The 72089-nt window shown below is 43.8% G+C and overlaps 3 protein-coding genes and 1 long non-coding RNA gene across 4 annotated transcripts in view; 2 read left to right on the top strand and 2 right to left on the bottom strand.

Annotated features, from left to right (window-relative positions):
- The first annotated feature begins 1117 nt into the window (after positions 1-1117).
- On the top strand, positions 1118-10674 carry sugp1 (SURP and G patch domain containing 1). Its single transcript, XM_056293078.1, has 14 exons — positions 1118-1281; positions 1690-1849; positions 2066-2169; positions 3038-3286; positions 3420-3543; positions 3639-3739; positions 4129-4252; positions 4373-4740; positions 5260-5366; positions 5620-5797; positions 5897-6003; positions 6499-6644; positions 9723-9852; positions 10129-10674. Exons 1-14 carry the CDS (start codon positions 1263-1265, stop codon positions 10153-10155), a joined length of 1944 nt encoding a protein of 647 aa, XP_056149053.1. The 5' UTR covers positions 1118-1262; the 3' UTR covers positions 10156-10674.
- On the bottom strand, positions 3468-51486 carry LOC130123792 (uncharacterized). Its single transcript, XR_008811346.1, has 3 exons — positions 51083-51486; positions 37489-37543; positions 3468-3496 (listed from the first exon to the last, which is right to left on the bottom strand). It is a non-coding gene; the product is annotated as an uncharacterized LOC130123792 (long non-coding RNA).
- Positions 13116-54124, top strand: stk11 (serine/threonine kinase 11). Its single transcript, XM_056293079.1, has 10 exons — positions 13116-13668; positions 44344-44427; positions 45081-45170; positions 45446-45578; positions 46819-46955; positions 47483-47610; positions 49598-49655; positions 50628-50821; positions 52180-52428; positions 53234-54124. The coding sequence occupies exons 1-9, from the start codon at positions 13385-13387 to the stop codon at positions 52386-52388; spliced, it is 1317 nt and encodes a 438-aa protein (XP_056149054.1). The 5' UTR covers positions 13116-13384; the 3' UTR covers positions 52389-52428; positions 53234-54124.
- A 3024-nt stretch (positions 54125-57148) lies between these two features.
- The window catches only part of LOC130124439 (uncharacterized), a 19928-nt gene continuing 4987 nt past the window's right edge, over positions 57149-72089 (bottom strand). Inside the window, exons 3-10 of the mRNA XM_056293893.1 lie at positions 64989-65134; positions 63977-64038; positions 63705-63867; positions 61995-62175; positions 61748-61921; positions 60416-60620; positions 59371-59575; positions 57149-59138 (exon numbers count right to left, since the gene is read on the bottom strand). Coding sequence (XP_056149868.1) covers positions 57149-59138; positions 59371-59575; positions 60416-60620; positions 61748-61921; positions 61995-62175; positions 63705-63867; positions 63977-64038; positions 64989-65134 — 3126 coding nt within the window. The remainder of the gene's footprint in view (positions 59139-59370; positions 59576-60415; positions 60621-61747; positions 61922-61994; positions 62176-63704; positions 63868-63976; positions 64039-64988; positions 65135-72089) is intronic.

Raw genomic sequence — 72089 nt, forward strand, 5'->3', positions numbered from 1 at the left:
ACATCAAATCCGTCACCCAATCTGAGTTCTTTCGCCTCAAAAACTTCTCTGACCATTACTCTCAGACTCTGTGGCAGATACCCTCATCCATGCCTTTTTTTCACCTCCCATCTAGATTATTGTAATGGAATCCTGTCTGGGGTACCTAACAAAGCCCTTCAGTATGTGCAGAATTCAGCTGCCAGGGTGCTCACCCACACCAAGCCCTGGCAACACCTCACTCCCATTGGCCCTTGTCCACCTTCACGGGCTCCCGGTCCAATCCCGCATTTCTTATAACATCCCCTCCTCACCTATAAATTCCTCCATGCCCTTACCCCCCAGTACCTATCAGACCTCCTCAACCCCTATATTCTATCCCGGAATCTGTGGTCTGCAGACATGGGCTCCACCCTTTGGAACTCTATTCCAGCAGAGATCCGCAATGCTGCTTCTTTGGACAATTTTAAAAGACTACTGAAAACCTACCCTTTTACTAAGGCCTATGGTCTGTAGTTGTTTGATCTTTGTTTTAATCTTCTTCTTCTTTTTTTAACTAGTGTAAAGCATCCTTGGGTTCCTTGAAATTTGCTATACAAAACTAAGTTGTTGTTGTTGTTGTCATACTGGTCTAAACAGTTCACTCTGTGATTGGAAAGTATAATAATGAAAAGTGTGAATATATTGGAGAGGAAGAAACAGTAGACCATGTATTATTGTATTGCCAGAAGTGTAACTCAGAGAGAGAAGTTTTAAATAACGCACTAGGAGAGATTGGAGGGCAAAATATCAGTAATATTCTAAAAAAAAAAAAAACTTCACGTAACAAGTGTTGGAATCTCCTAGAGTATTTAGGATCATGGATGAAATGGATGGAAGACTAATGAATAGAATTTGAGAAACATTAGTGTTATTTATTTTTGTTTTCGTTTGGTTCCTTTTATTTATTTGATTTGTTTGTTGCTTTGATTGTATTTCTTTGTTTGATAAACGTGAGAGGGTCGAGCTTCAGTTCACACTCCACATCAGTGGGTGGCGGTAATGTCTCAATGGCTGTTTGCCAACCACCAATACAAGTTGAACAAGGACGAACAAGAACCAGAACCGGAAGAAGAAGAAGAACCGGAAACGTGTCAGGAGCGTCAACTTATTTTACCTTAGCTGTTCCGAGATAGCAAACCAAACCTTCGCCAAATGCAATACTTCTTCTTTTTTTTTAGCATAGCTTACTGTTAAACACGTTCACATTATCTGTGTAGATTAATTATTCTCTCGAGAAGACTATGGAGTCTAGTGATACAGGTAAAATTTGCATTTACGGATCGGAAACGCTGAACGACGGTCCGGTCGTTAAGCGTTAGCTAGGATGGCAGCCCTTTGGTAGACTCATCAGATCATACCCCAATCTACAAAACAATGTTGGGATAGCTAGATGTAAGATAGCTAGCAAGATAGGTAGCTTAGCTTACAAATTCAAACTAGGGCAAAAACATAGCGTGAACTCTTGTTAAGTAGCTGGCTTTGCTATGACTTAAAATCCGGATTTCACGGACCACAGTGCCATACTAAAGTGACGTCATAAAAGCGCGATTATAAGCAACAGCATTGATTTTAGAAACAGACTGCATTTGTCTCAACTTCATCCCAATATCCCCCAATTTAAAACATTTTTTTTACTCGTACATAATTGCATCATAATTGTTTTTGCAGGACGAGGAGGCTGGAGGGCCAGACCTCCAAAAAACAAAATGAGTCTGAATATTCTCCGTCAAGAGGAGCTTATTGCTCAGAAGAAGAGGGAGATAGAGGCCAAGATGGCAGAGCAGGCAAAAAAGAACGCACAAACCCCTACCAAGCCCCTGTCTGAAAGGTAAAGATTCTTGTTTCTTTCAGTACGCCACAGACACATGGAAATCAAAGTATCAGAGTTACTCTCACTGGCAGGTAAAATAAATGTTAATTATAATTTGTTTGGAGTTAAATTGGTCTGCCACGGAAGCCATTTTGCTAGCTAAGGTTATGCATTACAATGGATTGTTAAGAAAAATTAGTTGCATGTGTATCTTGTCCATCCTGATCCCTATAGTTGTTCCAGCCCGCAAGGACCCTCTTCAAACAAATTTGTGAATGATGGCAGCTTCTTACAACAATTTATGAAGATGCAGAAGGACAAATCTCACCCTGTTACTGGTTAGTACCTTAAGATGCACAATTTGACAAGATTAAGGGGGCTTCCACACCTGGCTTGTTTGGAGCGGTTGTTTCGAAACCGGGAACGTTTTCCCTCAAAGATTGGTTTGTTTGAGTAAATGTGAAAACAACAACCGCACTCAGATGCGGGACAAAACAAGCAGGCCGAGATTGTCAAGAATGGGTGGTCTCAGCTCGCTTCCAATCAAACCTTGGAGCAGTTTGTTTGCAGTGAGAATGCAGTCTGACCCAAGGGACCTAAACAAACTTACCTGATGTGTTTTGTAATAGAAACTGTAGAGTGATTATGTCCCTGCATGCCTTCTCAAGTGTCTCGAAGTAGCGTGTCTTCATACGAAATGCATCAGTGCATCAACACATTATTTTCAGAAGAAGTGTAGTTTCACATACAAAGTGAATGTGATACTCATACTGATAATACTGGTGTAACAGCCAGAGAATCCCAACAAATGCAATGATGAGCTTGTGAGTTTGCTCCATTTTTGATGTATTGTTCCCGTGTTTTTCTTTTCAGAAGATAGTGATGAAATTCCCTTAATGAGGGAACAGTTTGCTTGCGCACGGTGTTTGTTTGATAATTTTGGTCCATTTTTAAATATTGCCATGTGAAAACCAACCGAACCATTGTGCGAGTGCAACATTGTAACAAATTAGTCCCTGATTCGGAAAAAAACAATCAGACTCTAGGTGTGAAAGCGCCCTAAGAAATCACATAATAGGTGGTTACCTGCCCAAGTTGCTAGTAGACAATCATAGTCACAATTTAATGGCATTCAGTTGATTATGTTATTAAGTTCATATCTTTACTTAAACCTTGAAAATATTGTCAAAATTATACCCTGTTTAGGTCCAAACAGTGAGACCAAAGTTCCCTCTACTCAGATTTCATCACCAGGCGGAAACTCACAGACTAAAAAGAGCATTCTCATTGGCAAGCGGCCTGGTCTAGGAATTGGTAGTATGCTCAGTCAGTTTAAGAACTACTCCCATACCAAGAAGAATCCTGTCCTCAGCCAGAGGCCTAGTGTGTTTTGTTCACCAGATGGTGAAGATGAGGAAGAAGAGGCTGATGATTCCAACTTCCTGGAGATGAAAGGTAATTTCAGATCTTGTTCTTACAGGTATACCTTGAACAAAAACAGATGTGTACTTCACGGGGACAGTAGCTAGGTATCTTTCATGTTGTCATAAGTACAAATAGAGCAATTGTACTCACTCCCTGCTTAAAGTCTCTTCCCCAGAGGACCCGGACACCAGACTGATTCTGGACAAATTGGCTTCGTTTGTGGCAGAGGGAGGACCTGAGCTAGAAAAAAAGGCCAAGGAGGATTATAAGGACAATCCTGTTTTTTCGTAAGTTTGGGGAACGTTTGGCTCCACAATCAATATTATTTTTATTTTAAAATATCAAGTTTAGCTCTTGTCAACTTGTCACCATTTAATTTCAGGTTTTTGTATGATAAGAACAGCAGAGATTACCTGTACTACAGGAAGAGAGTTGCAGAGTTCAGAAAGGATTTGCCAAAACCTCAGATTACATCAGATAATGGTAAGATTGCTTCTCTCTCTCTCTCCCTTGCTCTCATAACTGTAAACTGTTCTTGTGCCAGATTGCGTAGGAAATATATCAACATTTTAAGAGGGATTAAGTGTTCATATTTAGAATCCCACACGGCCCCACCATAGTATTTATAATGTAGATGAATGCTGCAGAGGGTCAATCGACGTTTGGAACTTCTCCGGCCATTATACTGAATGTTCTCCGTTAATGTATTAAACAGTCCATGCAGTTCCCCATTCACCACCCCTGTCCCCCCGCTCCTCCTCCTTCCTTTATCTTCTTATTCCCTACTGGCTGTAGACTGGTGGTGTATGAGGGCCAGTTGAGTACAGTAGTAGAGTATGAGTTGAGCCCCAGTACTGATAGGCTGCTTAAAGTCTCCCCCTCAGTGGACGAGGAAACCCAGCAGGTGGCTGAGAAGCTCGCCAAGTTTGTGGCAGAGGGTGGCCCTGAAGTGGAATCCATGGCTGCCGAGCGCAACCGCAACAACCCCGCATTCAGGTCAGTCACTGCTTGCCAGTGGATGTGAAAAGATTTTTTTTTTCTGTCGCACTTGATCTCATGTCTTGGGTTTTGATTTGTAATTCCCATTACACTGGATACCACATGTCCCTCCTTCAGTTTTTTGTATGACAAACAAAGTCCAGCATACCGCTTCTATAAAGATAAAGTGGAAGAGTATCGTCAGGGCAAAGCCTCCCAGAACCCTCCAACTTCAGAAGCAGAGTCGGGGAAGGGAATCCCGCAACCAGCTGCACCTCCACTGCCAGTTGTACCTCCACTTCTACCCACCCAGTACCCCAACCTACTCAATCAGGTGGACTCCGCAACTCTACCCCATAGTCAGGAGGTGGTGACCCCTCCTGTCAAACGGAAGAGGAAAAGCCGATGGGGGTCAGAAGAGGACAAAGTGGAACTGCCCATTCCTCCCATCATCATCCCTCAGGAGGCCACTGACATTGCAGAGGCCAACACGCCCTCTCTTTCTGGTAATAGGATTTACAAATGTGTACAAATACTGTTATTAAATTTTTACAGGAACTGTAGTTGACTTGCATAAAACTACAACTTCACATGCTTCTCCTACGTAACCTTTATAACATTTAAACTAACATAATCCTAAATAAGTAATAATGAGGTTTACCCTCAATAGTTGCCCCTTTTGTCTTGAAGGAGAAAACGTTTTCACAATTTATAATTTTTTCAGTTTTCTAACCTTGTGAGGAATCAGTCCTCAAAAGGGTAAAACATTGCAACTGCATAAACAAATTTAATGACATTGTTCTCTCCCTCCGGGCAACAATCGGATCTCTTCATCTCCTAACTATCCCTCTCAAATGGTATTGCTCCTTCATTCACGTAGAGTATAAGACAGGGATCTTACCCCATATACATGAAACTTACTTAATGTCTAATACAGCTGACCTAAATGATACTTTTTATTTACTCAAGTCTTATTTAATGTTTTCTTAACCATGAAAGAATGTGGTTTGTTTTATGTGTTTCAGCCCAGGAGCTCAGGGGTCTGGGGTATAAGAAAGGGAAACCTGTTGGTCTGGTAGGAGTGACAGAGCTATCTGAGGAACAGAAAAAACAAATCAAAGAACAGCAAGAGGTATGAAAGGACAGACCAGGTGCAGTTTCACTTTACCTCGGATGGAACTACATGCCTGTTTTTAGATTAAAATTTTTCCCACTAGACTACAAATCCTTGGGTATGATTCATCTTTTCAAGTGCTTGAATTAAGAGTTTGATGACCCTGGGTGATGTATTCATTGAGTACAGGTCATCAGTCTCCCTCATCCTTTCTTTGAAATATGTATCCCAATCCCATGCACATGCCGAGTTCTATCATTTCCCCTCATAGATGCAAGAGATGTATGACATGATCATGAAGCACAAGCGTGCAATGGCAGAGATGCAAGTGATGTGGGAGAAGGCCGTGAGAGATCACCAACACGAGTACGATAGCGATGAGGAGGTGGACTGTGATGCAGGCACCTGGGAACATCGTCTTCGCAAGATGGAAATGGAGAAGACACGCGGTAGGGCAGGCCATCAGAGTGGTGCTTGTTGTTTGATAATAAGCAATTATCAAGGTAAGGTGTCTGTGTGGTAACTGCTGCTTTTCTCCACTTTGACAGAGTGGGCAGAGTCTCTGACAGAGATGGGGAAAGGGAAGCATTTTATTGGTGACTTCCTGCCCCCTGAGGAGCTTGACAAATTCATGGAGACCTTCAAGGCACTCAAGGTCGGCTATCCTCCTTACTCAAGCTCTTTGTATCACAAAGGGGAAGTATTGGCTTTACCGCTGAACTCTCATATTGGTTTGTTTCCCTAACTACGGAAGAAAAAAAGCTTCTGAAATATTTTGTTATTTTGAAACGTGTGATAACCAAAGATTTTCGAGGATTCCCTGGTGCCATGGAAAGTCAGTGTATTATAGATTAATCATGCCACATAAGTCACTGTAATTTGATGCACAGCCTTTTACCTGCAGCTTTTCTGCCATTATGTAGCAATGGCTGTAATAAGCCCTGCCATGTTGGCTTTTCCACAGCAAGACCATATAAGGTTTTAAAGCACAGGGCTCAGATGAAAATATCCAGAATATAAACTTATAAACACTTCATTGGAATCTGTAGTCCTCCTTTAATTTGTTCAAACAAAAAGGGTTGAAGGACAAGCAGTGCAACTCTTAAGTTGTTGAATCTAGAGCCTCATTTTAATTTTCCATGGCATGCAGGAGGGCCGTGACCCAGACTACTCGGAATACAAAGAGTTCAAGTTGACTGTGGAGAACCTTGGCTTCCGGATGCTGATGAAAATGGGTTGGAAGGAAGGTGAAGGACTGGGTAATGAAGGACAAGGTATCAAGGCTCCTGTTCACAGGTAGGCATTGCAAAAACATACTGATGGACTTGACCTATACACATGGACATCCTTTCGAACATTAATTAACATTGTTCAGAATCTGTTATTGCTAAGTAACTTTTCTCATTAACAGGAACTTGTCATTAACTTGTGCATTAAACCTAACACAAAATGTAAGAAAACAAATGTGGAGATCCAAGTTAACTACACATCTTTATCCCCTACCAAGGGTAGGGGATAAAGTTGGCACAATTACATTGTCAGCCAGACAACATTCTCTTGCCATAACTTCAAAACTGTTAATCTTGTTTGTTAAACGCACATTCTTAAAGGCTCTAGGGATCTTGAAACACAGATAAAACTGAATGTACCTTTAGAGACTTAAAATGTGTCTTTGACAATCAGCATACCACAGGCAACAGTCAGTCTTGCCCCAGTCATGCTAAGGGGCCTACCGAGTGGTTGGTTTAGTAAAGTGCTACCTCTGAAAGTTTTCAAATAATGTGTCAGTTGTGTGTTCTGGACAGTCTGGTTTTCAAGTGATTTGTGTGTAATTAGATATCTGTAGGTATGAGCATAGAAATTATAGCACATGGATAACATGCACAAACGAGCAAGTGCTCCGCCCATCCTCCCGACTTGTGTCCCTCCCGCTACACACACACACCCCTTCATAGTAAAAGTACACCCCCCCCCTGAGCATCGTATTGTAAAGGAGCGGTTGTGCTCCATGACCGATATGTCAAAAACATAGCAAGTATGCGTTTTTGTACCAAAACCTTTACATAAAGGAACCTTAGACCAAGGTAAACGTGTGTTTTACTGTATTAGAGCAGTAAAGTGGGCCTTAAGGCAAACTACCAACCTCAGCTGTTCACCGTTGTCCTGCATTATTAATAATTCATAGAATAACTGAGTATAGGAGGCCATAAAGTGCAGTGCATAGCAACTGAGACCACTTTTAGCATCTATTAAACTACCTAGCTTTCATAATATAGCTCACCCCTTTCACACTAAACTAAAATCTTTAGTTTTTTGTTTGCAAGGGTCTGTGGCTCATAATCCTACTAAGTTCTGGGTGTGGCACAGCAATCTTTTCTGGCACTGGTGCAATTTTTTTCTTGGTATTTTCTCACATCATCCCACTATTCAATTTAAACACACAACCAGTGAAAATGTGTATTCACATTCCAGATATGTGTATGCAAAGATGACTGCTTTGCATTCTGCCAGCCAAATATTCCTCCCTATTTGGCTGCACCATAGCTTAGTTGGGGAGCAGTTGATGAAAGGACAATGGCAAAAAGCAAATGCATGTTTTCTACATATAAACAATATACAAAGAATAGAAACACATTGGAAAAATCTAGTCCACCCACAAGTATTTCAAGCTCAAATTAATGAGGAGACCTTATGGAGTGGAGGGTGGGGTCTGATGTAACTAAAATGCAGGGATTTATTGTGTGTGATGGTCCTAGGATTTGAAACCCGGGAAAATACCATGGTGTATATGTCAAAATAAATTTCTTATCATGTCATGAATTTGCTTTTATCAATTAGATCAGTTGCTCTCAACCTGATCCTCAGCCCCCCCATACTGCTAGTTTTCTATTCTGCCAGCTAGTTAATTATGAACATACACTACCGTTCAAAAGTTTGGGATCACCCAAACAATTTCGTGTTTTTCATGAAAAGTCACACTTATTCACCACCATATGTTGTGAAATGAATAGAAAATAGAGTCAAGACATTGACAAGGTTAGAAATAATGATTTGTATTTGAAATAAGATTTTTTTACATCAAACTTTGCTTTCGTCAAAGAATCCTCCATTTGCAGCAATTACAGCATTGCAGACCTTTGGCATTCTAGCTGTTAATTTGTTGAGGTAATCTGGAGAAATTGCACCCCACGCTTCCAGAAGCAGCTCCCACAAGTTGGATTGGTTGGATGGGCACTTCTTTGAGCAGATTGAGTTTCTGGAGCATCACATTTGTGGGGTCAATTAAACGCTCAAAATGGCCAGAAAAAGAGAACTTTCATCTGAAACTCGACAGTCTATTCTTGTTCTTAGAAATGAAGGCTATTCCATGTGAGAAATTGCTAAGAAATTGAAGATTTCCTACACCGGTGTGTACTACTCCCTTCAGAGGACAGCACAAACAGGCTCTAACAGGTACTATTTAATGAAGATGCCAGTTGGGGACCTGTGAGGCGTCTGTTTCTCAAACTAGAGACTCTAATGTACTTATCTTCTTGCTCAGTTGTGCAACGCGGCCTCCCACTTCTTTTTCTACTCTGGTTAGAGCCTGTTTGTGCTGTCCTCTGAAGGGAGTAGTACACACCGGTGTAGGAAATCTTCAATTTCTTAGCAATTTCTCGCATGGAATAGCCTTCATTTCTAAGAACAAGAATAGACTGTCGAGTTTCAGATGAAAGTTCTCTTTTTCTGGCCATTTTGAGCGTTTAATTGACCCCACAAATGTGATGCTCCAGAAACTCAATCTGCTCAAAGAAGTGCCCATCCAACCAATCCAACTTGTGGGAGCTGCTTCTGGAAGCGTGGGGTGCAATTTCTCCAGATTACCTCAACAAATTAACAGCTAGAATGCCAAAGGTCTGCAATGCTGTAATTGCTGCAAATGGAGGATTCTTTGACGAAAGCAAAGTTTGATGTAAAAAAAATCTTATTTCAAATACAAATCATTATTTCTAACCTTGTCAATGTCTTGACTCTATTTTCTATTCATTTCACAACATATGGTGGTGAATAAGTGTGACTTTTCATGGAAAACACAAAATTGTTTGGGTGATCCCAAACTTTTGAACGGTAGTGTAATTGCGTTCTCGGAATTGAAAACCCCTGAATTGCATCACCATCAGTCTATATTTATGTCCTTTGCACATTTACACATGGACGCTTAAAAAGTAAAGTGTTATCCTGATAAAATCAGAATGTCCAAAATACTTGTTAATGTCAGGTGTAAAGGAGGCAGTCCTGACTTAGCAAATAAACTACATATTTTTGTGCTCTATTGAATAACCAAACAAGACTTAAAGCAAATGACTGAGTTTCTTTGTAACCCAAATGTTATAGGGGAACTACAGCAATGAATGGGGCAGGGTTTGGAGTTGACCGACCAGCAGAGCTCACAGGAAATGATGATGAGTATGATGCGTTCAGGAAGAGGATGATGCTCGCGTACCGCTTCAGGCCCAATCCATTGGTAACATCAGTATAGAATATATGTAGTTGCTGCATCAAAATTTTGCAAGTTAATAAACTTGGAATAAACTAGTTGAAGATGTTATGGACTCAAGATAGTTTCTGCAAATTATTTTTCATTGTTTGAGCCATATAGATTTAAGATTCTATTGTGTATCGTTACAATGGGTTGTACCTATTGAACTGTAGTTTAACAAAACTTGCCTATTTTGCAAGATGTTTTAAATTTGGAACATACAAGGCTTATCTCTTGTTTTTCTTTTTCCCTCCACAACAGAATAATCCACGAAGACCATACTACTGATGGGGAGACACATATTTGCACATTTTCCTCTCGTGACACAAATTCGGGCATAAAACAGTGGCTAGAGTTCGCACAATTTTGCCTGGTTGGGAGGGAAAAAAGCCTGCGGTGGGTTTAAGCTGATGTGGAGGCTTTACCCAGTTCAGTTGCTCCTCAGTTATGCTGATTCTGAATTAGTTAAAATTCTGTCTAGTTTTAGTGGAATAATTTTACATTACTACAGCTATTTGGTCCGGAGATTATTGATGGCTAATTTGTTACATTTTAATTGAACAGTGTAATAACTTCAAACAGACATATAATTTGTTGATTGAATCGTTGTCCCCTTTCATCTGTGTCTGTGTTCTCTTTTCAAACTTTAATTTGGGTTCTTAACCATCATTCCTCCATTGATCCATATTTGCGTTATCTCACTTTTTTATTGTTCTCACTTGAGTGATTATTTGGTTAGTTCCCGTGGTATTAGGCAAAGTTTGCATCTCTTTACTATATGCTACATTGTAAACAATAAAAGTGGCCACTGACTGAAAACTGTTGTTGCTGTTCATGTATTACAACAATCTTTCTCAGCTTTGATTTCTTAATTTTTTTGTTTAGTAGGAGTAATCCAATAGCCAAGATGGACTCGCTACTTACTATCAAAGCTACACAAGAGTGAATAGATTTCAATGCATACTGATAATAAAGTCCCTCTAGTACTGCAGGGTTTTAGGGTGGTGAGAGTTCAACCAAATGCCCCTGCTTGCTATCGCACCAACCCTCAGTGAGTTCACCGGCTGCAAGCAGCCAACCGTGAGGAAGGTAACAGATCAGTGAAATTGGACCTTGAGTTTGCCATTCCCCAGGGGTTTACACCGGTTAAATATAACTCAGAAGGCCCACCTAAGCAAGAGTCCCTCTGGTCTTAGCCAAGGCATCATCAGTCACTGGGAACTTTGGTCATTACGAGGAACTGGATGATGGCATTGTGCTAATTGGGAGCTGCTGTAAGCATGTTGACTAACGTTCCCAAAAGGGAGTTGGCGGCAACAGAGTCAATAAACCAACCAGGGAACTACATTCTTCCACCTTTTCCTGACGTGACAGCCAAAATATTGGGGTCCATCCTAATCCTGAATACATCACAGTGGCCTCTGTTTAAAAAAAGGGGGGTATTTAGTTTTACCAGAATCTGATTTACTTTTTTTTTATTTTTTTTAAATTAAGTTTTATCTTAATGGCTCTTCTGTTAACGCTTTCATTTGTTTACCCCCCATTGTTTTACGTTGCTAATACTTTAATCTTTTCGACGAGTGTAAAGATATACTTTGATTTGACGCATTAAGGTGAGATTCACAGAGGGCTGTCACTGCGAGTCGGGGGACGTAAACAAGATGGCGACAATCCGAGTGTGAAGAGTAGCATGAAGTCGGAAAACGGGACACTTTGGTCTAAGTGAAACACTTGCTAAGCGGAAAACAAAGATAAACGACGAGGGGAGAAAAAATCCGACAAGAAAAGGATCCACGTGGATTTAGGTGAGGTGTACCGCTGGTTACCTTAACTCGCGAGCTAGCTAGCTAGCTAGCTAGCAGTCAAGTCAAAGCTACGCTGGAACTGTGCGGCTTGCAAGCTAACGTCACTTGTCTTAGCCTAGTGAGCTGTATTTTTTTTCCAATTTCTCATGCGCACACGTGTTTATTTTTTTTTGCATGTCGGGGCTGAGTGTGCTTACCCTGATAATGAAACCAGTGCGCCGTGTTAAAAGTAGAGCGTTTTACTGCTCACCGGCTAGCTTGCTGCTGCACCGCCGGTAAGTGAGGCGAAGTTAGCCAGCTAGCTTACCCTTAACGTCTGCCAAAGTTGGCAAGCTAACGCACCACTGTTATACTTGTCTGACGACGTTTCAGACGCTAGTGTCTACAGTCAAGTCTCGATGTAGCATTAACTAGTTGTCAGATTTTTGACTTCTTTTTCTTTAAATTATTATTCATTGCAACATATATAGCAAGGATATGTAATCCAGCGGGGCCATAAAATAAGAGTTAAGGACGCTGTTTTGCTTAATTCATTCAGGAAGACCCGGACCTTTAGCTAGCTAGCTTTCGGATAGCCGCCGGTTTTAGTGGAATAACCCTGGCTCTCCTGCTGCAGTGCCTGTTTTAGGGCAATAATTCAGAAAAGGCGTCCAATGTCGCTGAGTGTATTTAAGATTAGAAGGCTTGCTAAACGTCAACTGGTTAGTATGCGTTCAGTCCAATCCATGCTTGGAAGTTAACCTGTGTAGGAGGGATATCTTACAACTTGGCAACAGTTCGTTATTCTTGAAATATTTTATAACCATTCAGTGCTAGCCTACATTAAAAGAAATAAAATGATCGGATTCTCATTAATGCCGACGTAATTCTGCTCCTCAGACAGCAAGGAGAAGGATCTTGGTCGCATAGAGGACGGTTGAGGACTGTTGGACTCATTAAATGGCTCAGTCAACATCTGGGAGCCAAGGTGATACCAAAGATTGGATCATAATTGGTACATGCGCTTGCTTATAGACCCGTGTTTAGCTTAACTCAAGTTCTTGACACCAATGTGTCCTGAAGTAAACTATGCATTGCAGCACGGACCTGTGACAGAAATGTGTTGCATAGCTGTAAAGCAGGACTCGTTGCCTCTGCCCGAGGTTATTTGGAATTAGATTCAAATGGAAGTGAATCAGAGATAAGCAAAGGAAAGTAGCATTTTAGAATTTCCCCCTTTTATGTTTCCTCAACTGCACTTATCACAAAATGTAAAATGTCCAAAATGACCTGAACTCTTCCTGATGCACTGAATCAGCATTGGACCCAACAGGTTCTTAGCTGACTACACATCTGCAGAACTGCTTCAGCTCCCATTTAGTGAACCCGACCCTAATGTTTACAGATTGGGATTGAGCCCCACATCCTCTGTTAACTCTCAGGTGTGGTAATAACTCCCTTTATGCCCAGTATTTTGTAATTCACCTGCATGCCAGTGTGTGGGAAAAGACCATACAGCTCAGAGCAGAAAGGTTGCCAGTGGATTACAAGGCTGTGCAACAATCACAGTTATTTGTGGAGCAAGTACCAAACTAACCATAGGTACGTCTTGTAAGAAAAGACTTGCCTCATATTTTGTGCACTGAGAAAGTTTGAATAAGGTGGTCGCTGTGAAGTGTCCATTACACACTTTGGTTCAGTAGGCTTAAATTGAGGCTGTTGGACTGCCAACCATGAGTGCTGGGGATCCTGAGCATATCACCTATCTAGCCGAAAATGAACTGATGGGGATGGATGCTTTCATCCACCGCATTGACTCTACTGAGGTGATCTACCAGCCAAGGAGAAAGAGAGCAAAGCTGATTGGAAAGTACTTGATGGGGGACCTGCTGGGGGAAGGATCATATGGCAAAGTGAAGGAGATGCTGGACTCAGAGACACTCTGTCGCAGGGCTGTAAAGATACTAAAGAAGAGGAAGCTGAGGAGGATTCCCAACGGAGAAGCCAATGTGAAAAAGTGGGTAGTTTTAACTTTTTCTGCCTTTTATGTTTTAATGCATTTTTAACACATTCTCAACACTACACTCGGAACATTGATGCATACTTTTTCCCTGCTGTTAAAGCTATGGTTATGAACATCAACGTTTTTAACTTATTGATACCTATGGCGACAATGTTAACTTCACAGCTGTTTGACCAATGATGCTGTTGTCTCTAAAAGACCCAGAGATCCATTCAGAATTAAATTGCCACTACTGCTTTGTTCAGTACCTTCTCCACTGCTGAACAAAAAAATAAAATAAAATAAAAAATCATAACTTAAGCCTTAGTTTTAGCTATTGTTGCAGTATCTGTTGATAAAGGCCTTGTACAAGTTGGGTCTGTTATGTCTGCTTTTTAGCCACAACAACTTGCGTATTCAGACCTACATTTGGCTGCTACGGTGGAGACATAAAATGCTATGGGTCATTTCATTTTTCCCCAGGGAACTCCTTCCTGTTCAACAATAATCATTAAAATGAGCAACTACATATGTTCTCAGGATGCAGAGATTAGTGATTAACCTTTTGTCTTAAAGGTGCTATGTGCAGTTTTGCTTGAATCCTCAAATCTATTGCTCAACAAATCAAAGCAAGCAAGACAAACAGACCTGGATAGAAAGGTTTTAAATATGTCTATTTAAGATTTGAATTCCACATCACATCTGCAATATATTACACGCTTCTATTTTTCAAATTTGTAAAGAAAATACAAGATGACGAGGGAACGTATTAAACTTAAATACTATAAATAAAATGAAGTCAAGAAATAAGCAAAAGAAGAACCAATCTTCCCAGTACTCCCTTTACCTGTTCCTCACACCGCCCCTCATAAACCCACCTTCCTGTCCTATCTACACCACCCCCCATCCTCACCATCGGCCCTCTGACTCAGTGCTTGAAGTGAAGGCTGTCCCGTCATCCCTGGGACAATAAAAATAGCACCTGGGACACAAAGATACAGTGTCTGGGACAATTCTGGGACATTAGAGAAACTTACCATTATAAATGAAGTTATTACATTTGTGTCATTGAATATCTATTTATCTATCTATCTATCTATCTATCTATCTATCTATCTATCTATCTATCTATCTATCTATCTATATATATATACACACGCACACACACACATACACAATTTTTATTGTTAGGCGTTCAAATTAAAAGACTGAGGTGGCACCATTTATTTAGCACCGTTTTGTGTTTTTCATTAGTTTTTATTGTTATTTCATTTTTAATTTTTGATTTCAATTCAATTTAGTTTCCAGCGTGGGTTTGCGCATCGTATTTTAGTTTTTAGTGTTTAACATTTTTGAGTTTTTATTAGGCTCAGCATTAGTTTTAGTATCTTTTATTATAATATGGGAGGTATTTGTCAGGGGCAAGATTTAAGAAGTTCAGAATAGGTATTACAGTACAAACGCAACACTTTGTGAAAGCAATTGATGCAGTCATGTAGACACCCCAGTCTCAAACATATGTACCAATGCCTCCTCATGCTTATTGTGTTGACAAATTTGGCCAAATTGTCAAAGATTAAAACTAAAGACATTTTCTGTATATTTTGTTTTAGTTAGTTTTGTACGGTGTACATCGGCGCAGTGGTTAGCACGGTCGCCTCACAGCAAGAAGGTTCTGGGTTCGAGCCACGGGGTAGTCCAACCTTGGGGGGGGTGTCCCAGGTCGTCCTCTATGTGGAGTTTGCATGTTCTCTGCCTGGGTTTCCTCCGGGTGCTCCGGTTTCCTCCCACAGTACAAAGACATGTAAGTCAGGTGAATCAGCCATACTAAATTGCCCCTAGGTGTGAATGTGCGTGTGTGTGTGTGTGTGTGTGGGGGGGGGGGGCTGTGTGATGGCCTGGCGGCCTGTCCAGGGAGTCTCCCTGCCTGCCGCCCAATGACTGCTGGGATAGGCTCCAGCATCCCTGCGACACTGAGAGCAGGATAAGCGGTTTGGATAATGAATGGATGGATGGATGGACAATATCGTTTCAGTTGGTTTTCATTTTTTCTGAAGTCTATTTTTTTTTCAGTTAACTGAAATGTTTTTTCACACCTAGTTTTAGTTTTTAGTTTAGTTTTCATTAACTTTAATAACCTTGGGTGGCACCGGCACGAGCTGTATGCTATGTCACACAAGCACTTAAACACACAAACTCAAGAGTGACCCACGTGAAGGTGCGAAAACCCCGCAGTCATCAAAATGCTGAGGTGGCTGAACAACACCGGCGCCAAAGCAAGAAAGCCATGAAGGTGAAAAGCACTGTAGTTGCTGTACAATAACTTGAGATAAAATATCTTTAGATAAAATTATGTATTCTCTAACCCGAACATGTTCGAATCTTGCTGATATAGTGTAACGATTCCACTTTCACCATATGGTTTTGGCCATTCGAGACAACGCCACGGTTCTCATGTGACACTGACAGCCTGTGCTGACTGGTGATCCTGATGGATAGCAGTGGATAGCGTTTATTGCTTTGAATGCATTTTCTCGGCAAGAGAAGTACGGTTTGATTAAAGTTGCTGTAATTTAAAAACTGCCTGTTCAACAGATGTAAACGCAGAGGGGAGCTCAAAACTGTAGGTTTTCCCACAGGGTTTGAATTGCAGTGTCTTTCAGGGAGCCCTATTTTTCTTTTTTCCCAGTGCACTACTTACTACATGTTACAAGCATGCGCATACATGGACGTGCATGGTCAGTTGCAGGGTTACTGCGAAAAACGTTCTACTGTTACTACATACAGTCGGTGTTGGGGAAGTTACTTTCAGAATGTAATTTATTACATATTAATAGTTACTTTAATTTAGAAGTAAAAAGTTACTTAACAATATTACTGTCTGTAGAGTAATGCGTTACTGGTTACACTACTTTTGCATTACTTTCACCAAAATAACCACAGAAATACGACTAGGCGTTATAAAATGGAAGAGGGTAATGTTTAATAGCAGATAATCAAAACACAGAAACTCAAGTTTATTGCAGTTCATTACAATCCCAGTGGTGTGCTATATTGTATAGCTTAATGAAGCCATAGACCTGAAATCGCTTATATTAACTGCTTGTATTAACAATAGTGTGATGATATAGAAAAATTAAATAGCCTAGACCTTGTTAAATAAAAAAATGGCCTTGGACACGGGGATAGACAGGCAGACAAAGGGTCAAAGTCTGATAAGTTGTTCTTGTCCTTTTCTTTGATAAATTACAAGTAATGGGAGTATACCCATTTCAAAAAGGAAGTGTCTGACTCTGTAGTCATTTCAGCCATCAAATTTCAGCAACAGGAAATTCTTGGGGGGCATTATTTTTTTCTGGTGGTGCGCTGGCGGAAGTGGCACGGTGTGGATGAATTCTTTTAATAAACAAACCCTTGATTTACGACCTAAATGCACCAGGCACGGACACGGCGTGACACATCTGCTGCAGCAGAACGTGTTCATTATACTGGCCACTGAAGCCATGCACACCTGCGCGGGCGCCTGCACAGCTGATCTCTATTTTTATGTGGATGGTTTATTTTTTTTCTTCTTCTTCTTTTATCTACATGTGGCTACGCGGCCCTCCAATAGGAGAACAATCTGTTTAAAAATTATTAAAATAAATACCTCATTGTACTAGAGGCAATGTGACGCAGCAACCTTGTGGGGTTTTTTTTCATTGCACATTAAAATAAATCAATTTGTATCCATGATCCTGTAGTCAAAACAATCTAGTACGCAGAGCATTGAATCAGTTCATCTGGACGCAATGTTTATTGGGAGAAACCTTTCGTCACTCATCTAAGTGACTTCTTCGGTCTCAACTTATTGCAGGTATCGTATCCCCACCCTTATAAAAAGCACAGTTGAATAACGACCGAACCAACGATTGGTTTCATATGCAAATTGATGTGGCTATTAACTAGAGTTGTAACTATTTACAGAGGATTGGGGAATATTTGCAATCACAGCATTGTAAGATGGCAACAGATGTACTCTTAGGCCCCCCCCTCGGTTCAGGGATGATCATTCCCTCTTCACATAAATGGCTTCTTTGACTCCCTGTTCAAAGCAATGATCCTCCCTATCAAGGAAGTGCACATCCTCATCCTTGAAAGAGTGGCCACTGGCCTGTAGATGGGTGTAGACGGTGGAGTCCTGGTGTTAGCTCTCCTGTGTGGTGCCAATTATTTTAGCCAGTGTCTGTTTGGTCTCCCCGATGTACAAGTCACGGCAATCCTCCCGGCACTTAACGGTGTACACTATATTGCTTTCTTTGTGCCAGGGGACTTGATGCTTGGGGTGGAGCAATTTCTGGCGCAGCATGTTTTGGGGTTTTAAAGCAACTGATATATTGTGTTTGGAAAATACGCATCTCAACTGTTCTGACACTACCGCCACATATGGAAAGGCAGCTGTTGTCCTTCTCATCTCTTCAGTCAGATGGTGCAGTGTTTGGGCGTCTTTCTGGCTTTGACAAACTCCCAGTTAGGATAACCACACTTAACCAGGGCCTGTTTAATGTGGGATTTCCCCCCTTTCGCGGTCGTTGTGTCGGTGGGGGCGTTGTCAGCTCAGTGGTACTGCATCCTGATGACTCTAGTTTATGATCCAGTGGATGATGTGACTCAAACCTCAAATACTGATCAGTATGTGCTAGTTAACATCAACAATCAAATGTCCCCCATCACCAATTGCAATTTCACAGTCTAAGAAGGCTGATCTGTCATATTTCACATCCTCCCCGGTGAACTTGATGTGGTCGTCCACCGAGTTAATGTGGTCGGTGAAATGTGGTACGCCCTGAGATTTAATTTTAACCCAGGTGTCATCCACAAATCTGAACCAATGGCTAGGTGGTGTCCCTGGATAGGACATCAGAGCCCTCGTTTCCACTTCCTCCATACACAAGTTGGCCACTAAAGGTGAAACTGGGGAACTCATAGTACACCCATGCTTCTGCCTATAGTACTGTCCCTTATATATGAAGTACTTGGACTGAAGACATGGCTTCAGGAGTAGACACACTTGGTCAGTGTTAAGGGTGGTCCTGTTGCTAAGGGTGGGGTCGTCCTGTTATTTTATATGGACCACCTTCCACTGCTTCATCAACAGTGAAGAGAGATGCAACATCATAAGAGACCATTGTTTAATCTCCCTCCATAATGATGTCCCTCACCTTATTGACAAAATCCATAGTGTTCTAAATATGATTTTCATTACTGCCTGCCAACGGGTTAAGATTAGATGCCAGAAACTTAGAGATGTCATAGGTCACTGAGTTAATCACACTAACAATAGGCCGTAATGATACATCCTGTTTATTTATCTTAGGTAAACCATACAGACTAGGTGTAGCTTCCCCTGGGTATAATATGTGGTACAAAATTCTGTCAATATCATTGTCCTGTTCGAACAGCTTCAGACAATCTGTCACCTTTTTCTTGTAACCACTGCCTGGATCTCATTTCAGGGGCTCATATGTATTTATGTCGCTAAGTAACATCATAACTCTCATGGATAGTATGTCTGGTTTAATAAAACGGTGCATCTGCCTTTGATCGCCGGGAGGATGATGATGTTATTGTCCTTACTGGGAGTCGTGAGTGCATTCCTCTCATCTCTGCTGATGTTAGGCAGCGGCACCTTCGCATTGCTGAGGCAGGCTGAAACTTTTGTCAGCAGTTGCTCCGCTTCCGGGTCCATGATATTGTTGTTACGGATTGCCAGTTCCGTGGCTGTGATCAGTTCCACTTGCGGAATTTGCCTTTGTGTGTCAGCACAATTCCGCCCCTTAGCGAGGATGTCTTTCGGACAGATTCTTCACCTACTTGTCCACATCACCGATGTGTGTCCAGTGTCTGTCTCTGTCTGCCATGGAGGGTGCCATCTGTTGCCTGCCGATGTCTCTGGCTTGCAGCAAGTAGGTCGAACTTCTTTTGCAGTCTGGCTTTTGACTTTCCATATTGTGCTAGACGGGCCTTCTCCATGAACTCGATCACGTGTTGGAATGTGGTCTCATCTAGATGCGACGTAGGTCTCAACAGTTGGCTCTGTGCCGATATTGCTAGCTCGGTGGCCCTTGACCGAAGATTTCATTTGCAGGCTCTTAGGTGTAATCCCGCTCTGTCGGCACCTGAGGCTGAATATCAGGTGGTTCCTGTAGTGTGCTATCTTATGCGCCGTTCACTCGTACTCACGTACAAGTTTAAGGTCATCTTCACCGAAATGAGTCAAAATGTCTTGATGCAGGCTCAATAATCCAGCTAAGGTAAATCCCAGAAAGTTTAATCAGTTCATCTGGACACAACTTTTATTGGGAGAAACGTTTCATCACTCATTTAAGTTACTTCTTCAGTCTCAACTGACTGCAGGTATCCCCCAACTTTATAAACAGCACAATTGCATAACGACCAAACCAGCAATCGGTTTCATATGCAAATTGACGTGACTATTAGCTGGTGCCTAAGAGTACATCTGTCACCATCTTACAATGCTGTGATTGCAACCATTCCCCAATCCTCTGTGAGTAGTACACACATGGCCATTGTAACTCTAGATAAGTCACTGATTCTTACCTTAAATCAGAAGTGACCACAGGGCAACTTGTTAGCTAGCCAACTCAATAAAGAGAAGTTCAAGTGGCGACATAAACCTAGTGATTCGAGTGCACCACCACACATGGATGGCCACAGCAAGAATAGACAAAGCATTATGTTTATTGTAGTGGAGACAAATGTTCGGAAATTGTAATGTAATGATCAGAGAAACACAATATTAGCATATTTTTACCATTATTACTCATTTCAGGAACCTTAATGTACAGAAAAATAAATATCTATGTGACACAAAAATGGATGATTTTTCAGAGCTTCCCCTGAATTTCTCAAAGCAAGCTTTCAGAGGAGCTCATGTCCTTTTCAGGGGAGCCAAGCTCCCCTTAACTCCCCTGTAATTTGAACCCAAGTGTCCCACCTTTTCCATGTTATTTCAGTAATCCAGCCAACTGTGTATGATTGGTACAGTGTGTGTATGTAAATATCCATCGCCGTATACCAATCAGAAACAGATTTGCATTTGCACTGCAGTTTGCAGTGATGCATGTATTGATGAAACGGTTAGAAATAATTAAACTCAACCAATGACTAAAAGAATAATGAAAACTGTTTGTGGCCATACACCTAAGGTGATTTCAAATTTCTATTCAGGTATAAGTGCAGGGAATAACTAGCAGAACTTTCACGGCGGACCAGAGTTATCAAACTGCATTTGTTATGTTGAGTGAAAACAGAACATCAATTTGGGACAACGGTTGTTAAGTCTTGGACAGTTAAAAGTAGAATTTGGGACAGTTGCGAGACACTGAGGTAAAAAAGTCCATTTCGAGCTCTGCATCCGATTGCTGGTGATTTTGTTATCTTTGTCTGCTAGGTAAGCAATTAGGGATCCTCGTGTTTTCTTGAAAACGTTGAAGTCTATCCTTAATAATGAATCTAATTCCCTCTAGATGTAGGGTACCAGTCATTTCATTGAGCTAGTGGTTTACCGTGGGTACTTCTCTCTTCCTCGGATACAGCGGTAGCTGATACGCAGCGCGTTTGCTGACATCTACCATTCTCGAACACCCCCAATACATTGTTTGCTGTGATCACTTTCTAGTTTGCTGAGGAATGTGAGTGCAAGCCAAGTCTTTTGGAGGTTAAACAGAAACAAAAACAAGTCAGCCAAGCCCGGCTCCTGATATCTGAGTGGAGGGGGCGTCAGTTGTTTACTTTGTTTTAATCAGTACCCTTCTGCAACCCCTTCTGATATTAACTTGTCATTTTATGCTCCAGGAAAGCATACCATTTAGCACTCATATTCCCCAACGCTAGAAAGTCTCGAAAATATAATTTTTTTTGCATGTAGTTCTTCAGGAATATAGCTTTAATATTCTGTGTTTAACTTGAATAAAGAGAGGGCACGCACAGGCTCTCAATGACAAAGTGCCATCAGGCTGTATATGTTTTGTTAACAGATTGTTTTTAGAAATGGATAAGTCCATCTTAACTGAACCACCCCAGAAAAGGTGTTGAATTTATTTTATTTTTTGAAGCAATTTTCAGACTTCCCCTCTTTTAGATCACCTCCACCTTGGAAAATAATTGATGGGTTGTTTGCCATCCTTTCTTATCCTGTGTAACAGACCAGTGTTTCCTGTAGTCTCCCAGGAAAAAGCAATCATATTTGTTTTTCATGCAAGTTAGTTCAAGTTCTGTCTGCTTGGACCCTGCTTGTTTTATTTTTGTCTTTTTTAATGTTCACTCATATATCAGTTTTGTGTATTTGTTTTATTTGATATCACATGCTTGCAGAGCGTCTTAAATTTTGTGTTGGGGTCTAAAACAAGTTGCAGTTTTTGGCTCAGGAAATCGGTTTAGTTACGCAGAGCTTTATTCTGATAAGGGACGTGTTTATAGTCTGTTTTGATGCTCCAAAAAAGATCATGTATTTCATTCTAACTTGCTTTAGAAGTTATCTTGAAAGGTAGTTTAACTGTACTGTGGCAGGCAGACACACTCGTCGTTGAAATGAGGAAGAGCCGGTTATTAGTTATCTTAGTCATGCCATCAGGTTGTCATCTGTCTTCCCATGTCACCCTGAGAATCTCTTTCCCTGTCGTGTTCATTGCCACCCTGATTTATCTGACATGTCCATCCATTCAAACTTTTCCTCTCTGTGCCCCACCCCTCTTTTGGATGAGTGTAGCAGAGTTTTTAATCACACAATGGTCTGATTAAATATTCTCCAGCCTTTCGCTGCAGGCCCATGCTAAATTTAGAATTTTAGATGAAGCTCCAGCAACTGCCAGATGAGTTCACACCAAGGTAATGGAGATCTGCAAAACGGGCTGTTTTTAGGCTGCTGTAAGCTAAGGCAGTGGCAGAGCTAGAAAAAGCTGTAGCAATGGTGACTTGGTGATAATCTGTGTCATGAAATTAGGATCATTAACCAATGATCAGATCATATTTGATGGACCAAATACTGTTATTGCTAGATGAATATACTCGTATTTTCTGTTGGTTTTTTTGTATTGCTTAGACTTTTTTTAATGTTCATAAATCCCATACTCTCTTATCTTTTCTTTACATGTTTTACAGTTAGTGGAGATAGTGCTTTTTGGCTTATGGAAAGTGAAATCCCTTCCCCTGAAGTTTTCAAAAGCCTGGTTGCGTGTAGATGCCATAGTAGCCTCAGCCTATCCATTCAACTCCTACTTAGCATTCCTGTCTGCCAAACCTTCCTGCTTTCCGAGGGTTGCCATAGGGATGGGCATGCCCATGCTGGCATTGATTGAGCAATGCCGCTCCTGTTACTCAGGCAACACCCCTGGAATGCAATGACCTGGTTTGGAATGACAGGAGCCCCCATAGACATACTAGGCACGAACGTTGGACTTGCAGTGTGTCAGCAAGGGTTTTTTTTATTGGTGCATTTTGACCACCTTATTAGTAATTTTAGCATTGATGCTGTTTCTTGCAGCAGTTGTTCCCATATACTTGGATGTAGAAATTTTCAGCTTTGCTACCAAGTCCACACAGAGTCCCATGGTGAGACTCTCTAACCAAGAGACTGCAGCCCCTGTGCTTGAGACAGCAAATGCTTATTTCTGTTAAGGAAATCAGAGGTGATGCAGAATGGTTTGCTGTTTGTGTTGGTTTGTGTCGCGTGTAGGGCGGGGGGCTGTAAGAGAAGAGGCTGTTTACTTGTGTGTTACCACTGTGCAATTGTTGCGGTTGAATTCCATATGTCTGTTGTTGAGACGATGGTGTCTTAACATTGGTGCAGTGATACAGCAGTAACTGTGTGCATGAATGTTTTCATCAAAGTGACTGGGCATACAATTTGCATCTGTCAGTATTAATATTGTGCATAAAGTTTCGAAAAGTAAAACACACACTCATAGCCTTAGTATGACCTTATGTGTACAAGCTACATTGAGTTATATGAGGGGCCGTTAGGAACATTGCTCAGAATTACTATGCATATACATGTACTTTTCCTCTCACATACACGTATGAAATCAAACTCATTCACATATTATACTGAAAATGGCACGGTGGCACAGTGGTTAGCGCTGTCACCTCACAGCAAGAAGGTCCTGGGTTCGAACCCCAGGATTGTCCAACCTCGGGGGTCATCCCAGGTCGTCCTCTGTGGTGGTTTCCCCCACCATCAAAAAGACATGCATGTTAGGAATAATACTCCTGTCTGTGCCCCTGACCGAGGCATGGCAAGACGAACTGGAGTTGGTCCCCAGGTGCTGCATGGTGGCTGCCCACTGCTCCTAGCTACACAGCTAGGATGGCTTAAATGCAGAGCGTAGTTTCCCTATGAGGGATCAATAAAGTATCTCAAAATCAAAAAAAAAAAGAAAGAAACACATAGTGAAATGCTTTTACATATACAACTGAAACACACAAACAGCTGAAAAATTATATGCTCACCTACACAACTGAAAAGCTCTCATGAAAAGTATTGAAAAGCGTTCACCCGTACTAGTAAAGTGTGCTCATGTGCATAGTTAAAATGCCCTCATATAGTATTGTGAAAACCTTTTACATAAACTGTTGAAAAGCTTAAATGTGCTTATAGTGTTATGAAAACGTTTTTTATAAACTATTGAGAATTTTTTTTTTTTGGGTCAAGTTTTTATATATTGAAACAAATAACATACAACATATGCGATACATTTAAACTGGGGGTCACATTATATGGCCAAACTTCCCCCTGGCCACCAATCTAGACACACCATGGGATTGATGTGTCATAACCAAAAGAACCAATCTAATTCCGCCATCCATCCATTATCCAAACCCCTTATCCTGCTCTCAGGATCACGGAGATGCTGGAGCCTATCCCAGCAGTCATTGAGTGGTAGGCGGGGAGACACCCTGGACAGGCCGCCAAGCCATCACAGGGCCCCCCCCCACACACACACACACACACCACATATAGCCACACAGACAATATAATGCATGATAATGCGCTCATGTGCTTACATACACCTATACACACACACACACATCAACACACACTCATACACAAATGTAATTGCATTTTAAATCAGAATAGAGGTAGGTGGGTGGGCCAAAACAAGTAAACAAAAGAGAATAATAATATCAATAGTTATAATGGTTGTAATTATGATAAAATTATATAATTAGATAAGATGAGTTGTCATCAGTGTAATGAGGTCCTAACTGGGTCAAGACAGGTCTACTGGTCATAGAACCAGCACCGGGGGCAGGGGGCAAACAGGCACCACATAAACTCACCTCACCTGCGGTCCACTTTACACCACAACCTTCACAGCAGAGCATAGCATATTGGTTATGATGAGATACCTGAGATTGCATATATATGCGCACATACATACACAGTCAAGCAACACAAAAACATCTACACTTCCTAACAGCCCCCTGGTCCTCCATGACCTTATCGTCTGCAGCACCATTTCTGCAGAGGGCAGGGAAGGAGAACACGAGCCTTTTTGTTTATTCCCATTTTCCCCCAAGGCTTGGTTGTTCTCACCCCTTTGGGAATTTCAAGGTTTGTAGTATTCTTTTTAGATGTTAACCTTTCTATCATCCAATGTGTTTTAAGATCGGTTTTGAAATCGGATATATTAAGCTGTGTGCATAGTTTCCACTTTATTATGAATGCTTTGCCAAACAGGATTACAATATTACTGATATTTGATTTGCTACTACTTAAGTCTCCTAAAATTAGTTTGTAAATTGATAGTGTGTGTGTGTGTGTATGTATGTATATATATATATATATATGTGTGTGTGTGTGTGTGTGTATAGTATGTAAAACTTCGTTAAATGAAACACTCAATGGTAGGGGGAGCAAAAGAATCCAGTGAGTCAAGTAAATTCTTTATGAGACAGTACAAGCCTGTTTCATGCCATAAGCAATCATCAGCTGAATCATCAGCAATCATCAGCTGTCAATAAAGCTATTGACAGCTGATGATCGCTTATGGCATGAAACAGGCTTGTACTGTCTCATAAAGAATTTACTTGACTCACTTGATTATTTTGCTGCTTATTTGTTGAGCACTTTCCTAACCCTTGAGTGTTTTTTTAACAAAGTTTTATCAAAGCGCATATATATATATATATGCGCTTGCTGGTTGTCCATCGTGTCCGATGATGACCTCGGTTGCAGACCGAGCATGTAAAAGTGGTGCTGGAGGGGACAGGGGTAGCTTTGCGAGCATGCCTTTTTGCACGCTTTGCGAAGAGGCATGCTCGCAAATATATACACACATACACACACACACACAGCCCTGGTGGAGTTTGACATTCACAACTTTGTTCAGTTATGCTGTTATTTCCATTCACATCTTTTAACAGCAATTGACAACTTTTTTCCATCAGGGTACCACTTTTGACAGAATGCAGAGCAAACATTTAATTATATACATCTTGTCTCTGTGGGTTTCCTCCAGGTGCTCCGGTTTCCTCCCACAGTCCAAAGTCATGTAGGTTAGGTGAATCAGCCGTACTAAATTGTCCCTAGGTGTGTGTGTGTGTGTGTGTGTGTGTGTGTGTGTGTGTGTGTGTGTGTGTGTGTGTGTGTGTGTCCCACAATAACTGCTTCCAGCATCCCGCGACCCTGAGAGCAGGGTAAGTGGTTTGGATAATGGATAGATGGATATATACAGTGCTGCTTGAAAGTTTGTGAACCCTCCAGACATGGTCACTGTTTTTGTAAAAAACATTAAAATAAGCTTATTACACATACATCCAAATCCCAATTTGTAAAGCACACCTTCCAAATAATGGACACACACACAAAAAGAGATATATTTTCATTATTTAATTCAACAAAGGTGGTTTATTTCACAAAAACTGAAAATTTAACATGTGCAAAAGTATGTGAACCCTTGTATTAGTAGCTTGTGGCTCCTCCTTTTGCAGCCATTACTTCAACCAAACGTCTTCTGTAACCACTAACCAGTCTCTCGCATCTGCTTATGGGGCTTTTTGCCCACTCCTCCTTGCAGAACTCAGCCAGTTGAGAGAGGTTGGAGGGACATCTGGTATGTACCAACTTCTTCAGGTCTCGCCACAACAGTTCAATTGGATTAAGATCCGGACTTTGACTGGGCCAATCCAGAGTACGAATCCTCTTTCTCTGAAGCTATTCCTTTGTAGTTTTGCTGGAATGCTTTGGGTAATTGTCTTGTTGCATAATCAATTTTCGTCCCAGCGTCAACTCCCTGACTGATGGCAGGAGATTCTGGTCAAGAATTTGTTGATATGCCGGAGAATTCATGGTTCCTTGGAAAATATGGAGTCGTCCAGGTCCAGAAGCAGAAAAGCAGTCCCAGACCTTCACATTTCCACCACCATGCTTCACTGTTGGGAGGGGGTTCTTTTCTTCATATGCAGCGTTGGCTTTTCTCCAAACATGTTGGTTTTGATTGTGACCAAATAATTCTATTTTGGACTCGTCTGTCCAGAGAATGGACTTCCAGAAGGTCTCTGGTTTGTCCAAGTGCTCTCTGGCAAAGTTGAAATGGGCAGCTTTGTTCTTTTTTGAGAGCAGAGGCTTCCTTCTAGCAACCCTCCCATGAATGTCATGGCTATTCAATTTTCGTCTGATTGTAGATGCATGCACATTTGTCCCAGATGCTACCAGAGAGGTCTGCAACTCTCTAGAGGTGATGTGTGGGTTGGCCTTTACCTGATTTATTAGTTTTCCGGTGCTTCTGGGTGATAGTTTTGATGGGCGTCCACTTCTAGGCAGAGTTGCTGTCATGTTGAAGGCCCTCCATTTGTAAATTATTTGTCTTACAGTGGATGGATGGAGCTGGAATCTTTTGGAGATGGTCTTATATCCCTCCCCAGACTGATGGGCTATCACTACCCTCTTCTTCATGTCCTCGGATATCTCCTTTGCTCTCGGCATTGTTGATTTGTATGGGACCACAGTGGTTTGGTTGGTTTCCTCTCTCTTTTAATTAGTGCAGGCCAAACCCTTTCCCAAAGATGTCTCATTTCATTGGTCTGCTTAAATGATTAATTAAGCACCCAAATGTGTTTCACCCGAGTCTGTTACCTGCTTGACTTAACCAATGCAGCTGGGAGTTCACTTACTTTTGCACATACACTAATTCCATGTTTCATGTAGTTTTTGGGCTACTTAAACAAGTCCCACTAAAAAAGTACCTGCAACTGATAAACATATATCTGACATTTCATACATAAAAAACTGGTGATGATAGAATAAGAAAATCATGGTAAAACAACAGAAAAATCTAAACTGCTCAAGGGGTTCACATACTTTCAAGCAGCACTGTGTATATATATATATATATATATATATATATATATACACACACACTACCGTTCAAAAGTTTGGGATCACCCAAACAATTTTGTGTTTTCCATGAAAAGTCACACTTATTCACCACCATATGTTGTGAAATGAATAGAAAATAGAGTCAAGACATTGACAAGGTTAGAAACAATGATTTGTATTTGAAATAAGATTTTTTTTACATCAAACTTTGCTTTCGTCAAAGAATCCTCCATTTGCAGCAATTACAGCATTGCAGACCTTTGGCATTCTAGCTGTTAATTTGTTGAGGTAATCTGGAGAAATTGCACCCCACGCTTCCAGAAGCAGCTCCCACAAGTTGGATTGGTTGGATGGGCACTTCTTGTGTACCATACGGTCAAGCTGCTCCCACAACAGCTCAATGGGGTTCAGATCTGGTGACTGCGCTGGCCACTCCATTACCGATAGAATACCAGCTGCCTGCTTCTGCTCTAAATAGTTCTTGCACAATTTGGAGGTGTGTTTAGGGTCATTGTCCTGTTGTAGGATGAAATTGGCTCCAATCAAGCGCTGTCCACTGGGTATGGCAGGGCGTTGCAAAATGGAGTGATAGCCTTCCTTATTCAGAATCCCTTTTACCCTGTACAAATCTCCCACCTTACCAGCACCAAAGCAACCCCAGACCATCACATTACCTCCACCATGCTTAACAGATGGCGTCAGGCATTCTTCCAGCATCTTTTCATTTGTTCTGCGTCTCACAAACGTTCTTCTTTGTGATCCAAACACCTCAAACTTGGATTCATCCGTCCACAACACTTTTTTCCAGTCTTCATCTGTCCAATGTCTGTGTTCTTTTGCCCATCTTAATCTTTTTCTTTTATTGGTCAGTCTCAGATATGGCTTTTTCTTTGCCACTCTGCCCTGAAGCCCAGAATCCCGCAGCCGCCTCTTCACTGTAGATGTTGACACTGGTGTTTTGCGGGTACTATTTAATGAAGATGCCAGTTGGGGACCTGTGAGGCGTCTGTTTCTCAAACTAGAGACTCTAATGTACTTATCTTCTTGCTCAGTTGTGCAACGCGGCCTCCCACTTCTTTTTCTACTCTGGTTAGAGCCTGTTTGTGCTGTCCTCTGAAGGGAGTAGTACACACCGGTGTAGGAAATCTTCAATTTCTTAGCAATTTCTCGCATGGAATAGCCTTCATTTCTAAGAACAAGAATAGACTGTCGAGTTTCAGATGAAAGTTCTCTTTTTCTGGCCATTTTGAGCGTTTAATTGACCCCACAAATGTGATGCTCCAGAAACTCAATCTGCTCAAAGGAAGGTCAGTTTTGTAGCTTCTGTAACGAGCTAAACTGTTTTCAGATGTGTGAACATGATTGCACAAGGGTTTTCTAATCATCAATTAGCCTTCTGAGCCAATGAGCAAACACATTGTACCATTAGAACACTGGAGTGATAGTTGCTTGAAATGGGCCTCTATACACCTATGTAGATATTGCACCAAAAACCAGACATTTGCAGCTAGAATAGTCATTTACCACATTAGCAATGTATAGAGTGTATTTCTTTAAAGTTAAGACTAGTTTAAAGTTATCTTCATTGAACAGTACAGTGCTTTTCCTTCAAAAATATGGACATTTCAATGTGATCCCAAACTTTTGAACGGTAGTGTATATATATATATATATATATATATATATATATATATATATATATATATATATATATATTAAATCCAGTGATTCAAGTACATTCTTGATGAGACATTGGTTTTTCCATTCATCCATGATGCATCTCTACCATATGGGCGGCATACTAGTTGTTGTCTTGGTTTTTTAGCTGTAGCATTTTTCCAAGTTTAGATATTGATGCAATAATTTTTTTATATTCTAGTGGTGTGGATACTGGACCATGTAATTGTGAAACATTTTTGAAAGTCATAATTTTGCTATTGCAGTCTATTAAATCATTTGCAAATACAATATTTTTATTTAATTCTTTGTTTACATAGGGACAGTCATCAACATACTACTGTTAAACCATTTTATTTGTTGAAACATGTTATCTAGTTTATCTGGGAGGTGATACTGGTACTGCAGGCACTTTGCAATAGCGTCTTCCATGAAAACTAACATTACGGGAAATCAATCGTTTTTTAGCTGGTTGAAGTGGGTAACTTTTAACTGTACATATGGAAAGAGCTCTTTCTCAAATATAGGGTGGAAACTTTTAAGTAATCTTGCTGAGAACCAGTGTTGGTTATGTTATAATTTTGGCATGAGAGATGCTTTTAAGGAATAGTTTAATCCTTTTAGGTTCAAAAGATTCAAGCTTCCCTCTTCAATTTTATTATATAATTATGCTCTTTTGATTTTATCCGGTTTGTAATTCTATTTAAATGCAAATATTCTTTGTTCACATTTTTATAACGTTCTTCTGAAGGGGTGGGTAAGGAAGTTAATATGTACATAAACTGTGGTATTGTTAAAGAGTTTATTAAGGCTATTTTCCCATAGAAACTCAGATTTTCCAGTCCAGGGAGATAGTAATTTTTCTGGATTGTACTTTCAAAATTTATTTTTGTAATATTGCTCAGCTTTTCCGGGATACATATACCCAATATGCTGACTAGTCCATTTGTTCATCTGATAGAAAAATTGGAAGGTAATTGTATATTTTCCAGGGATCAATACACCTTACTGTTCATTTATCGTAGTTTGGTTTCAAGCCTGATATTTTTGAAAATTGATCCATGTCTTCAGTTAAGGTCAGTATTGAGTGTACAGTTGGTATTATTGTAAAATAATAATTAAAAAAATTAAAATAAAAAAATAATTTTATATGGAAGCATTTCAGTATGCCTATGAGAGGTTTTCAGTATGTTGTATGAGAGGGTTTCAGTTAAAACGGAAGGCATTTCAGTTGAACCGGAAGGCTTTTCAATTTAACCAGAAGATGCGCATTTCACAGGCGAACGACTGTTCACCAAACTGATGTCTGCTCAACAGTCTGCAAGTAGCCTAACTGAAGCAGCAGCATTATTTAACAATATATTAGCCTCAGCGGAGACCCTCAGAACCTTGTCAAATGCGACAACAATCGGGCAGCAAACGATCATTGCAACTCCCAAGTGTGGACACTGGACAGTCACCTAGCATCGTTCTTCCCATCTCGCCGGCGTAGCAGTGAGCCACTGCCAACTGCAGCACCAGTCAGGAGAAAATGTGCATCACATTATCAAGCGCAGCAGTGCCTCAGCACATGGACATATAACATGAGAAGAAAAAGGTAATTATAAATAGTTGGAATTTGAAATTATCGCTCATATTGCCATCCCACATTAGATAACGTTACACTTAACTGTGTCTGAATACTTGCATGTCCAAATACAAACCTGAAAAATTATGATCTGAATGTTTTGATATTCAGGGCCAGACCTAACTACTCTATAGCTTATCATGATATATTTATATACTGGCAATTGTTTCAGATATTATGTATTAACAGACTGTCACCCATTATTGACCCTCTTCTGGCAGGGACTGTGAACCGACTCCTCCTGCTGCCTAACATTATATACCGATCAGCCAAAACATTAAAACCGTTGACAGGTGAGTGAATAACATTAATTATCTCATTACAGTGATACCTGTCAAGGGGTGGGATATATTAGGCAGCAAGTGAACAGTCAGTTCTTGAAGTTGACGTGTTGAAAGCAGGAAAAATGGGCAAGCGTAAAGATCTGACCTATTGACAAGGGCCAAATTGTGATTGCTAGATGATTGGGTCAAAGCATCTCCAAAACAGCAGGTCTTATGGGGTGTTCCCAGTATGCAGCGGTCAGTACCTACCAAAAGTGGTCCAAGGAAGGACAACTGGTGAACCTGCAACAGAGTCATGGGTGCCCAAGGCTCATTGATCCGTGTGGAAAGTGAAGGCTAGCCCATCTGGTCGGATCCTACAGAAGAGCTACTGTTGTTCAATTTGCTGAAAAAGTTAATGCTGGCTATGATAGATAGACAAGTGTCAGAACACAGTGCATCACAGCTTGCTGCATATGGGGCTATGTAGTCGCAGACCAGTCAGAGTGCCAATGATGACCCCTGTCCACTGCCAAAAGCACCTACAATGGGCACGTGAGCATCAGAACTGGACCATGGAGGGGTGTCCGGGTAGCCTAGCAGTCTATTCCTTTGCCTACCAATGCGGGAATCTCCAGTTCGAATCCCTGTGTTACCTTCGGCTTGGTCGGTTGTCCCTACAGACACAATTGGCCGTGTCTGCAGGTGGGATATGTGTCCTGGTCGCTGCACCAGCGCCTCCTCTGGTCAGTCGGGGAGCCTGTTCAGGGGGGAGGGGGAACTGGGGGGAATAGCGTGATCCTCCCATGTGCTACGTCCTCCTGGTGAAACTCCTCACTGTCAGGTGAAAAGAAGCGGCTGGTAACTCGGCGTGTATCGGTGGAGGCATGTGGTAGTCTGCAGCCCTCCCCGGATTGGCAGAGGGGGTGGAGCAGCGACCGGGATGGCTCGGAAGAATGGGGTAGTCGGCCGGGTACAATTGGGGAGAAAATTTAAAAAAAATAGAGAACTGGACCATGGAACATTGGAAGAAGGTGGCCTGGTGTGATGAATCATGTTTTCTTTTACATCATGTGGACGACCGGGTGCGTGTGCATCGTTTGCCTTGGGAAGAGATGACACGGAGATGCACTATGGGAAGAAGGCAAGCTGGCGGAGGCAGTGTGATGCTCTGGGCAATGTTCTGCTGGGAAGTCCTGGGTCCTGGCATTCATGTGGATGTTACTTTGACATGTGCCACCTACCTAAACATAATTGCAGATTAGGTATAAAACCAAACCTCTGTATGTGAGGCCATCAATGGACTAAGTTGTAATTTTTGCTTTTGATAGATATTTTCGGTCTCCTTTCTTTCCCTATTTAAGACTGTCTCGGAAGAAGAAAATGAACTCTGCCACATCACTACCAGATCAATGTTAAGCATACATGCAACTGCTAAGGACAGCAATGATGAATGTGTTGAAGTTGATGGTCCACAAATTCACACAAGCATGAGCAGCCATGGCACCACCAGAATTGGTACAAGGTTTAGAGTAATTAGAAGTAGTGACTACACCTCTACTAGCAGTCCTGATGGAGATGGCAACCCTGGCACTAGCACTGATGATGAAGATGGCTATGGCATCATCCATGCTGCCAGCAGTGCTGTTAAAAGGCATAGAGTAATACAAGAAAGTGACGGCAACCCTGGCACTAGTAGTCATGATTTAGGCTGCCTTGCAAGAAGTGATGGCAACCCTGGCACAAGTAGTCATGATGGACGCTGCCTTGCACGAGGTGATAGCAACCCTAGCACTAGCAGTCACGATGATGACTGCTCTTCATATTTAACACTCATGGCTACTTTCCTGATGACTCTTCAGATGATGGGGAATTAAACCAGGCTGTAATTGCCAGTATAGAGAGTCAAATGTGAGTAGCACACACATACACAGAATATGAGCTTAAGAAATCAGGATAACTATTCAGGATTATTTGATCTGATAATTGATATGAATCATTTTATCTTTAGATTATTATGACACACATTTCGGATCAATTGGTTGCTTACGACCAACGATATTACAAAATACAAGTTGTTAAAACTTCTGTTACATCACTGTTTCTGATGATTCATTTTTGATGTTCTTTATAGTGCAGAAAATGTCCCGGTTCAAGAGCTACAACTGGAACTGTCAAGCAATATTAGCACAGAACAACAGTGCAGATTTAATATAAATCACTCTGCTGTCTGGGAGGGAGCTATGTGGGGCTTCCAGGGCTATCCTATGACCCCAACTTGATAATCTGTGTAAAATTCTCAGATGATATGAGAAGAAATTAGTATGGGGTTGATTTAGGAAGGCTAAGGAGGAAATTCTTGAGGCTGCTGATGGAGACTATTGCCAGGTCACCCATGTTTGAGGGAAAAGAAAGCAAGAACTTAGCTCTTGACAGTACTGGTAATGACTTGCTTTCCTAAAGTTAATAATGTGAGTCATTTTAATTTATGATGACTTTTACATGCAACTTTTAGCATTTGAAATTATTTACAATTTATTTACTGGCACAATGAAATCCATGATTTTATGTAGTAGTCAGTGTTTATTTATTTATCAATATCAATATTCTATTGTTTCGCAGCTCTAAGAGAGGAATGGTACTACCCAGCTGGCGGAGTCATTGTGGTAAGCTGAGTCCATGGCAGTCGACCAACAAACTTCCTCTCACCAACATTATTTTCTCTTCTGGTTGATGGTTCAGCAAATCCAGTCCTAGAAGACTTAGCCAACACAGAACTCTTGTGGAAAAAGTCAAAAAGGTCACTTGGTAGTTAGTTTTTAACTGTTATATTGTATTAGAATTAGGCTACATTACAGTGTTCTCTTGCCATTTTCCATTTTGAGAGGGAGCATTGGTCTAGTCCAACGGTGACTAACCATATGCCATAGAGAGCCATGTGTATGCAGGTTTTCATTCCAGCCAGACTCCACACCAAGTGATTTCACTGATATATTCTTCCTCTTTGGTTGAGGGGTTGCTAATCAGTGAAATCACCTGGTGTGGAGTCTGGCTGGAATGAAAACCTGCATACACATGGCTCTCCATGGCACATGGTTAGCCACCCCTGGTCTAGTCCAGTCTGTCCATTGCTGAATGCCCACTTTCCATATGTTGTAGTTTGAATTCCACCACTAGTCAATGGACAAGTGTAGTCGGCAAAATGTATTTTCCTTGTTTTTTATCACTTGTAGCAATGTGGAGAAAAAATCTGCACTGCTATGAACTGCTAGGGGACCCTTGGGCATCATGTAATTATGCAGACCTAGTGTCTGGGCTCTTACTAATAAGTTATAAGACTAATAAGTAGCCTCCATAACAAGCCATCTTGCTGCTCCTTGTGATGCTAGGTATCTGAAAGTACAACCTTTGAGGACCTTGAGACGTCAAAGGCACCATTGGCCAAATAGTCAAGCAGACTTGACTGTTTGGCCAATGCAAGATGTATGAGGCCTATGCGGTTGATAAGAGACAGGGATCTGCTGGTACATGACATTGTCATGTTTCAGGTCATCCACAAGATTCATTTCAAAGGTATTCAGTGTTGGTTGTTCACAGTCAGGTTAATTAGAATAGGGCTCAGAATTTTACTCATTGACCAACATGGTCTAGGACTAACTTTACAAAATCTAATATCTTTATTTAAAACTAAGTGACAAATTGACCAAGCACAAGTGAATTAGGAACCCTAATTAAATTCTGCAAAATGAATAAAATTGTTCCATGTTCTTGATACAGGTTCTGTGAGGACTCTTGGGGTTCTGGAGACGATTCAAAGGCATCCAAACAGCTTTCACTCCCTGTTGTGCTATGAGTCAAGCACACTGACTGCTGACCAGGTGGATCTTTTCAGCATTAATTTGTCTCCAGAAGGGCGCAACAAGAGAGCTGCTGAGGAGGTGGTCATTACCTTCTGGAGAGACTATCTCCATGATGCAGAAGGTAGTTGGACAGTTTAGTGTACAAGTAGACAGATGTATCTATTTATATTTTAGTATTATTATTATTTTTTACATTTATTTTTTATTTTGTATTTTTTTACAAAACATACCTTTATAATAAAACCATTATAGCTTAAACTTACTTATTCTATTGGTTGTGGTATCATTATCACATAGCACCTTGAGATTGTTGAAAGATGAAAGGTGTGTTATAAATTCATTACTATATGAGTCCTTCTTGGACACTAAGGAAGGAGAAAAGGACTTGTACCGATTGGCTAGACAGAGGGACCGAGCTGGGAAGGATGTGCAGCAGGTTAGGGCGATGAAGGATAGAGATGGAAATGTGCTGACAAGTGAGGAGAGTGTGTTGAGAAGGTGGAAGGAGTACTTTGAGGGGCTGATGAATGAAGAAAATGAGAGAGAGAGAAGGTTGGATGATGTGGGGATAGTGAATCAGGAAGTGCAATGGATTAGCAAGGAGGAAGTAAGGGCAGGTATGAAGAGGATGAAGAGTGGAAAGGCGGATGGTCCAGATGACATACCTGTGGAGGCATGGAGATGTTTAGGAGAGATGGAAGTGGAGTTTTTAACTGGATCGTTTAACGCAATCCTGGAAAGTGAGAAGATGCCTGAGGAGCGGAGAAGAAGCATACTGGTACCGATTTTCAACAATAAGGGTGATGTGCAGAGCTATAGTAACAACAGAGGTATAAAGTTGATCAGCCACAGCATGAAGATATGGGAAAGAATAGTGGAAGATAGGTTAAGAGGAGAGGTGATGATTAGCAAGCAGTAGTATGATTTCATGCCACGAAAGAGCACTATAGATGCGATGTTTGCTTTGAGAATGTTAATGGAGAAGTATAGAGAAGGCCAGAAGGAGTTACAGTGTGTCTTTGTGCGTTTAGAGAAAGCATATGACAGGGTATCGAGAGAGGAGGTGTGGTATTGTATGAGTGAGTCGGGAGTGGCAGAGAGGTATGTAGGAGTGGTGCAGGATATATACGAGGGCAGTGTGACAGTGTTGAGGTGTGCAATTGGAATGACATATGGGTTCAAGGTGGAGGTGAGACTACGTCAAGGATTGGCTCTGAGCCCTTTCTTGTTTGCAATGGTGATGGACAGGTTGACGGACAAGTTCAGGCAGGAGTCTCCATGAACTCCATGGACAGCTCAGTTGGATGGTTTGGAGACAAAGCAAGAGAGGCAAGATTGAGATGGTTTGGACGTGCGGAGGAGAGATGCTGGGGTGGGAGAAGGGTGCGGAATATGGAGCTTGCCAGGGAAGGGGAAAAGAGGAAGACCAAAGAGGAGGTTTATGGATTTGGTGAGGGAGGACATGCAGGTGGCTGGTGTGACAGAGGAAGATGCAGAGGACAGGAAGAGATGGAAAGGGATGATCCGCTGTGGCGACCCCTAATGGGAGCAGCCGAAAGTAGTAGTAATAGTAGTAGCTATAAGAGTCGTTCAGTTTTTTTGACGCTTTGGTTTTGGGAAATAAAGGACAATTTATTCAGTATCAGCTGATGTTAATTGCTCTAGAGATGTTTCATATACATGTTAATTGGACCAACTACCACTTATAATGTTTTTCTGCTTTTACAGAAGAAGAAGGGCCATCCAAACTACCAAAGCTATTGACCTTCGCAACTGGAGCATCTGTGGTACCACCTATTGGCTTTTCCCCAACTCCCTCAATCCAGTTCGTTCATAAAGGACATGACGACTTCTCTACACCAACATTCCCTGTGGCCAACACATGTGTTAACTGCATCAAGTTGCCACTACATGTGATGTACCAACTGTTCAAGGAGAAGTTTGACTTTGCATTAGGAAACACATTGGTTTGGCACAGCATGAATATATCATCTTCTGTAAGTGTTTCTCTGTCTGTGTTTCACTTACTCTGCTTGTCTCCATCTCTGCCTTTCTCTCTCTGCTTGTCTCGGTCTGTGTGTCTCTGAAAAAAGTTGAAAAGGCCAATTAGTTACATTTCTGATTATCTACTTTCCCTTAATTATATTGCCGTCTGCAATAAAGTTTGTAATCATTAGAGAATATTGAGTCATGATGTATTTTATATTTCCACCGCAATTCAGCTGACTCAGTTAACCTTTTTTTAAAAATGTTTACATTTATTTTTAGTGAAATGTCTCATATTCATACTGTTTCATACCAACTGCTTAAGGCAGGGGTCTCAAAATCAAATCATCTGGGAGCCGCTTGACAAGTGGTCTTATGGAGGAGGGCCAGTGCAATAGGGATGAAGAAAAAAACTGTTCGACTATATAACCTTCACATTGTTTTTTATTATTATTTCATATTTGTTCTGAGTTGTCACATGAATAGTTAACTATTTACATAGTGTAGCCTGGCTTAAGCCTACATATTTAGCCTACTTCTTGCCAGAAACCTGGCACTTCTGCTGACACAGGTGAGGCACATTTGCTTTCAGGGACTGGGCAGTGGACACCCTGAGGACAGCCTGGAGATGTTCATTGGTCAGTCTGGACCCATGCTTGGATTTTTCTTTTTTCTAGATGTTCCCCCTTTTTCTCCCCAATTGTATCCAGCCAATTACCCCACTCTTCCGAGTCGTCCCAGTCTCTGCTCCACCCTCTCTGCCAAGCCGGGGAGGACTGCAGACTACCACATGCTTCCTCCGATACATGTGGAGTCACCAACCGCTTCTTTTCACCTGAAAGTGAGGAGTTTACCAGGGCGACATATCGCATGGGAGGATCATGCTATCCCCCCCCCCCCCCCCCGAACAGGCGCCCGGACCGACCAGATGAGGCGCTAGTGCAGCGACCAGAACTAAACCCACATCTGGCTTCTGACCTGCAGACACAGCCAATTGTGTCTGTAGGGATGCCTGACCAAGCCGGAGGTAACACGGGGACTTGAACCGGAGATCCCCATGTTGGTAGGCAACAGAATAGACCACTACATCACCTGGGCACGCCATGATTTATTTAAGTTCATAGTTGAGAACAGTTTCTCACACAGGTAAGTGCTACCAAAAAGACACATGACCTGCGGCAGGTCATGTGTCTTTTCCAAACTATTCAGGCAGGTTGCCTGAACATGAACAATTTGGACAACTGTTTTGGGGAGCGCTCTGAGAAACTGGCCAAGTATCTCCTGCTTTCCTTGTGCCTCTCTGAACTGTGCCTTGAGCTCGGTGTTGCACTGCAAGTCTATGAGCTCCATTTGACATGTGCTTGGAGCACTGTCCACATCAAAAGAGAAATGGTCTGCAGATAACTGGAAAGGGGTTCTGTGAGTCTTGAAATCAGAAAAGCGATGCTCCAACTCCTGCTTCAGATTGTCAGTGGTAGTCACATACTCGTCAGCATTGGCTCTGGCACCATCACCAATAACTGGCATGTTGATAAGTGGACAGCACTTTTCTCTGTGAGCTGTGTTTTCCATAATCTGAGTTTCACATAGAAGGCTTTCACACTATCAAATGCTACAGTGACAAGTTGGTCTGGCCCCTGCAGTTTTAAATTAAGAGTGTTAAGTACCTGTGTGATATCAACTAAGAAAGCGGGGGTCCGCGGTGGTGGTCTAAGCATTGACTTTGTGTCGATGCAGTTGTCCTGGGGACCGGGATTCGTGCCTCGGTCTCGTCAGATCCGACTACGGCCAGATTCGATGAAGCAGCAATAATTGGCAACACTGTCTTTGGGAGGGGGCGGAGTCGGCTTGTGTTTGTCACATGACTGCGTCTCTGTGTGTCGGGAAAAGCAGTGGTTCGGCCTGGATTCGCCTTGTCACGGAAGTGGCGAGGCGTCTCCTTCGAGACTGCCGGCCTGAGAGATGCAGTTGGCGAATACATACAGTACGAGGGTGAGTGTTTGAACTAGAATAGGGAGCGATTTGCCACTAAATTGGGGGAAAAAGGGAAAAATCAGAAATAAATCTTTGGAGGAAAAAAAAAACTAAGAAAGCTAAATCCATAAGCCATTTGGGATCAGCAAGCTCAGGAACATGTAGCTTGTCTTCTTTCATGAATTCTCTGATCGCCTCCCTCAATTCAAAAAACCTTCTCAGGACAATGCCCCTGCTCAACCAGTACACTTCTGTGACGTACAACACATCTCCATATATTACGTCTATTTCATCCAGAAATGCAGAGACCTGATGGGATTGTAAACCTCTTGATCTGATGTTATTAATGCATTTCATCACAACAATCATAACACTGTCAAATTTCTAGCATTTGCTGCAGAGTGCCTGCTCGTGAATGATGCAGTGCAATGCAATCACAGGATTTACATTCTCTTCCTCCAGCTTTCCTTGAATCAGTGCTACAAGCCCATTTTTTCTTCCTGTCATTGACGGGGCACCATCAGTGGTGATTCCAGCCAATTTATTCCAGGTTAGACAGCACCCTCAATTGCATTGCGCAGCACCTAAAAGATATCTTTGGCTGTAGTCTTTCCCTGCATTGAATATAAAGTTAGCAGTTCTTCTGTTCACTCAAAATGGTCATTGATACCCCTTACAAATATACCAAGTTGAATGTTGTCATTTACATCTGTGCTTTCATCAAGTGCCAAAGAATAGTGCATGAAATCGTTTGCTTTGGTGTAAGTTGTCGCCTGACAGCTTGCTGATCCGTTCTGCCATTGTATTTGAGCTGAGACTGGTGTTTCCGAATAAAGCTGCTTTCTCCAGGCAAACAATATTCGCTACCTGCAGCATGCAGTCACTCAGAAACCGTCTCTCCATAAATGGCTTGCCTGCCTTCGCTATTGCATCACTTACCACATAGCTAGCTTCGACAGCTGCACCACAGTCTTTTTTTGGCTTTATGAAAAAAGTTCTGCTGACAGGACAGACTTTTGTGAAAGTGTGCTGCCTTTCTCTCCCTCGCCTTGCCATTGAACCAATCGTACTCCTTTGCATGTGTAGTAGTGTAATGTTGCCTCAGATTGAAAACCTTCAGGATGGCAACTTTTTCCTTGCAAATTAGACAGATCGAAGACGCATTAAATTCAGTGAAGAAGTAGTCGCATGTCCATTTTTCTGTCTCTTGTATGTTTATCTCTGTCTCCGTCTGTCTGTGCCTCTCCGTCTCTCCCCCACTCGCTTATCTGTCCGTCTCTTGTTTCTCCGTCTGCCTGTCTCAGTCTCTGCTTGTCTCTGTCTGTCTTTCAAAAAATCCTTTGAGCAAATGCTTGTTAGTTTTGAACAAACATTTATTTTTAATAAAACAGTCTTTTAACAAAACTTTAACATAACTTGCATGTAATTAACTGAATAAACTGCACAAGTGAAGAAAACAAAATGTTTTAAAGAGGCCATATGCTTTTTGGGGTTTTTCCCTTTAGTATGTTATATAGCTGGGAGTTGCATGTAAAATGTCTGCAGAGTTACAAAATCCAAAATCCACACCAAAGGGAGTTATTCTCTCCAACAGAAAACACTGCCTGAAACGCCTCGTTTGTAGTCCTGCGTTTTCTTCCGTTACTTATCTACGTCACTATGTAAACATTTTCTTAATCCCTGCCTAGCGGCTAGTTTGGGCCGCCCTCAACACTGGCAAGAGAATGAGGCGGCGCTCACACGGACTGAGTGCTATCCCTCGGCAGGCTTCCAGGAGTTATCCAATTAGAAAAAAGCAATGGGCTTTTAGGGAGGGGGGTCTTAAAGAAACAGCTAAAACAAGCTAAAATGGTTTGTTTCAGACAGGATGAACTGAGGGGCTGCATAAAGGGCCAGTATAATAAGGATTTCTTTGAACTGAATCATGCAAAGCTACCCCAGAATAAAAATAAGAGCGCTGGATGAGGATGATATGGCCTCATTAACAAAACCTTAGCATAGCTCCCATGTTGTTCACTGAAGAAAGTGCAGAAGTGAAGAAAACGCATTTATTCCATGATTCCCATCATTTTCAAGTCAATTCACTTTTGAATAATGGTCATTGTGGTGTTGTTAATGGTTACGTCAGTGTCTGGAATTATAGCATTTTCATTGGTTTGAAGTTCAGGTAATGGCCCTTCTTCATCAATACCGTAATAGTTACCAGCATCAAAATTGTCATAACTGGATGGATTCCTACGCTGTTTATGACACTTGTATGTCACAACTGAAGAGGTGGCTTGCCCCCCTTGTGTGGAGAGGCCATGGTTGTTCCACTGGTTGATGAATTTTGCTAAGGCCCTTTCAATTCTTGGTAAATAAATATAATGCAGTTTTTATGAGAGCTTTTCAGTTATCCATCCATCCATTATGCAAGCCGCTTATCCCAATCGGGGTCGCGGGATGCTGGAGCCTATCCCAGCAGTCATTGGGTGGCAGGCGGGGAGACACCCTGCACAGGCCACCAGTTCATCACAGGGCTGACACATTCACACCTAGGGACTATTTTAGTATTGCTGATACACCTGACCTACATGTCTTTGGCCTCCCAAGCTTAATCCTCTGCAATATCTGCATCCAAGACATAAATTACACATGCTGTATTTTACATTACAATATATATATGTATATATACACTACCGTTCAAAAGTTTGGGATCACCCAAACAATTTTGTGTTTTCCATGAAAAGTCACACTTATTCACCACCATATGTTGTGAAATGAATAGAAAATAGAGTCAAGACATTGACAAGGTTAGAAATAATGATTTGTATTTGAAATAAGATTTTTTTTACATCAAACTTTGCTTTCGTCAAAGAATCCTCCATTTGCAGCAATTACAGCATTGCAGACCTTTGGCATTCTAGCTGTTAATTTGTTGAGGTAATCTGGAGAAATTGCACCCCACGCTTCCAGAAGCAGCTCCCACAAGTTGGATTGGTTGGATGGGCACTTCTTTGAGCAGATTGAGTTTCTGGAGCATCACATTTGTGGGGTCAATTAAACGCTCAAAATGGCCAGAAAAAGAGAACTTTCATCTGAAACTCGACAGTCTATTCCTGTTCTTAGAAATGAAGGCTATTCCATGCGAGAAATTGCTAAGAAATTGAAGATTTCCTACACCGGTGTGTACTACTCCCTTCAGAGGACAGCACAAACAGGCTCTAACCAGAGTAGAAAAAGAAGTGGGAGGCCGCGTTGCACAACTGAGCAAGAAGATAAGTACATTAGAGTCTCTAGTTTGAGAAACAGACGCCTCACAGGTCCCCAACTGGCATCTTCATTAAATAGTACCTGTTAGAGCCTGTTTGTGCTGTCCTCTGAAGGGAGTAGTACACACCGGTGTAGGAAATCTTCAATTTCTTAGCAATTTCTCGCATGGAATAGCCTTCATTTCTAAGAACAAGAATAGACTGTCGAGTTTCAGATGAAAGTTCTCTTTTTCTGGCCATTTTGAGCGTTTAATTGACCCCACAAATGTGATGCTCCAGAAACTCAATCTGCTCAAAGAAGTGCCCATCCAACCAATCCAACTTGTGGGAGCTGCTTCTGGAAGCGTGGGGTGCAATTTCTCCAGATTACCTCAACAAATTAACAGCTAGAATGCCAAAGGTCTGCAATGCTGTAATTGCTGCAAATGGAGGATTCTTTGACGAAAGCAAAGTTTGATGTAAAAAAAATCTTATTTCAAATACAAATCATTATTTCTAACCTTGTCAATGTCTTGACTCTATTTTCTATTCATTTCACAACATATGGTGGTGAATAAGTGTGACTTTTCATGGAAAACACGAAATTGTTTGGGTGATCCCAAACTTTTGAACGGTAGTGATATGTATGTATATAATCCATATGATTATAGCAAAATATAAAATAAAAAAAATGCCCAGAAGGATTGCTCCTTGTTTGTTGAGCACTTTCCCTACCGTTGTGTGTTTCATTTAATGAAGGTTTATATATATATTTCTCAGACAAGTCACACCGGAACTTTGATCAACTGAAAATACTGTACCACCTTGTAAATGCGACTTATACAACGAAGCTTTTCAGTTGTGTTTTTAAAAGTATTTCACTTGTATGTGTGAGGTTTTCAGTATAATATGTGAATGAGTTTGGTTTCATATGTGTGTGTGAGAGGAACATTTTCAGCTGTGTATATGTGCACATTTAACTCGCGTGTGTGAAAGCTTCTCAGTTGTTTATGTGAAAGGTTTTCACAACACGACATGAGAGCATTTTACCTGTGTATATGAGCACACTTTACTAGTATGTGTGAAAGCTTTTCAATAGTTTTCATGAGAGCGTTTCCGTTGTGTATGTGAGTGTATAATTTTTCAGTTGTTTGTATGAAACTTTCAGTTGTGAATGTAAAAGCATTTCGCTTGTATGTGTGTGTGGTTTTCAGTACAGTATGTGAATGAGTTTGGTTTCATATGTATATGTGAGAGGAAAAGTACATGTATATATGTATGGTAATTCTGAATAATGTCGCTAACGGCCCCTCATACAGTGATGCTTGGTCTGTACTTTGCTTTAGCTCTTCTTTGGCAGAGCTGAATTCATTAGTGTCCCCCAGCCCCACCTTTTCTGATGAATGTTGAGTCTCGTGGGTTTTTTGCTATGGCGTTGATTTAAAGCTCTGGGAAGCAGAGCGGAACAGCCAGCCTGTATATCATTATAATGAGACTGGTGGTGATGCTACCTGCTGTCAAAGATTCACCAGATAGGAAAGCCAATGTGCTGCTATTGCAGTAGTGGGAATTGTCGTTTAGAATCTTAGTAGAGGTTTTAGGTTTTTAGTTATGTTCATCTTCATTTTAAAAGCCATGCCATTTATCGTCGTTGTTTCATTTTCTGTGTTTATATGCCGGTCTTTTTTTTCAGGGAGATTCAGCTGCTAAGAAGACTACAACATAAAAATGTGATTCAGTTGGTTGATGTGCTCTACAATGAAGAGAAGCAGAAAATATATCCTTTTTGGGCATGTCTACGTATGTATGTGTGTCAGTGTGCATGCAGACATGACTAAGCAGCTTGTACTGTCCCCCCCAGCCTTCATCTTCTTGTCTGACTTCATTTTAATCTCTGTGCAGCATTATTTGTCTCTACCCATAACTTTCTGTTCTAGGGATACACCGATACACTTTTTTCTATACCGATACAGAATACCGATCCAATCCATTACTTTTGCTGAACAATGCAGTCTTAGACCATTAGTTTGGGGTAAACGGGCAAAATAATTCAGATAGAATTATGGGGTTTTTTTCTGCCATTAAAGAAATACAGGTTTTTATGGGCCAGAAATGCAGTAGTTCAAACCATTTGGTTTTTATTTATGATATGTTGGTTCATATTTGGTATCAGATTTTAGTCTTGAGTAAAGTCACCGATACCGATACTCCATTTTAGCCTGTCGAAATTGGTGCATCCCTTCTTTTTTTTTCCCTCCAAAGTAATTCATTTTCGGTGTGTTGAGTATCCAAAGAAACATATAGCCCAACCCTTCCCCTGGGCCCATTTTATGCACGTTCTGACAGTTGTCAATTCATAGACGGCTCATCTCATTAAAGGCTCCTGTCTGTTTGTTTTGCTTGGATTATCCCCTTGACTCTCTGATTTACGTATATGGTGATGGAGTATTGTGTATGTGGGATGCAAGAAATGCTGGACAGCGTCCCAGAGAAAAGGTTTCCAGTATTTCAAGCTCACGGGTAAGTCTTTCTGTCCGCTATTATTAGTCTGATCCTCCCTTCAGCGGCTACTCTACACCTAAGATTAGATCAGGACTGCAGGGCCCTCACTGTTAAAATAACTTGACAGCTATTGTGGGAATATTTGGTCACTGCTGCAAATCTACTGCTACTGGGTAGTGAAGGAAAGTCATTTAATGCATTGATTGTATTATTTAATAGACTGATTTTTTAAAATTTATTATTCATTTACAATCACCCAGAGCTCTGCACTTCAAACTGTTCCCCTTTTTCAGGTACTTTTGCCAGCTCTTAGATGGCCTTGAATATTTGCACAGCCAGGGAATAGTTCACAAAGACATTAAACCAGGGAACCTACTGCTGACCACGGACGGGGCGCTCAAGATCTCTGACCTGGGAGTAGCAGAGGTGAGTTCGTATTCAAGTTATTACGATTCTTCACCATCTAGTTGTCAGTAGCTGAAATGATGGGGGAATTCATCTTGCTTTCTTTTTTGCCCATTCCACTGGATTTCAGCACAAACTTAATCTGAGCCTCCAGCATTTGCAGTTTGGTAATCAAGAATACTTAGTTACCCCATACATTTGTCCCTTTTTGACCCCTGCCATTTTTCTCTTGCCCCCTCTCTCCCAATCCCTGTCTTGTATCAGGAGTGGTAGACACTAATCATCCAGACAGTGCACAAAAGGGTTGGAAAGTATTTGCAAAACACATCATTTGTATTCAGAACCACTTGTCGAATCTTAGAAAAGGTTTTGGTTTTTTTTTGTGGTTTTTTTGCCCAATACTGGAGGTCTCTGTTTTTCCTTTGGATGTTGGTTTATGGCTGGGTTAGTGGCACTTGGGTATGTTTTGCAGCATTTGTTCCTCCAAGTCAAACTTTTTTGTAACACACACCTATTATTTGTAATTGTATGACTTGTCTGATATAGTCTCTGCACCATTGCACTTTATTGCCTCTTATTTCGCCTTATTTCAACCCTTGTGTATATATCTGAAGATTGTTGTGTTGTTATTCCATGTTAAGTACACTGTGAGAGCCACGAAACCGGAGTCAAATTCCATGTGTGTGCAAACTTACATGGCCAGTAAATCCAATCCTGATTCTGATTTGACTGAATTTTAAATAATTTTGCTCTCCAATCTGCCCCTCAATTATGTGTTGCATGGTAAGTAAAAAAAATCAAATTTCTTGACATATTTTATCATGAGAAAAACACAAATTGTGAATGTCAAACTCTACCAGGGCTAAACTTTGTTCAGGTATGCTGTTATTTCCATTCACATCTTTTAACAGCAGTAGACAACTTTTTTTCATTGGGACACCACTTTTGACAGAAACATTTAATTACGTACATCTTGCCTCTGTGGGTTTCCTCCGGGTGCTCCGATTTCCTCCCACAGTCCAAAGACATGTAGCTCAGGTGAATCGGCCGTACTAAATTGTCTCTAGGTGTGTATGTCGGCCCTATGATGGCCTGGTGGCCTGTCCAGGGTGTCTCCCTGCCTGCCGCCCAATGACTGCTGGGATAGGCTCCAGCATCCCGCGACCCTGAGAGCAGGATAAGTGGTTTGGATAGTGGATGGATCTTGCCTCTGTGCACACACATGCACATCGTTTTTGACTCATTCTTTAATCTTTCTTAGGCCCTTCACCCTTTTGCAGAGGATGATACATGTCGTACCAGCCAGGGCTCCCCGGCCTTCCAACCTCCAGAGATTGCCAATGGCCTGGACACCTTTTCAGGGTTCAAAGTGGACATCTGGTCCGCTGGGGTAACGCTGTGAGTTGTCAGCATCTAGAGCTTAGCTCTGGTCATCATAGTTCACACAGCTCAGACAAAATTTGACATTTTCTATATGAATATGACAGAAGTCACGAACTAATGGAATAATTGAATATAACACAATTATAAATAATTATTGATTTATTTTATGACTATATATTATATATTTGTTAATCTGCTGACCCCCTTTGTGTTGGGAGGTCAGAGTACAGGATGTGCTACAGAACAGCACCATTGGAGCTTGTATGGATTCAGTGTTTTGCTTAAACTCCTAAGTCGAGCAGATGTTCCCCTCACAAGGCTTTGAACAGACACTGCCTCCTCCTCAGGAATGTTTGAATGGTAGAAAATGATGTCTTAATTAAAACTTACTGTAAAGGATTACCATGAAGAATGCGTTGGCAAAGTCAGTCTGGTTCACCTTTGTCCTAGCATTAGGTACATGCAAGCCATCGTACGGCCTTACAACAGATCAGTTTATTTTCATAGACATTATTTGATGGCTGTTGTTTTCTCCAACACAGATACAACATTACAACGAGTCTTTATCCATTTGAGGGGGACAACATCTATAAGCTATTTGAGAATATAGGAAAGGGAGACTACACTATTCCCGAGGAATGCGGCTCCCTCCTGTCAGACCTGCTGCGAGGTGAGTTTGGTTAAAACACTGCTTCTCAGCCTCACTCCTTTGACCAAGCTCTAAGTGCCCACATCTCAAGCTATGAATTGCACCAAATTGTACCCAGTTTCTTTGGTAAACAAACTGTTATCTGACAAAGGAAAAGCAGTGCTACAAAACACGATGGGTGGCACGGTGGCGTAGTGGTTAGCGCTGTCGCCTCACAGCAAGAAGGTCCTGGGTTCAAACCCCAGGGTTGTCCAACCTTTGGGGTCATCCCAACTCGTCCTCTGTGTGGAGTTTGCATGTTCTTCCCATGTCTGCGATGGGTTTTCTCCGGGTGCTCCAGTTTCCCCCACCATCAAAAAGACATGCATGTTAGGGTTAATATTCCTGTCTGTGCCCTTGACCAAGGCAATGGAAAAAAACTGGAGTTGGTCCCCGGGTGCTGCACGGCGGCTGCCCACTGCTCCTAGCTACACAGCTAGGATGGGTTAAATGCAGAGCGTGATTTCCCTACGGGGATCATTAGAGTATATCAAAATCAATTTTTTTTTAAAAAATGACCCAGCACGACAATAGGGACATTAGGCTAGGACACTACAATATGGTAGCGGTGGTTTTGTATAATAAAAAAGGGGACCCTTTAGTTCTGAACCAGATTTGATTAGTTGGTTCAGTTTTCTTGCATGAAAGTACACTCCCTATCATTGCAGGAGGAGGCCCAAATGAACTGGACTAGACTGGACAGGATTATCTCTAAAATGGAGTTTGCCAACTCCTCTATTTGAGCGATAACCTCTCAGCTGAATCATCTTGTGGTGTTTTCCCTAACTCTGTCCAGTAGGTGGGGCCATAGCATTGAATTATTCTTGGGTGCTTGGCAACCAGGGCCCTCCCTCACACTGTAGAAACCCCTCCAACTGCTGACGTAGTCTCCATTGATCTGGGGCCAGCAGCAGAATACTAAGCACCTCATAGTGGAGCAGTGCTTTTCTCAGGTGGAATGGTGCAATGCTTGCTTTCACTAGGAACAAAAAAAAACAAAACAAAGTTTCAGACCCCAGTGACGGTGAACGGTACAACAAGCAGCGTGACGTAGCCGACCCTCTTCTCTGAGATACATAAAAGAACGCTGGGCAAGGTTATGCATACAACAAATGGAGCCTTTTTGAACAAAAGAATAAATAGAATGTTATACAGCTTTACACTCTTGTGGTCATTAATGGAAGTCTTGCCACTTTTCACTGATACCACTCCTTTAAAATACTTCACCCTCAAAAATTACTTAGGACAGCTGCCTTTATCAATCTTACCTTTTTAACGGGCAGATTGATAAAGGCAGTCCAGAATCAAAAGCTTAATGCCAGAAGCAATGAGACCACTGCTGTAATTTCTCGTGCCCTGTCCCCCATTTGCTGTGTGTGCATGTGACGTCTTTTTTGTGATGACGCAACACCTGAGAGACAGTCAGTCCATAATTATGTGGTCTAAAATAAGCTCAGAGCCACAAAAGGTGTCCTTCAGCACACACAGCACTACTATCAGCACTCTGCAAGCTGCCCTTCCCTGACTGGCAGGGGGAACGGTCACATTATTGGCTCTGGATGGGTACTGCATCACTTCTGTCTTATCACGCTGACATTCAGCTTTTCCCACATATTCAGTTTGAGGAGCGTAATCCATTTGTTAATGTGGACTAGCTCTTTATTACATTGTGACCACTATTAGTCTACGCAGATGGATGTTTCCTTTATTGTACCTCAGTGACTGCCATCGCTTTGTGGAATCCCTCAACAGCTCAACGCAGCATGATAAATGTCTTTTGTACATATATTAACATTCAGTGTGTTAATCTTGACTCCTGCAAGACCAAGACAACCCCCCCCCACACACACACACACACACACACACAGCTTCGGTACCCCTGCTAGTTTGTAATAAATGCGTCTGTGGAGAGAGAATCATCTGAGATTTTTGATTTGATCAGTGTCTGTCATCTTTTTATGTCTTGCAGGAATGCTGGAGTATGACCCTGTTAAGAGGTTTTCCATACAGCGTATAAGGCAACACAAGTGAGTGAAGAATTTCATAATTATAACAAGAATTTCATGTTAACATCAAATGTTGACCCTGTGTGCACTGATTGATAGCTATGTGGTGCTACATGACAGTTGCGGAATGTGTTTAATTGCCGGTCTCATCTTACAGTGGCACTACATTTGCTTCACAGACTAGATGACCCAATTTAAATTTAAAGGTACAATCCTGAAGATTTACATGCAAGCACGTGTCCTCTTGATGTTTTCTGTTGCTGGTGTATCTGAGGCAATAGTCAATCCAAAAATATCTAAAGAATGAAGAATTTTGTAGCCCCTTTTTTAGCGGTTACTGTTAGGTAGTGCTTTCTTGGGAAAAAGTATACGGTGCATTGAGTTTTACATCTTCACCGTTGCAGCCAAATGCAGAAACACAAGGCAGGTAGTGGCGAGTTAGAAGAACAAGCAGAGTTGTGGAACAGGCTACTAGCTGACATAACCGAGCAAGTTCCAGACCTTCCCCGACCAATGCTACAACATCAGTAGTTAAAACTCAGGGGGACGCTTTTTTGGGGGGGGGGACCCAACATTACTAGCAACCATTTTCTTTCGAATGCGTCTCTTGGATTTGGTTGGTCAAAACACAAAAGCATGTCTCCATTGTTTTCAGTAAGTTAAACAAGAACAGCAGTCTTCAGTATTGCAGCTATTACTCTGGTCATCGTGAAAGTCAGAAAAACACTACGGAGCAAGGAGGAAAGACAGGGGAGAAGAACTGAAGAGGGAGGAATATTACAAATTAAAATGCACCACCACAGTTGAGACAGAAACTATTAGTTTGTGATGGCTTCTCTCTGCAGTAGCAACAAAACAAGTTATACTGACTCAGTGCAACGCTCATATTTTCATCCTTTTTACTTCCAGGAAAATATAAAATCATGTACCTTTGACATCAGCCAGTGTTCCTTAAGTATAACAGATACTGATGTATCCCACCCCTATTGCCAGCTGGGTGCGTAAGAAACACCCTCCCTCTGAGCCCCCCGTGCCCATCCCTGCCAGTGCGGAGAGCAGGGACCCTTGGCGTAGCATGACAGTGGTGCCCTACCTGGAGGACCTGCACGGCTATGGTGAGGAAGAGGAGGATGAGCTCTATGACGGAGAGGATGAGATCATATACACTCAGGACTTCACAGTGCCAGGTAAGTAAAGCACAATGACCCCAAACACGCACACACACACACACACACACACACACACACACACACACACACACACACACACACACACACACACACACACGCTTGTCCATATGAGGTGTTACAGACCTTGCATATGTTCTGAACTGAATAAAAGGTGTTTTGATTTTTCCTTTTTGAAGTAACAGAGGTTAACCTCTTTTTTTTCCAGTCCTGGTCTTATAAGAATTAAAAACGATGTGAGATGCAAATTGACTTTTTTACCTTGCTGGCTCATTTCCACAGTCATGTAATGCATCCATTCAACAACTTATGCAAAAAACAAGAAAAAATCACAAAATTCCTTGTTCACTTATTTTACATCAAAATCTAAACACCTAAACTTCCCCAAAAACAGCTGAGTTTTTGTGATTGTGTCCCCATGTCCGAGTGGGCAGGCGAGCAACATTCCAGCCAATAATATAAAATGTTTTGCACAATAAAACCAAATCCTGAAGGATCAAATCACTTTCCTTCCTTCATTTTGTCCCACCCTAATATCCTGTTTTACTTAGAAATATGTCACATTACGGAAACCAGATACGCTCTGAAGGCCGTTTCACACTGACTTTAATTGTTGCTTGGCAACAGGGGGGCAACGAGAGATGCAGTAGTCGCTTTCAGTTACCTAAAAAGTGTGGCCTAAATAAGACCTCAGTGGATTCTCAATGGAGCCAGGGAATGTAAATGACGGTGTGTGAATGCATCCAAAAATAGCCCAAATGAAATGGTTTATGATGTGGGAGTGTGAATGGTTATTCCAGGTTACACTCCTACACACCCCTAACACCCGGGCTTACACGCCTCAAATATGAATGTGAAGACTGTTTTTAAAAATAAACTGACCAACAGTTTGACCCTACGATGTTTTTTTGTCTTTTCTTTTTCTTTTTTTTTTTGGTGATGAGAAAAAGGTAAATAAAAAGCTTTTTTTAGCAGTGACCTGATGTTTCTTTGAGCTCTTCCATCCCGGTATTAGCAGGGTTTAGCCCCCCATATCCATTTATCGTTATCGCCCTCTGCTTCAGAGCTTTTACAGTGTGGCAGCTTGCAAACTATGCTCAGTCTTTGAGTTTCTCACAAAATTACAAGCATACGCAGGCCCACATGCAGACACACAAGCATCTGAAATCGGAGAGCCAAAACAAGAGGCTCCGTCTTTCACTTGGTGGATATCCTGTTCTTGTATTCTACAGTTTCCTGCAGTCAGCTGGCTTAACCATTTCCAGTGGTACTGCTTACAAACAAACCTTGGATTTTCTCCTATCTTGGTGCCTTTGTGCATGTGTGATAGAAATGGTGTGCATTACGTATGTCTTCAGGACAAGTAGCCGAGGAAGAACAGGATCAGACGAATATGGACCACAGTCGAGCTGTGGCCAAGCCAGTTTGCGTGAACGGGACGGATGGGGGATCTCTGAACAACAAGCCCAAAGCTGAGCGGCGTTCCTCTTCCTCTTCCAACCCCTCACGCAAGGGCGTTTCCACAGCAAGCAAGATCCGCAAGCTCTCCACCTGTAAACAGCAATGACCGAGCCTCTATACCACCACTACCATTGGTAACCCACCTGGTTAGTACAGTGTGTATGTGCATGTTTGTGTATATGTGTATTCTGTGTAACCAGTGATAAGTCTGTATGAGAAATCATCCGAGTCAGAGGAAACATTTCACATGAGAAAGAGAGAGGGAATAAATGGGGAGTTTATAAGCACAGGGGAAGCATTTTGTTATTCAGTCAGCAGTGCTCTGACTCACCACTCTGCTGCTCCCCAGGCAAACACATGGATGGGGTTTTTTCTACACACTAAAAGCCAAGGCCTTTGACCGGTTGCTTGCCGATCATAGATCTTCAGTTGCCTGCTAGGGCTTGCCTGTAGTCCAGAGAGCCACAATTTGGCTCACCCACATCCAGGCACGAAAGTGAAGTATATTTGTGCTATGCTATAGGTCTGTTCCTTTGCCACTGGCTGTGCACCAATTTAGCAGAATTTTCTTTCTTTCTTTCCTGCCGCCACCCACATTTTGCTCTTTCAGTCTCACACGCACACAGTAACAGTGTATGGCTGTTTTTAAAGGTGGAGCGCAGAGGAGAATCTCTGTATTAATTTGTTCTAGCGATGACTCACCCTGGTAAGATAAAGTGGGCTGTAGGGATGCTGTCGCTCCCTGTCTTCCTCTGTACTTCCCTGCTATACAAGTCTGGTCCAGCAGATGAGTTTTGTCGTTGTGTCATTGCTGTTGTTGTCATTACACTATTCTGTCCCAACCCACATTTTGCAAGGCACTTTGGCTTTGTTCTCCTTTTACATGATGTGTTACAAGATAAACTACAAATCTGATTGTTTTTCTCTGTCGTGCATATCTGCTGCTCTCAGGTTGAACTACTCCTGTCCCGTCTGCCTCCGGAGCCCCTGCAGCAGTGAAAGAACCTTGGCCAATATTACACCCCCCCCCCTTTTTTTTTTCACCTGGACCACTGGCCTGCAAACTCTTAAGAGGATGCCACACAAGCGATGAAGAGAGGGAATGCAGGAGAAAGAGGGGTGGAGCAGCAGAAGGAGGGCAGCGTGAAATGTTCTTTTTGCTCTGAGACTGAGCTACTGGATGTGAAGAGGTTGTGTGGATTTTTTTTCTTTTTCTTCTTTTTTTTCTCTTTTTGTCATTTAACTCCTTCATCAACTCAAAGGAAGCTCATCCAGAGCCCCCATCCTCACTCCTCCACCCCCCGAAAATCCTCCTCCGCCAGGCTTTGCTGTGACATGGCGAGAATTACACCTGACATTACAAGCACCATCCCACCCGGCTCTCTTTCTCTCTCCTTCCACTCAGCTCTCTCCTGGAATTTGTTAGACTACCTTTGATTTGACTTCATCATACCCTAACTGCAGTTTTTCAGACACATTGTGATGTGTTTAAAAAAAAAAGAGAATGATGTTGATAACAAAGATGATATGATTAATTCTATATTTAAAAGTATGATGAGAGTAATGATGATAGTACTATTACCAACATAAAAACTGCATGCTGTTCGGAGCTGAAAGAGGGAAGTACTCTGTTTAATGAACAGACTAATGGACTGAAGCCTTGACATCCACCGTTGATTTGTTGAGGTTTATGGATTTTGCTTTCCTTTTTAGGTTTTGTTTTCTCCCCCCCCTTTTTTTCCAATAAATATTTTTTAATTATTATTTATATAAGACATGTCCCGACCCGACTGTTTTGTTGGCTGATCTTTTCCACTGTTCTTGGGTTGAGTGTACTGTCATTATGCAATACAAAACTCAATGTTTTCTCATCGGCCCCTCACTTTTCTTGTCTCCTATTCCAAGGTTAGATTGTGGCAGTGATGCTGGACGAGGCTATATACACACACACACACACACACACACTCCACCCCACCCCTCCAGTGTGCGAGGTGAAATCCAGAAAAGAGGTGGGGTGGGGTGGGGGGGGCATTAATTAGCTCGCATCGTGACCAGAGATGGTTACCACCCTTGAATATCAATACACTGCCTCTCAGCTATTGGCCGCCTGTAATTCAAATTGCCCAGCTCTTTCCTGTGCCGACGGCATCCCGGCAGCCCCCTCCTTTACACAACCGGGCCCATCATCGACGGCTCACTGGGGAAAGATGAGAGAGCAGGTGAGTCACAGCGCTGCCCACGTCAGCCGGCCGCAGTGAGACTCTCTAACAAGACTTAACGACGGACGAGGAGATGACGCGGCGGGGGAACCTCAGATGTCTGACATCAAAGGGCCGAGGAGATGAGATGTCGGTATGACTGCTGTTTGAGCTAATTGGGAGTCGGAGCCCAAACGGTTTAGAATTCAGACTGATTTCTGAGAGATGAGTTGACATGGTTTCTAATGGCATTGCCCTCTTGAGACAAACGGATTCACACTGACGTCACCATTAAAAAAAACATCAAGGATCCGGAGTTGCTTTTTTTTAAACATTTTTTATTTGGAAAAAAATTCCACTCTAAAATGATTACGTTCCTTTGTTGGTCCCACAAGATCTAGGGGTTTATCGAGGCGTTACAAAACATTTGGGTTTTGGGCACTACTCGTACTAGGAAGCGGATGGTTCACCATAAAGGGGGACAGTGACATGAGTTTCATAAGACTGTAATGCTCCGTTCAGACCAAAGGCGGCGAGAGAGTTGGCGCCGCTTTGTTCGCCCGTGTTTGGCCGCCAGCTCCGCCAGGCGTGTTCGAACAGAACGCGAATTCGCTGTGTTGACGTCACAACAAGCAGGCTAGTTACACCGACGCCGCTAGCAAGTTTGCTAGACCGCACACAACAAATACCATACACGAGCAGTTTGTGTTTACTTGTGATCATCATGGATGAGCGACAGAGATCAGTTGCGGTGGCTCTGCTTTATATCAACTTGCGCCGCCGAAACCGGCGTCGGCGTTCTGTTTGGGTTCATAGCATAAACCGGAGACGTGCCCAGCTCGGCGAATTTCACCGGCTCGTTCAGGAGTTGCGTTTGGACGGCGTCCGAAAAGAATTCCGGGTAGGGGGCGTGTATTCTTTCCCAACACGGAGGCGGGTTCTAACCCTACTTGAAGGGGATTGGCTGTCGCCTGGCGAAATATTCGCCCGAGTTGGACATTTTTGAACTCCCGCGAAGGCGCGTTCGTCGCTCGATTCGCCCAATTCGCGCCGCCCGTAATCTCGCCGCGAATTATTCCCGCCCATTCGCCTCCTCCCATTGACTTTGCATGCATTCGCGCCGCCCAAACAGTTCGCGCCGCCTTTGGTCTGAACGTAGCATAAGACATACGGTTCCTCAAGCCCACGTCTCTCTATACGGATTCACAGTTTGTAAAAGAGGGACACTGTTATATTGTACAACAGTAAGCGGGCATACCCACTGAACCGATAACTTATCTTCAGATCCGTTCATTCGTTGGTCTTCATGACTTACAACATGCAAGGAAACACCATAGTGCGTCATACTGTTAGAGAGTTGACTCGCTTGCTGGGGTGGCGGGATGAGATGAGTTACTGTACAGTACGCCGGACGTTCACGCTGAGTTCCGCTGCTTAGGCCCCGATGACGCGCTGTGACGCGTCGTTGCATCGGGGCGTTGATGTACAAGTAACGCGGCGGTGTGAGTCAGTTTTCCCACAGGGATTCCGGGGCAGAAAACTCCACAAGTGGAGAATTTCAATTAATCTTTTTCATGCCATCACTTCACCTTCCGCCCCAACTCGGGAAAAACTCGTATTATTCGTATTTCTGGTCGGTCATTTTAAGTGTCGTCTGTTAATCTCCTCCGGGCGTTATTCCTCATTGTGATCAGGCTTTCGGGGGGGAGAGACGTTCAGCTCACCTCACCCCCCCCCCCGCCGGAAGCTCTCTGAAAGCACTTCCTCCCTTAAGAAGTCACGTGAGCACAACCGGGCGCGAAGAGCAATGGCGCCCGTTTAAAAGTAGGTTGAATATCGCCGCTGGAAAGCGATGCGCTCTGTTTATTCGGGGTCAGTCTTGGGGCACAACCTGTTCCGCTTTGTTTTCCTGGTCATTTTCGATGTTTGCCCTGATTCTGGTGATAAAACGGTCAGTTTTTGACTGGGTATGGCGTCAAGTAAGACACGACTGCACAGAGCTGGTCGCTTGTTTCACGTGGATCATGTTATTATAGACCATTGATATAAATGCTGTAGCAGAAAGTGAGGTACCCATTAAGTACAGATTCACCCAAATTGTAACTAAGATGAGAAGGACACTTGAGGAGGATATGGTTTGAAGTGAAAGAAATGGATTAAAGAAAAGGTACGTTATTATCTTTCTTCCTATCAAGGTGCTTTTTTTCCAGTTTAAAACTCAAGTATTCACATTCACATTATTTACACATAGCATGCGAAAAAAAATCATACAGTTTTACATCTGGAAACATATTTCAAAGGATGACACCAAAATGATATAGCTCTACATACTTTCTTTTTGAATTTTGTAATGAGTGCATATGGTGGAATGATGTTACTTGGAAGAATGGGGAGGGAGTCACATTGCTTCACAGTGGGAATAAAGTCATATTTATGAGCGCTGGAAGAGATGTGAGACTGGTCGACAGTAAGAAACTGGCCTACAGAATATATGTGTAAGAGTGCGTCGGCCACTAGGTTGTTTTCAAAACAATTTGGGGATTTTTCCAAGTGTAAGGAATGCACTGAGATTTACCTGGTAGCTACCACAGGACTTCTTTAAAGTGCTATAGAGAAACGGCATGGAAGTCGACAGATAGTAAAGGGGGTAGCAAGAGCGTTAAATTGGCTATGCGGGATGGTGGCCAGGAGAGGTAGCCTGCGACACAGTGACCACACACTCTGTCCCTCCCTGGCCAAGACGCCGCTCCGCACTCCTCAATCCGGTGTAGAGCCTCTCTTCCAGGGACACCGCCAGCTTGTCTGTCACGTTGTTCTGGTCCTGTAGGATGGAGCCTTGGATGGAGGGGGCTTGAGGGAGACTGGGGGGGTCAGAAAGAGCCACGTGGGTGCTTTGTGTGAAGGCAGGGTGGATTTTGGTCGGGGAAACAACTGGTTGAATGGTTTGACTACTGTTGTTGTTTCTGTTGTCGACTCTCGGGTCCATAAAAATGGCCTCTGAGCTCACTGTGCCCAACAGTTGACTAGCTGTGCTTTCACGGGCCGTAAGTTCACTGGCTGTGCCCAGATTTGTAGAGACGGAGCTGTCATGGCCCCCACTGGCTGAACAGTCTCCTAACTTGTTGTCACCTTTGGAGGCTGTGTTGGCAATGTTGTCTGGAGCCTCTGATGTACCTCTCTCACGAGTTGAATCCACATTCTCCGCCCCCTCATTGGCTGCTTTCTCACAACCTGATACCTCACTGGCCTCTTCATCAGCAGCGCTGGCTATGCGGGACAGTGTGCTGTGATACCTGGTGTCCAATGGATAACCGGCGCTGTCTCCCCTGCGTAGAGGCATGAATCTTTGTCTCTCCAAAGAGGGAGAATACCTGCCCGCTGTGCCTGACCCGGGGTCGCTGTATTGCTTGTGTCTCTGCCACTGCTTCCGGAGGTGGACCCTGGAACGGTGCCGGGAGCGCGGTGGCGAATCCTGCTGGTCAAACCGCGGATCATGACGGAGGAACTCGTTGAAGAGAGCGTCTGTCTTCTCGTCAATACTGTAGTCCCGGCGACGTAGGCGGGGGCGATGATGAGGTGAGGGTTGTGATGAGGGCTGATGCTGTTTCAGCAGTGGTGAGGTTGGCTGTGACAGCAGCTGTAATGGGTCTTGACATTTCTGGGGATGAACAAGTTTCAGAAGCTGAGACTGGCCCTGTGGTGGTTTCTCGTCTATTTCAGTGCTGTCTGCCATTTCATCCTCTAGCTCCTCCTGGAGCACCTTGGCCTCAAAACTCTCACACACGGAACCCTTTCTCCCAGAGCTGAAGAACAACCTCCTCTCAGATGCTGTCTTCCCTCGGGAGCCCCCGGGAGCTCCGAACAGCCGCAGCTCCTCAGGGGCTCTGGATGGGGCCTCTATTGAGGCATAGCCGCTGTCCATCTGAAGGAGTTTACGGTTTCCTGCGTCGCCCTCCCCTGCGCCATCCCCACCTGGCACACCTCTCACTCCCCCTTCTAACCTCTCTCCCTCCCCCTCCCCCTCAGGTTCATCATCCAGGTCCTGGGACAGACAGCTAACCAGGCCGGAACGAGCTCCGGCACCCCCTAGGGAGGAAATACTGTCAGCATCGCTGCGGATGGATTCCCGATCCGTACTGCTCTGGTCTGAGGAGGCGTATTGCTCCAGAGAGGCTCGCAAGCTCCAGATGTCTCTATACAGAGAGGGAGGCACCTCGGAGCATTCCTGGCGAACCATGAAGCTGAGAGATGACCCAGAGTCAGCCCTTGGCTTGGCCCCAGCTTCCAACACTTCACCAGCTCCTTCGTCCTCTCCCGCCTCATCCTCTTTCATCACTTCTGAAGTCACGTGGTCTAACTTGGCCTCAGGGAATTTATTTTCTCTCAAAGTATTTCCCACTTCTGTGATGCTCCCTTGTTCTTGTGCTTCAAACAAGTCATCTTCTATTTCATCATCTCCTGGTGCCAACCATAACGCTGTATTGACTGTGCCTGACATTGGCTGCTTCTTGGTGTCTGTGACTACTCCTGTCCCGTCTGTCTCCTCTCTTGTGCTTTCCTCTTGCCTCTGGCCAAATACATCATCTGGCGGTGAATGGATGTCCTCTTGCTTTATGCCATTGCTGCCAACTACCTCCACCATGGCCTCGACTTCTAGCCTGCACAAATGGAGAAACAGAAAATATGTCATCCTTATCAGCCAATCAGGAGAATTCTTTGCAAGGTGGTATCTCCATTGGTACCTACTTGCTATCAATCAGTTTGTGCGTCCATGAGGCTTTTAGAAGTGAGGGGGCAGACTCTTTTACAGAGTGTTTTCAAAATATGGTTAGCTCTTGTTAACTTGCCCCCAGGATTGCTTACACCCACACTTTAATTTGAAAGTGTTACCTGCTCAGGAAGGCTGAGGGTGAGGCCGGTGTGGTGGAGTGAGACAAGGAGCCTGCAGAGAGAGACTGAAGACCGTTGGTCTGGATGGAAGTGTGTGGGAAAGGCAGAGTAAAGTCATCTCTCAGAGGCGAGGAGTCATCCTCCATCTGGTCAGTGGTTTCGCTGGCAGCTCTCTGTCTCTGGAATGGCCTTCTCTTGGGAGATCCTGGTATAATCAAAAACATGTGCATACAAACAAACACAATTTGTTGATTTAATTTTTCTTTTAGATGCAGAACACCTCATTGACTCGGCTGGTTTGTTCACAAACTGACACTCGTGTTTAGTTGTACCATCTGCACAGATTTGAGGGGAGATACAGTTCCTCTAAAATAAATGCTGTTGTGTGATGTTAACGATTTTTTGTTTTGTTTTTTTCCCCTATTAACATAATCCTCATTGCTCAGGAAATTGGATGAATATATCTTTTCTGCACCCCCATCACTATTCTCTCTTAACCACTCCCTCGTATTCTATTACTTGGTATTGTCCACGAGGTTTCATTCAAGGTAGGATTTCACTGAAACACCATCGACAGATGCGCAAATAAGAGGTGCTCCATCACCTTTAATTTTGCTTAAACAAATCAGTCTTTTCATTAGACTTTGTGAGTGTTTCAGATGTGTCAGTTTGCTTTTCTGGGTTGTTGGCTAGCTAAAAACTTATCAGACAAGCTAACTTTAGCACTGTTGAACTGGCAAAAAAGCATCTATTTTACAATGTCAGTGCTAAGCATCCAATCAGGATATTAGTTAAATAGCAACATTAGCTACTCAACCGAAAATTTGAAGTCAATGCTAGATCTACATCTAATTGCAAAATTTGGTCTGCTCACAACAAAGTCACACAATAGTTCTGCTTCACATCTATGACACTGTTTCATTGTTTTTTTTAATATTTTTTATTGGTATGCTTTTTATATCCCACATATTCTTTCTGCATGTTTTGCATGTTGTAGGTCAACAAAGCAGATCTTTCTTAACCAAATCAGACAAACATCTCTAACCTTTGGCATCAAGACTAGCAGCCCGATGGCTACTGTCAAATTTCCACTTCCTGAAGTAAGGTCCAGCCCCCTCCAGACTGGCGTGGCGTCGCAGTTTTGAGAAGAAGTGTAGAACTGAAGTCTGTCCTGGAACTGGAGACACCTCTTTCTCGCCTCTAATCCCCCTTTCCCCCTCTCCCTCTCCCCTGTCCCCAACAGCCTCCATCTGTCAGAAGAGATGATGAAAGACAGGGGGAGAAGAGGAAGTGGGAGGTGATGGGGTATAAGTGAAAGGGTTGAAGCAGTGTTGGAGTCGGGATGAATTTTGACAAGCAGAGTCAGAGACCTCAGGGGACAGAAGTTTGTCAGAAGGTTGTCACTTGGTGCCGCTGGTAATTCATGTCACAAAGCATCAGTGGGCTGAGCCTGTGGGAGTCTGTCACATCTCTGCATGTCTATAATAGAATTGGTAAAATCTTCAATCTACAATTGCATTGAAATAATGAGGGAATGTGCATTGTGAAGTAGCTAGTAAGGTTGTAGTACTCGAGTATGGAGTTGGTCTCTAGTCCGTATTTTAAAGGCATTGGTCTCATCTTGGACTTCACAGCATTATAACACAGACTTAACTCGGTCTTGGATAGTGCTGTCTTGTGATGATTTTTCAAGAACAGTCAAGTGCAAGATTTTATTTTTGAAATAAATATCAAACTGCTCCTGAGGAGATCAATAAAGCGCAACTACAGACTACAGTCATGGTATTTAATTTGACTTTGCATAAGCTTTGGCCCCATTGGTCTTGACTCCAACTCGCTATCTTCAAGCCTTGGACTTGACTTGGACTTGATAAGCTTTGGACTCGGACTCACCTCACCCATAGAGTTGGCCTCGCCTTGGATGGCCTTGACTACAAGGCTAGTAGCTGGTGTATCCATGACACACAGCTTAATAAAATATACATTAGAAATTTCAGATAAATATTTTTTCTGTGAGCATATTCCAAAACATTGTAAATTCCAGCCATACCAGAGATGATTTCAAAGTTGAATTACAGAAACTTTGGCAAAATATTCACCAACGCTGGCACATGTAACAGTTGAGCTGCTGACCCATAAAACAAAGGAATTGATTTTTGTCTGAGGAAGAAGATCTCATTGGTTGGCATTGTAATATTTCAAACGTCCATCCATCCATTATCCGAACCGCTTATCCTGCTCTCTCATCTTGTGTCATACATCAGTTTAAAGATCAGAATGCAAGGATCAATAATCCGAGAAAAGCAAACCAAATAAATCCCAACTGAGTACAAGGAACCTTCGTCTCCCCGTCTTTGCTGACGTTTGTGAAACTCACCGTCTGGGAGCGTGTGTGCTGTGATTTCATGGTTGGCGAGGTCTGTCCAGGGGTCTGGTCGAGGACAGTGGAGTGGTGCCGGTCTCCGGGAAGGCCTCCACTAATGCTCTGACCCATCCAGTCCAAGGGCTCGGTGGGCATCCCTCGCTCAGGAGGCTGGGCAGACGAGGGAAACTGTAAAACAACCGATTCGAGCAGGTGGAGAAACATTCAGAGGTTAGTTGTCAGGTCTCAGATGCCGCTTTACCTGGTAGATGGTGAGGGGCGGCGGGGGCGCTGACTTCTCGCTGATGTTGACAGTACTGCTCTCTGTGGACTCGCACTCCATGATGGTGAGGATCTTGAGGGCGGAGGGGGCTTGGGCCAGGTGAAAGTGGGTAAGCCGTGCTTTTTTCAGATGGTGGAAGTCCCCTTCTGTCAGGGTATACCTGACATAGAAGGATAAGGAAAACAATGCGCGCTTTTCTTCAATTACATATCCAGTTTTTAATCATTCTGGTTATGCTTGATAACAAGGACACGGTCTCACAGATGTGATGCACAACTTTTGTGTGACTTTGTTGTCAACAGAACGATACAGGATTATTGTCTTCAATTTTGTCATTGGAAGTATGTCTTGTATTGATTGTGCATTTTCAACTGAGTAGCTAATATTGCATATTATTTGGATAATATCTTGATTGGATTTTTAATGTTGACATTGTAAAATAGATGTGTTTTCCCCCCTTCAGCATGCTAGAACTGGACGACATCGATATTGTGATATGAGAATTGATATCATCTGGGATTTTAGTTAACGTAATATGGTAATAAAACAAATGTGCCGGTTTTAAAGGCTGTATTACAGTAAAGTGATGCCATTTACTGAACTTATTAAACTGTTATCCGCGTGAAATGAACAACGAATGTCTCTACCTGCTTGTTCATCACATCCTCATTACTAATGATCGTTCCTCGAAAGTGTCTTGTGTGTAAATACTCTTTAAGAAAGCAGCGGGAGTCATCCCCGATACATCGATTTTGATTTTTTTTTTTTTTTAGCTGAATAAGAGTCGTTAAGAGTCTTACTCACATCTCTGACGAGCCGTTTTAATGAAACCCTACTTCAAATGAAACCACATGGGCAGTGCCAAGAGAGAGAATTCAAGGGAGAGGCTCAGACAGAATAGTGGTGGGGCTGCAAAAAAAAATGTTTTTTTGCCAATTTTCTTACCAATGACCGTTATAATGTTAATTTAAATATGTAAGTCTTTAACATCTTTATGTACCCCCCCTTTTTTCTCCCCAGTTGTAACTATCCAATTACCCCACTCATTCGCTGCTGCACCCCCCCCCCCCCCTGCCGATCCGGGAAGGGCTACAGACTACCACATGCTTTCTCTGATACACGTGGAGTCGCCAGCCGCTTCTTTCACCTGACAGTGAGGAGTTTCACCAGGGGGACGTAGTGCGTGGGGCTATTCCCCCCAGTTCCCCCTTCCCCCTGAACAGGGGCCCCAACCGACCAGAGGAGGCGCTAGTGCAGCGACCAGGACACATACCCACATCCGGCTTCCCACCCGCAGACACGACCAATTGTGTCTGTAGGGACGCCCGAGCAAGCCGGAGATAACACAGGGGTTCGAACTGGCGAGCCCTGTGGTGGTAGACAACAGAATAGACCGCTACGCTACCCGGATGCCCTATCTTTATGTACTTTTTGAAGCACTCACTCACAAAGATATTTGGAGGGGTCGCGACCCCCCCCCCATCCTCGAAACTGTACACACATGCTATAAACGTGAGACTATCAAATTCAGCCAGCGAATGAGTGAGTTTGAAACCAGGTTCATGAGGTGCGTCACATCCGAAATAAATGAGCCCGTTCCCGAGTCCACATAGATTACAGGTGCCTAATGCTGCACCAAACATGGCGGCTCATGCGTCTGGTCCAGGGGGCCGGCAGCGTCCTCTGTACCTGCGCCCCTTGTCCTGCGTCGTCCTGTCCTGTTCGTAGAGGGCAGATTCATTGAAGGAGACGCGGCGGCCGGTCGAGCCCGTAGAGACGAACCGCTCCGTCTCTCCATCGTGGCAGCTCGACGCAGAGAGCGCGTCTGACTCATCCAGACGGATAGTAATCTCTGAATGACGAAGAGGAAGGAGAAAGATGCGAGACAAGGGAATCGGTGACTGTGGTGAAAACCAGGAGTGCATGGCGGGAAAGCAAGAGTTGACCTAAACGGGTCTCACCTTGAGTGGGCTGGGAGTCGTCCACATAGGTGGTGTTGGTCTTCTCAAGGTCATCGCTGGCTCTGTTCGCAGAGGAAAGAGCGGTAGAGAAGAAGAAAAGTGTGTTTTACCTGCTTCCTACAAAGTCATTTAAACGAACATCACATATTTTCGGAGACCCTCGTGGACTTCATTCATTCCCAAGCCCCTAACCCTAACCATCAAAACTACATGGCTGACCTTATCCATTACCTTTACCCTAACCATATCCTAATCCTAATCCTAACTACTACTACTACTTTCGGCTGCTCCCGTTAGGGGTCGCCACAGCGGATCATCCCCTTCCATCTCTTCCTGTCCTCTGCATCTTTCTCTCATAAACCTCCTCTTTGGCCTCCCTCTTTTCCTCTTCCCTGGCAGCTCCATATTCAGCATCCTTCTCCCAATATACCCAGCATCTCTCCTCCACACAAGTCCAAACCATCTCACTCTCGCCTAATGGCTAGTGGCTAGTGGCTAATCCTAATTCAAACTCTAACCCTAAAGTCAATCCCTAACCCTAAATCAGTCCCTTGAAGAAGTGAGGCACGGCTAAAATGTCCTGACTTTGCAAAAGTGTCCTTGCTCTTATGGCTAAAAACTCAGAACTGGTCCTCACAAATATTGCTGAGCAAACACACACACACACACACACACACACACACACACACACACACACTAAACGTGGTGCAGGTACATGAGGGAAAACCTGAACAGCTCTGCCTTCCTAACACCACATGCGTTCACCAGCCTTTCAGACTCTCAACAGCCCCACAAATGACATGTTGGGTCTGAAACATCAATCAAACATAAGCACGAGAGCCAAGTTCCCTCTAATATAGTCACATTCATGACAGCCAAATCCTACGATCCGGTTCTGTAATCATCGTTGTTGGGACACCACTGTGCTCTGTAATCCCTACATGCATGCAGGGTAGATGTTTGTGGTGGTGGTGGGGGGTACTGTTTTTTTGGGGGGGGGGTCTCCTCCTACCTGGAGTAGCGTCGTCTGCCCACGCAGCAGCGATGGCAGAAGAGGAGCAGCAGGGAGAGCAGGACCAGCGTTCCCCCGGCGAACACACACAGCAGCACCAGCAGCAGGACGTAGTTCTCCACCCGGCCCGCAGGCACAGGCACATCCTGTGGGTGGGAGGCGGGTGGGGTGGGGGCACGGGGGGGCACCCCGTCCAAAAGAACAGATTCAGAGCTCTGATGGGTTTGATTACGTGCCAAGCCGAGTGGTATTTTCAGCACAGCTTAACAATGAGTAGGTGTAAAGGGTGATTAATAAACGAGTAGCAGGGCCCTCGTAAGCGCTTCTGACGCGCTCGCTTACGTCAGCAGTAACATGTGTCACTTTGTTCACGGCTCGGAATGACTGTCCGGTGCTTTTCTTTCTCTAAACTCTTAAAAGGGGGGGAAAAAAATCACAATTTTCAACATTATCTGTATTTATATGGCGCATGGACAACACTCCATTAGCAGCCATGATGCTGAGCAGACTTCTGTGTCTGTGAAATGTTGCTGAAATTGTGCAGAAAACTGTCCGCCGATGACGTCACTGGAGGACGGTCTTAACGTGAACGCTACACGTACTTCCTGGTTGAATGAATGAATCCCCCGCCCCTTTTTTTCTCCCCAATTGTACCCGGCCAATTACCCCACCCTTCCGAGCCGTCCCGGTCGCTGCTCCACCCCCTCTGCCGATCCGGGGAGGGCTGCATGCCTCCTCCCATATATGTGGAGTCGCCAGCCGCTTCTTTTCACCTGACAGTGAGGAGTTTCACCAAGGGGACTTAGCGCGTGGGAGGATCACGCTATTCCCCCCCCAGTACCCCCTCCCCGAACAAGCGCCTCGACCGACCAGAGGAGGCGCTAGTGCAGCGACCAGGACACATACCCACATCCGGCTTCTCACCCGCAAACACAGCCAATTGGTGTCTGTAGGGACGCCCGACCAAGCCGGAGGTAACGCGGGGATTCAGACCGGCGATCCCCGTGTTGGTAGGCAGCGGAACAGACCGCCACGCCCCCCGGACGCCCCTGAATGAGTTTACTTAATGAATGGAGTGCGCATAACACTGCACTGCAGACACTCCGCACAGTAAAATCGCGGAGGATAAAAACATAATAAACCCCGGAGCTTATTTCCACTGCGGTCCTCTGCAGCTCGCAGCTACCTCTGCTGAGCTACATAGAAATGTTCTACGTTGCACGAGGAAAGAAAGGAAGTTAAAAAAATGTCAGTAACGCCACTGCATACAGGGCTCGTGGCGAATGCCCCTGAAGATGACGATTCAGATGGTCCGCCAGTGACGACACTGACAGACACTTTTCTGCAGTGTCGGTGGCGTTTCAGACACACTCAGACGACTGCTCAGCAACATGGCCGCTAAAGGAGGGTGAGGAAGAAATTAAGGGTCCACACTCATGTTCTTTTTTTTCTATTTGATAAGACATTCAGAGTGTGATGGGATGGTAATGTAGTGTTACCCCTTCAACAGTTAGATAGTTAGATAGATAGATAGATAGATAGATAGATAGATAGATAGATAGATAGATAGATAGATAGATAGATAGATAGATAGATAGATAGATAGATAGATAGATAGATAGATAGATAGATAGATAGATAGATAGATAGATAGATAGATAGATAGATAGATGTAGAGATAGGGGAGAGAGAATAGATAGATGGGGAGAGAGGATAGATAGAGAGGGAAGAGAGAGGATAGATAGATGGGGAGAGAGAGAGGACAGATAGATAGATAGATAGATAGATAGATAGATAGATAGATAGATAGATAGATAGATAGATAGATAGATAGATAGATAGATAGATAGATAGATACCAGATTTGGGACTTAGTTTCTAAAGCTAACCTTCAGGCTTGCGATGCTTTTATTAGCAGTCATTTAAAGATTAGAAGACGGTTATTAATATTTTATAGCATCTGCTGATGTATTTGCTAAGCAAGGTAATGCAAGTTATGTCAGTGTTGGAACAACACGATGACGTCACTGAAACGCCGCCATTGATTCTGCGCTGGTAGCAGAGATCAGATGTGTAATAACAGAGGACGTCTCCTTCTCCCGCAGCCATGTGTGTCTCTGGGAGAGAGAGGATGGCATCCGCTGTGCAGGCCGGGGCATCTCGACTACATTAGTCTGGCCGGAAAAGTAAATGATCGCTCTCCCACTGGAGTTAGAAGCAATGAGTAATGTCTTTTTTTCACATTACACTGTCAGCTAAGTACTGTAATATTTATTAAGGAATTAAATCAACAGCGCAAGTCGCTGTAAGCCCCCCTATCTCCTCACAACGATTCTCACTCGCTCGCATACTGACATATTCATACACACAACACGCCTTCACGAGTATTAACACGCACACGCACACACGCGCGCACACACACGCAACACCCTCTCTGCTGTTGTCCCTCTGATTAATATTCTCAGTCTCGGCTAAGGGAGCGCGGGGATGCTAATCGAAACGTCAATGAGACCCTTAATTCAATTTCCCTGCTCCCCTTCAATGAGGGGGAAATGAGGCCTTCGCGAGCTAAAAATGGAAATCAGAGGAGAAGGCGAGAGGAAGAAGATAAAAGGGGGGAGGGAGGGAGGGGTGACGTCATGAGGATGCACACACACACTAACACACACACACTAACACACGCACACACACACACAACCTGCGTACCACTTTTCGGTTTCAGACAGGAGCCGAGTAGTGATGAGACAGGGTAGTAATAGTTTCACCGCCAAACACGTGGAACAGAATATTCATCGAACACAATAATCGTGATGATAATGACACAGGATCGGGAAATGTTGATGGTTTACTGTGACGGGAACCACAGAGCACATCCGGGTCACGGGGAAGTCCCCGCAGAGACGGGCGGGCGTGTGGAATATTCACTACCTTCACACAGCCAGTCAACAGATCATGAGCCTGAACACAGGTGATGCAGGCCTGAATCAAAGAGCTGAAACTGGGCCACACAGACAGACAGACAGACAGACAGGAAGGAAGGAGGAGGTATATGAGAAAAGAGAGAGAGCAGAGGAGGGAGGTGAGAAAAACAGCTGACCAGTCTGTTCTGCTTTTCCCAGCAAATGGTCTTGCAGAGGTAATTTCGGCGCTCAGAAGCAGCGCAGGGCACGCGGCAGCGCTGCGGGGCGGGGCGGGGCGGGCGGATACAATGAAGGACCCGAAGCAGCGGCGGGCAGCGTGTTAAGGCGGGCGGCGTTAAGTGGACAAGACAATTCGCCTCGCGTTCTCTCTGTTCAAGACACCATTCAAAGGCTTCTAAAGGACGAGGGACACGTCATCAAGCTGAGCTTTCGAAACCACATGATGACGACGCTAAACATGGTACCACAGGGACCCGGTGACCCCGGAAATAATGAACACACCTGCCGGGGGCCTGTTCTACATCCGGCCCCAGCAACACTGCTAAAATAGACAAGTAATAACAACAACCGCAACAACAACAATAATAAGAAGAAGAATATAAAACTATGATAAAAAAATAATAAAAATAAATTACAATTTCTAAAAATATATAATAAGTAATAACAATAATAAGTAGCAATAATAATAATGATATAATAATGATATTGTGGTGGACACGTATTGGGGACAGAATTCAACCCAGGAACTAAGGGTTAAGTCATGGTTGCCCTGGCAGGTTAACGCAGGGTTAAGTTATGGTTGTCCAGCCAGTTTTCTGGTTATTCTTGCCACCTCCGCTCAGTCGAGCAGTGGTTTGGTTGTCTCTCTGATTTACCGTGGATTAAAGAAAGTTGCCTACACGGCTAAAGTGTGAACCTACGGTCTTCTCCGTTCCTTCGGCTCTACACTGGTGACCCCGACGTCGGTTTTCGGATAAGTTTTCTGAAACCACACACATTATGGCTACGAACGCCGTTGCAATTAAACTGCCGGAGTTTTGGGAGTCTTCCGCGGCTACATGGTTCGCGCAGGCTGAGGCACAGTTCGCGCTCAGAGACATAACAGCAGACGAGACCAGGTACTACTACGTAGTGGCAGCGCTGGGGGGCGCTACGGCTTCCAGGATAAGCGGTTTCATAACCAACCCACCGGCCGATGGTAAATACGCCGCACTTAAACATCTCCTCCTTGAAACTTTTGAACTGTCAACAACGGAGAGAGCACGTCGCCTCTTCGCAATTCAGGGCTTGGGAGATGGCAAACCATCGGAGCTAATGAGCAGGATGTTAAACCTACTGGGTCAAGAAAAGCCATGTTTCCTGTTTATGGAGCTGTTTCTGCGCAACATGCCGCCCCACGTCCAGACTGCGCTCGCTAACTCCACCATCACTGATCCCCGTGAGCTGGCAAAGGAGGCTGACCGATTCTTCGTCGCTACACAACGTTCCTCCCATGCCGGGGTGCTGGCTCCTACCTTCACTGGCCCCCCGCCGACATCGCGGGCGTGGCCCGACGGTGGCGCCACAGCATCAGACCGCTACAAGCCCTCTGGACTCTGTATGTACCACGCTCGATTTGGTGCGAAAGCTAAACGGTGCCGTTCCCCCTGCAACTACAGGCCGACGGGAAACGAGAGGGCCAACACTCAGTAGTGGCCATGAGTGTTGGCGATACGAGCAGGCTACTCTTCATCCTCGACACCATCTCCGGTCGGCGATTTCTTTGTGACACGGGCGCACAGAGAAGCGTGCTCCCTGCTACTGACGTCGACATCATGGGCGGGGAGCGGGGCCCCCAGTTGGCGACGGCTGACGGCAGCCCTATCCACACCTACGGCGTGCGGTCTGTAGAACTGTGTTTTGGTGGACAACGTTTCACGTGGGAGTTCGTCATGGCCAATGTAACGCTTCCCCTCCTCGGAGCTGATTTTTTGTGCGCTTACGGTTTGCTAGTGGACATTCAGAACAGCCGTCTGGTCGATGCCTTAACCTTCTCCTCCTTCGCATGTACGCGGAGGGAAGCGGCCTATGCAGGTCTAGCCAACTCTCTCTCAGAGGCAGACAAGTTCACCCGCCTCCTCGCTGAGTTCCCTGACCTCACCCAGCCTACCTTCTCTGCACCCACCGCTAAGCATGGGGTGGAGCATCACATTGCTACGAAGGGGCCCCCGGTCTACGCCAGAGCCAGGCGTCTCGACCCCGCCAAACTCGCCATTGCCAAGTCTGAGTTCGAGCACCTGGAACGCATGGGGATCATCCGCCGCTCTGACAGCCCGTGGGCGTCCCCACTCCACATCGTCGCTAAGCCTGATGGAGGTTGGCGCCCATGCGGGGACTACCGCCGACTAAATGACGCCACCACGCCCGACCGCTATCCTGTCCCGCATATCCAGGACTTTTCTGCAAACCTGTCTGGTAAATGCGTCTTCTCAAAAGTCGACCTGGTCCGTGGTTATCATCAAGTTCCCGTGCACCCCTCAGACATCCCCAAGACAGCGGTGACTACCCCATTCGGCCTATTTGAATTCCTACGAATGCCATTTGGACTCAAAAACGCGGCCCAGTCCTTTCAGCGGCTGATGGATTCAGTGCTCCGTGGCCTTCCTTTCCTCTTCGTCTATTTGGACGACATACTCATCGCCAGCGCCTCCGAGGAAGAACACCTGTCCCATCTTCATGCCCTCTTCACACGCCTCAGCCAGCATGGGCTGATCGTCAACCCGGCGAAGTGCCGGTTCGGGCTGACAGCCATTGATTTCCTCGGGCATCGCATCACTGGGGACGGGGCAGTCCCCCTGCCCTCAAAGGTGGAAGCGGTGGCGGCCTTTCCGCGCCCCCAAACAGCTCGTGCGCTCAGGGAGTTCATCGGGATGGTGACATTCTACCACCGCTTCATTCCTCGAGCCGCCTTTATCATCCGGCCTCTGTACGAGGCGCTGAAAGGCATGTCCCCCAACCAGGCGGTCGACTGGACAGCAGAGCGGGACCGTGCGTTCACCGAGACTAAAGCTGCGCTCTCCCAGGCTACCCTGCTAGCGCATCCTTCACCTACAGCGCCTATTTCCATAACCACGGATGCATCGGACTATGCTGTTGGTGCGGTTCACGAACAGTGGGTGGGGGGGGCTTGGCAGCCTTTGGCCTTTTTCAGTCGCCAGCTTACACCCCGAGAGCGCAAGTATAGTACTTTTGACAGGGAACTCCTCGGTCTCTGGCTCGCTGTCCGGCATTTCCGTTTCCTGCTAGAGGGCCGCGAGTTTACTGCATACGTGGACCACAAGCCCCTCACGTTTGCCATGTCCAAGACGGCCGAGCCATGGTCCGCTCGCCAGCAGCGACAACTCTCCTACATTTCGGAATTCACTACCGACATCCAGCACGTCGCTGGTAAGTCTAACCAGGTAGCTGACTGCCTCTCTAGGGCAGTGATTGGAGCGGTCCACCTAGGCCTTGACTATGCACAGATGGCCGCTGACCAGGCCACGGACCCGAGCATCCTCCGTCTCCGGGCCTCCGACACGGGGCTCCGCCTGCAGGACGTTCCTTTCAGCGACACAGGTGCCACCCTCCTGTGTGACGTCTCCACAGGACAGCCCAGGCCCATCGTCCCGCACAGCTGGAGACGCCCCGTATTTGAAGCTGTGCACGGCCTCTCTCATCCAGGCGGTAAGCCATCCGTGCGCCTGACCTCTGCTAAGTTTGTGTGGGAGGGACTTAAGAGAGACGTGAAAGCGTGGGCCGACTCGTGTGTTGCCTGTCAGCGGGCTAAGATACACCGCCACATTAAGGCGCCCCTGGAACGCTTCGCAGTGCCGGAGAGACGATTTGACCATGTCCACGTCGACCTGGTTGGTCCCCTACCCCCCTCCCATGGGTTCACCTACCTCTTCACTGTGGTGGACAGGACTACGCGCTGGCCTGAAGCTGTTCCCCTGGCATCCACGACGTCTGCTGATGTGGCCCGGGCTTTTATTGGGTCGTGGGTCTCACGTTTCGGTACGCCTTCCGACCTTTCATCTGACCGCGGGCCACAGTTTACCTCAGAGCTATGGAGTGCTGTGGGTGAGGCTCTGGGCGTCAAGCTTCATCGCACTACCGCCTACCACCCTCAGGCGAACGGCCTATGTGAGCGCTTCCACCGG

Source organism: Lampris incognitus, chromosome 14, assembly GCF_029633865.1.
Source record: "Lampris incognitus isolate fLamInc1 chromosome 14, fLamInc1.hap2, whole genome shotgun sequence".
Taxonomy (NCBI): Eukaryota; Metazoa; Chordata; class Actinopteri; order Lampriformes; family Lampridae; genus Lampris; species Lampris incognitus.

What these genes read in the sequence shown, in the direction of transcription:
- sugp1 (XM_056293078.1), top strand. An exon ending in CAAATCTCACCCTGTTACTG is followed by an intron (nt 2,170 to 3,037) that starts GTTAGTACCTTA and finishes TACCCTGTTTAG; the next exon opens with GTCCAAACAGTGAGACCAAA. An exon ending in CAACTTCCTGGAGATGAAAG is followed by an intron (nt 3,287 to 3,419) that starts GTAATTTCAGAT and finishes CCCTGCTTAAAG; the next exon opens with TCTCTTCCCCAGAGGACCCG.
- stk11 (XM_056293079.1), top strand. Translation starts at nt 13,385, where the DNA reads ATGAGTGCTGGGGATCCTGAGCATATCACCTATCTAGCCGAAAATGAA. An exon ending in TGGTCCGCTGGGGTAACGCT is followed by an intron (nt 46,956 to 47,482) that starts GTGAGTTGTCAG and finishes TCTCCAACACAG; the next exon opens with ATACAACATTACAACGAGTC. An exon ending in TCAGGACTTCACAGTGCCAG is followed by an intron (nt 50,822 to 52,179) that starts GTAAGTAAAGCA and finishes GTATGTCTTCAG; the next exon opens with GACAAGTAGCCGAGGAAGAA.